The sequence below is a fragment of the Perca fluviatilis genome, chromosome 6 (assembly GCF_010015445.1).
Source record: "Perca fluviatilis chromosome 6, GENO_Pfluv_1.0, whole genome shotgun sequence".
NCBI lineage: Eukaryota > Metazoa > Chordata > Actinopteri > Perciformes > Percidae > Perca > Perca fluviatilis.
The window spans coordinates 2,454,239-2,516,141 of NC_053117.1; the positions used below are offsets into that span (position 1 = coordinate 2,454,239).

The following is a 61,903-nucleotide window of genomic DNA, read 5'->3' on the forward strand; positions in this document are numbered from 1 at the left end:
ACAATGCTATCCTGGATGTCTTTGTAATTGTATTTTGGGCGGGTGAAAAAACAAACAATAGAAAAAGAATAGTGTGGGGGAGCACAGAGGTGTAAACTTGCAGAGAGACAGGAAGTCATCTCCTGTGTGTGTTCATGTGCAAACATTGAGATACAGGGCACTTTCTGTTAGTACACAGTTGTTTTGATAAATGTAATGAAATTTGGTGTTCAAATTTGAACAATTTAGATTTTGTTAACAGATTCAGCGGAAATTACATTCTTATAGTCAGAGCTGACGGCACTGTGCAAGTTCTGTATTTGTGTCTCCTTCATGTAATGCTGTGAGAACACTTACATTTTTTTAACTGAGTTAACTGCATGTCTCTTTGTTTTAAAGAACACTAAACACCAGCAACAAAAGACCTCCAGTCTCTGTTGTTTTTGTAAGGATAGTTTTCGGGCATTTTAGGCCTTTATTTCCATAGGACAGATGAAGACATGAAAGGGGAGAGAGAGGGGGAATGACATACAGCAAAGGGCCGCAGGTCGGAGTCGAACCCGCGCCTGCTCTACCAACTGAGCTAACCCGGCCACATATAGTCCATTTTTTTAACAGGCCTGTAAAGCCCTATGCTAAGTGTGGCATAAACAACAACAAACCACAATAATTGGGACTAAAATTATGAGATTGAGCAAACATTTGACAGCAGTAATGAACTATTGTCTAATTCTTGGTGTGGATATAGCTTAATGAAATGAAGCCAGACCATAGTAAATGGATATCTGACAGACGTGGAAATAGTTTGCTACCCAGAGTCACTTTAATCACATCTTCAAACACGAATATTATTACGTTATCAAGCACTTGAAGTTAGCATATCCACTGTTGTTTGTCATTGGTGAGGCTCAAAGACAGAATAGGGAGATGAACACTAAGAAAAGGCAAGATTCAAAATTATGCCAACATCACACAATAACTTTAATTAGATACCACATTTACAGGAAATGTCAAATAAAAAGATTGCATTGTGAGAAAATGCACAACAAAATACATTTTTTAAATCAACTAGCTTTCAAAACCAGTTAAACTAAGCAGTAAAAACAGAAAGTAAATATGTACCTTAGAAGTACTGTTAAAAATGTGCATGACTGTGTGGAATGTTTCTCTTTAGAAAATACTGGCAGAAACATGACAGTGTTTTGTGACTGTGCACCGAGCTCTGTGCCAGATGTCAGGCTCCACCACTTAGCTCCCGAGGTCAGAGAAATTGAGCAGGTATGTATGTGACAAGTAGGAATAGCTGTTTGTGTGAGGAGCCATAATTGCGCCGATAGGAGCCATTACCTGTCCTTCCCAGGTGAGATTATCAAGTCAATGGTCTTGAACTAATGACCAGAACATTTAGCCCAGACCTCTACGAGCTGCTCAGCGCCTGAGTGGCAGAGAGGAAATCTGTCTGAGATGAAGCCCCAATCAGCCTTTTCTACAGCTACTGCTAGGAAACCTATGGACAAATGAATGACATTTATAATAGCAGGAAGTGAAGAGTCAGTCCCTTGTCAGAAGAATAATGATCCACACCTCAACTTTAAATCTTTTGATCAAATATTGCTGTCCAAAGAATCTCTCTTAGAGTCTTCATCGTGCTGGTTTATATTCACTGAAATGCTTCTGCTTCCTAAAAGATGAGCGCGAAGGAATTCATTTCTAACATGTTTCCTCAAGCCAGCTCTTGTCAATATTTTTATACAAACAATTGGTAAAAATGACTATGTATATGTGAAATGGGTCACTTGTAGTGACAAGCCCACAGAGAATCATCGCCTGACTTTGCTTTTCCCCTCAGCCTGATCTGATCTCACAGAAATACATGAAATGACCACGACCACTCAACACCACGTTATGTACCGGCACCGACGCTTGGTCAGTGGCTCTCAGCATCAGATACTGACGCAAAAATCACTCCTTTAGTGTCTGCATGGAACGCACCGGGCAGAGCAGCAGCTCGGCCGCAGCGCTGTAAATTGACGTAGTATTAAGAGTGACAACTGTTGCGATAAAAGATAAAAAAGATAAAAGACCTAAAATCCGCAGAAGGGCGTTATTATGAACCCACGTCAGTTCTAGGCAAGACCCCTTCAATAGCATTCACACGCTACGATTGGCCAGGCATCCATGCTCGCGGGAGGCAACGAAACCTGATTTGATCAGGTCCTTTCCCCTGACCAATCGGCTATCCTAACCTTAACTATTCAAGGTCAATGCCTAACATCAACCAATCGGGCTGCTCTGTAGGGTGGGTCTTGCCAAGAAACCAGGTGGGATCCATAATAACGTGGCGTAATGAGGTCGGTTGGGGTGGTGGATGGGTCAAACAACACAGGACTTTTCACAACTTTTGTGTCCCTTTCTTGTCTCGCGTGTCACTGAAACGTACATTTTGTAACCCCACCCATGATCTTTCCCTAAACCTAAATGTCCCGTTCCTGTGCCGCGTGTCAGTTAAATGTACGTCCCGACCCAGAGTGTCGCAAAGTGACGCAAATAGTTCCGACCGAGCGCGTCTAAATATGATGCTGAAGGAGACTTTTTGCGTGGGAGTGGCTTCTAGGATTCCAGCCCCGAATGTTTTCTCAAGAACCCCGGGATCTTTGAGGGTTTTAAAATAACTTTGTGTCATTCCCCCTCAGTCTCTCTTACTGGACGGGTAAATCAATGAAGCTTAAGTTCTATTACTAAGGAAATATCGACATTCATTCTTTGAACTCTACTAAAAATAGGTTTCAAGGTTAGTAGTGCTGTTTACGCCAAATTCCTAACCTACCTAATGTACATTATTAAATAATAACATCAGACAATTGTTGCCCTTTTTTAGGTGGCAGGACTGAAAATGAGTCATCCTCAACATTTTGTGGTTTTAGAACAATGAAGACAGTTGGAGAACAATTAGATATAAAACAGGATGTCAGCTCTACAGGATGGGTTTTTTTCCTTGGAAACTATCATCTTTTTCCCAAATGATGTACAGATTTGTAGGCAGTCTATTATCGAATGGCTTGATAAATAGTGCGTAAAGCTGCTGTAAATGGAGCATATGGCCCGAGATGGAAACAATTAAGGTTTAGTCAACAAAACGACGTGGTTAGTTCTAGGAACAGTAAGTACATACATATGTTACATAGGATATGTGATGTAAGTTAAAGGTATAATATGCAGGATCATCCTAAAAAACCATGTACAGACTAATAGACTGATTCCACACAAAAATCCCTTCAGGGTAGACAAATGGCAGTTGATTTGAATTGTGGAGATATGTGAAATCGGCTAACGTGTTTATTGCTGTTGTCATTTACAGCCGTAACTGTAACCTTTAATAGGTAAACGCTGTTGTCCGACTGACCTGTGACATTTCTGCTGTGCTTATTTGCTGTTGTGTTGCTTTGCTAGCGTCTTTGATAAACCAAATCTAGCGTTACGAACAGCGACATCTTACCACAGCATTATGCTAATGTTGTTTCCATCTTATTGCACTGCCCTTAAATAAAAAAAAAAGAAACAGTTGAACCAGGTAATAATAGAGGTTTACTTACATATCATTTTACATTAAACCCAAATTCTAAGCTTCTTAATTTATGAACATGGGTACTTAGTCTCATGGGAAAAAAATGTAGTTAGCAAATTCACAGTACAACAAAGTAACCAGTTTTTCTGTATATTCTTATGGCTGCTAATGGTCTGTTAGTCAAAATACCAATATACAGAGATAATTTTGGAAATCATGAGTGTTTCCCTTTTAGAAAATATTCAGGAAATGTCTTTAAGACATCCTGCATAAGAATTTCCTTAAATGCCATCATACAAGCCATCCTCCCCGCTGCCTGGTTTCATGTTGGAGTCCTACAGTAGATGTGATTAGATGGATGATAAGAATGATGCAAAAGAGCAGCTTTTGTATCCGGTAAGGCTTTAATAGCACCACATCTGCTCACCTCAAAACACCACACAAACCATAATCTCACACCTGCTGTTGGATTTCGCTCAATTGCACCAGCAGATAAATCTCAAGGACTGGCACACACATGCACACGTGCAGACACACCCAGACTGTCAGCGTGGATCCAAACGTCTGAGGCCAAACATCTGGAACTAATGCTCAAGAAGAGCCTCTCTGACTTTATTGAATTATTCTCCTCCCGAGAAGACCTGTATTTGGTCGACACTTTATTGACCCCAAAGCAGTGGAACATAAAGTGTACCGGGTTCTGTTTTTGAAGACTAAAATGAATATCGTTATGTTTCCAAGGCAATCCTGTTTGCACTGTCTAATCCAACTCAGATTTGCAGACTTGAAGACCGGTCTCAGAGGCAGTTTGAGGATTACCCAGTTTGAGTTTTATAGACACCACTTGCTGTTTGCTGTTTTGGCCAGAGTCGGGGATTGCATATTCAGAGAGGAAAAAACAATCTGTATGGAAAGGCAAACAAAAAAATTGTGGTCAGTGACATTTTTATACTAAAATGTTTGTTGTTTACACCCGACACATTACACACAGGGATGGCATGATGAAAGAATGAGGAAGAATAACAGCAACTAAGAACTCAATCCAGCACAAGCAGCATGTGCCATGCAATTGTAGTCAACACTCGGGGGGCCTGCAGTCTCACATGGCTTCTGAAGGCTGTCAGTGTTTGATATTTACTAGTGTATCTACATCTGTTCCTCTTGTCTGTGTGGGTATAAGAAGTTTTTGTGCTGCAGCTGGAGTTTCACTTTTAATATAGCCAGCTTTGCCAACATGTCTTTATGTCTAGCTTCCTGCTGTCCGTTCCACCGCCCAGTAAGTCTTTCAGACAACAGTCTGTATCATGTCCGAGGCTTAGCTTGAAACAAAATGAAATAAATAAATTGGTCCTGTAGGTCTGCTGAACATTGCAACTTTAGGTTAAGTCATTATAGGTAAAAATGCAGCAGATAAATTACTTCCCCCTCATCCACTTACACAGCATTCATCAGAGAGTAGAATACATTAAAGCTAATTGAGCATTTTTGCCATTTGGGCTGTATTAATTGAAAAGCCATCACTGCCAGCCATGCACCAAATGACCACATTAACTGTCAACATTATGTTTGACATCCTACTCAATGAAGTAGTGCTCAGGGAGCTCTCAGTGGGCTCTAAGAAACATCAGGCGAGAGAGAGAGAAGCCATGCTGAGCTTGTGTGTAGGTGGTCGGGCCTAAAGTCAAAGAACAAATTGCAGTCTCTTTGCGTCACTGGTGCTAATCACCGATGGATGGATTTGCCATGTCATCCAGGATTTTTGTCTGCCGAGATGAAACGGTACAAACTTTCCATAGTGTGTTGTAAGTTCAGACGGAAATGAAACAGAAAACAGAAAATGAGCCCCGCAGTCTATTTAGAGACGAGCTCTTACAAACTGTTTTCCCCCATTTGCACCTCATTTCTGTTCGTAGCGCATCTATCATATCATATCTTCCGCCTGTGAGATATTTTCACCCTTGTTGCTCTTTGGGTCTCACCCTGTTTGAGTATCTGATCCTGTGTTCAGAGCAGCTGGCCTAGGGAATAAAATGCAGATTGCTGTCTCCTTTGGTACTCACTGCAGTACACCCACTCATGCGCAGCCCTGTGCACTGTGCTGCTTGTAAGATGACAACAGTGCTTAATTTTAACATAAAGGTATATGCCAGATCCCAGATTCTTTGACTTGTGTATTTGCTCAAGGATTATGTGGCACTGTGCTCTGTAAAGTGTGCTGCAGACAAAAATAGCTGAAGCATTACATTTAAAACTGCTTAGCTTCCTCTTTATAATGCTTAAAAACAAATCAAGATGAATAAGCACACAAACCCACTTTACTGACAGAGAGAAGCAAATACTGCTTTCTGAATGAAATGCAAATTCTAACCCATCAGTCATACAATAGTTACATAAGGGGATATGATAACTTTGTAATAACAAAAACATGTGTCTGAGTAAATAAACCAAAATAGAAAGAAATACAACAGAGTAAAGGGTTCAACCCTGTATTAACACACCTTCCCATAGTTATATAAAAAATCAACAGCATCTAAAACTTTTAAATGCATTTCAACATCATATTTTGAATAATAGATAATGAGTTAGTCTTATATTCATACTGCAGCACGTAGTGCCCTGTATGACTGGGTCCCTGGTGTGAAAAAAATGTTATCCTTAATCCCACCTAGAACATTCCTGAAGCTGCCAAATGTCTCCAAGGAAATTTCTATGTGAATATGCCCTGGAGACATGAGCCTCTGATGAGTCTTTCTTCACTGAACCTCATTTCCATGTTGGCGTCCCTGGTAACAGTGAATGGTAACTGGAAGAGACAGACAGTGCTAATATGGGGGATATAGGTGTCGGGTGCATGGTGGTGGTGCATTTTTGGTATTTCTGTAGGTGGGAGGCCAGGACGCACATAGAAACAGGTTAGGATCAGGAAGAATTCATTATCATTATTTCTCAGTGGGTAAGTGAGGGGCTGAAGAAAGAAAATCACGGCCAATCCTCTCATCTCTTTTAAAAGTCAAACTCCCTTTGACGCGCTAACAGTTTGGTAACAGGGGTGGGGAGTGCAAAGGAACGTCTCCCAAGAGGAAACTTGAGTGAAGTTATAATGGCTCCATTTACATTGTGAGAGTGTTTCTGGACATATCAAAAGTCCAGCATTCACCATGTTTTCATTTGCAGTTATTAATTACACTATAGCACAATACATTTAAAGTGATGGTTCGGAGTAATTCACCCTAGGGTCCTTTGCACCATGACCTCGAGCCAAACACCCCCCCAGAAGCTTTTTTCACCTGGGTCTAACATTGGGAGAGTTAGCGTAGAGTAGCGTTATCAGCTGAATAGCTTAGCGCAAGGGCTAATGGACCCACGTTTGTATCTCTTAAATTACCCCACTAATAATGCCCGAAATGATACCAAACGTCTACAAGTAGAACAAATAGGTTATGCTCTCATAAAACGATGGATTGGAAAGTTTGTAAGTACACCAGAAGTTTCTGAACACTTGCCTGCTCTCTTCAGCTCTCTGTTGCTGCTGCTGCTGCTGCTGCTGCTACCTGCAGTTAGACGAGTGCTTAGGGCCGTCTACAAATTACTACACCGAAAAGAGTTACAACAAAAATATAACTCAATTATTACTTGTCTCCTGCTAGTTATACTACAGCACTTACTTTAAAAAATAAGTTAAATTAAAAAATATTTTTGTTGCATCTCTTTTCGGTGTTGTAATTTGTAGACGGCGCTAAGCACTCTTACAGCAGCAGCAACAGCAGCAGAGAGCAGAAGCCAGCAGGCAAGTGTTATTTACATAAACTTCTGGTGTACTACCAAACTTTCCAATCCATCGTTTTATGAGAGCATAACCTATTTGTACTACTATGTAGACGTTTGGTATCGTCCGAACATATTAGTGGGGTCATTTACGAGATACAAACGTGGTCCGTTAGCACCTGCGCTAAGCTACTCAGCTGATAACGCTACTCTAGCTAACTCTCCCAATGTTAGACCCAGGTGAAAAAAGCTTCTGGGGGAGTGTTTGGCTCGAGGTCATGGTGCAAAGGAACCTAGGGTGAATTACTCCGAACCATCACTTTAAAGAATGTGATAAGTTTTTTGCATGTTGTCTTTATTATGTTACATACTTTTTATGTTAAAGGTGTTCCATAATGACCAACCATTGAAGTATTTAAAGTGAACTGGGTACAGCGTTTGAGTCAGGAGCCAGTTCATTCCTATGAAAGGTCCTCAGTGGCACATGAAGCTCCACCATGGAGCCAAAACCGCGTATAAAATTACACGGATGTTAGGCACTGCTTCCGCACTGTGTCCCGGTCACAAGCTCGCTTCTCTAAGCTTTAGGCCACTACTTCCCCTGGACATTCCAGGGCCAAATGGGTCAAATTCTGATAGTAAAAAAAGTCATTTTGTGGGGGTTGTCACACTTGAAAAAATATATCCACTGATTTACAGATGTGTCTTTCCTCATGTAAGCAAGTCTATGGGGAAAAAAAGTATTTTTTGGCCAGAGGGCATAATGTGAAGTTGTAATTCCACTGTTTGGTCACTACAGTATGTCCAATGCACTTCTTGGGATCCTGTGACCAACCAACAGAGAATTATCACCCACCCTAACCCTCTACTGAGCATTTTAGTGTTCTTGAGCTCATTGTTTTATTTTTTTGGCCTGCGAGTCATCGGTCTCACTTCCAGACACAGCAGGCATAGCAATTAGTTGGTGAATATAGCAGAGCATTTAGCCGCTAAAGAGCCTAAAACACCTCGAACAATGCCTCAACTTTAAATGACCACATCTTTTTTTTGAGTGGAAAATCCCAATCAACTACCAATGGTTAGTTACTTCACTAATCAGGATCATCCTTTACCTTAAAGGTAAATATTACACTCATGCTAATGATATAATGTATAGTTTAATGCCAGATAAAGATGTAGAATAAAAAATATGAAGATGCCATTATGGGCTAATAGACCTGCTCAAACCTTCAGAAAAATGTGAGGTCCACAGACAATTTTCCAACAGTCAGGTTGTAATCCTATTATATCAGGCACTCTGCTCAGACAAATGAAATCATCTGCTGAAACTGGAGAGAGGCCAAGTTTACAGAAATAAATTAAGCAACAGATTCACTTCCACCCCCTTCAGTGATTGCACCTGGATTCCCTAAACAGAAAAACAGCATAATAGGCCTCTAAATAAATTGCACTCAAATTGTATTTGATTCAAATGAGTCTCAATGTTTTGGACATCTGTAAAATTTGTAATGCATTGGTCATGTTATGCATACTTTTTATTCCTTCAAAGTAAATACAGGGAAAATGAGAAAAAATACTTATTAAGTCTGTTATTTTTAACAAATGACTAAATAGTCTCAGTTTGCTGCAAAATTACTTTCATAGTATATAGTAGTAGTAGTGGTAGATAGTAGTAGTAGATAGTAGTAGACAGACTAACAGATTGTTTAAATCAGTGATTCTCAGCCAGGCGTATTTGTGCCTTAGGGGGAACTTCTACAGTTGCCGCAGGGTATGAGGAAGGCAAGGCAAGGCAGCTTTATTTATACTTCACATTTTAGAAACAAGGCAACTGAAAGTGCTTTACATAAAACATTAAGAAAGATTAGGAAGGACAGACTGCTCAATTTATTTTGAAAAAAAATAAAAAAATAAAATATATAGCCAATATAAACTTGAGTCAGCTGTAACACCTCACTATGTTGATTAAGCATGCCTGATAACTAGTTGGCAAGCAAGCAGGGAAGTCTATTGGCATAAGCTAAAAGTAATGAATAAACTGTTCAAATTGCCTAAAAGTAATTAATATATGTTTTAAATAGCTAAAAGTAAAACAGTTTTAAAAAAAAGGTAGCTGAGTAATGATTAAACAGTTGAATTTTTTAGCTAAATGTAATGGCTATACAGAAGTTAGCTTAGTAGGCTAATAGAGAAATGGCTATAGTTAGCTAAGTGATAGATGCATGGCTATTAGCTAAGTAGCTCATGGATAAACAGTTGATGGATGAATGGTTGCCTTAGCTAAATAATGTGTAACTGGTTTAAATAGATATTATTAAAGTAAATTGTCAAAAGCAATGGATACATGGTTATAATAGTTAGCAAAAAGTAACTGATTGGAGAACCTAATGGATAAACGGTTGAAATAGATTCCACTCAGTAGTTATGTAAATGTAAATTTCACAGTTTAAAGTAATGGAAAAAAATTACTGTACTCTACAACCAGTGTTGTAGTTTAGTCACCAACTGTCATTTCGGGGTCCCCAGTGTTCGAGTCGAGTCACCGTTACCTGAGTTTGAGTCCGAGTCAAGTCACGAGTCCAGAGAATAGCGACTCGAGTCTGAGTCCAGGACTCAAGTACTCCATCACTGGCCCCTGCATGAAACAGTTACAGACTAAATATATAACAATACTTTTTTTTTTTTTTATAAACATTTTTATGAGCTATTTACACATTGAAGTACTCAGAAACTTCATCCAACTCCCGAGTCCTATTACATGAATGCTCCAGTTAGATTTAATAAATCCCAAGTCAGAGTCCAAGTCCAAGTCATCAGTGCGCGAGTCCAAGTCGAGTCAGGAGTCCAGAGAATAGCAACTCGAGTCAAGTCCGAGTCCATGACTCCACGGGTACTCCATCCGTGGTAGCAACAACAATCAGTAGTGTGAACATCTGGTTTTAAATCAATTCAAATTAACACGATGGCTGGTTTCAATAATTAAGTCCTTGAATTCATCTGACAGGGCTGTGGCGGTAGCCTTCATTAGACAAAAAAAGACCCATGTTGATAGCATGGTATTAATGCTGGCACACATTCATTACACACACACACTCGCAAAGTGTCAAAGCGGGAGTGCATAACAATGTCTGAAAGAGTTAATGAGCTTTAGCTTCAAGGTAGCAGCCTGTTTCAACTGGCAAGTGTGGATGGATGGGGCTGTTTGATCGCTCATTATCCAGGTGCGCTGCTCCAAGGTTGCCGTGTTATTGCATCTTGACTAATTATGTAAAGTCAATATCAAAGTCTTTTCACATCTAAATTCATTATTCTTGGCCAGGACCCTTACCCACTGCTACATTCGTTAACGCTACACTATGAAAATCCTGGAACTACAACCACGATTCCATCCCTGTACTCCATCTGAGCTTTTAAGTCATGAATGTCACTTAATGGCAGGGTATCTAGCTGGCTTTGGAAAGAAAATCAACTTTAATCTGTTTGTTTTGGTGGGACTGAATGTAGCTCAAAACCAGACTGAAGCTGCAATATGTTTAACTGTCCGTGGCTGTGTGTGTGTCTGGGGGAACGCGTGGGTAAGTTGGTGTTTAGTGTTAGCTTTTCTCCTAAAATCGTCACTTTCATCTCCCCAAATAGGCCAAGATAGATTATTGGAATCTCTAAAAAAATCTAAAATCCCTAAAAATGGAAGAACACAGTGGCAAACATGTTATTATCTTGGCCCTGAAGAAATTATATGATACATTTAAAAAAAGGAATTGAAATGAGGACTTCACTGACACTGTCAGAATTCCCATTAGTGACCAAGAAAATGAAAGATCTTCCATCAAAGGCTGAGATGACAGCACTGCATCATTCACTTCCACCAGCTGGAAGTGCCTTTTTTTCTTCAAAAACATCTGATTACTGCTTATCTGTAGTCCTACACCGTAATACTTGAATATCTCCTTCTATTTCATCTGATTGTTTAACGCACCCGCGGAGAACAATTTTCAACGATGAAGAAGAAAAACACACCTCCCTTTATAGTCACTTATCCCAGTGAGGACTAGCTTTCCTGATTTGAAAAGTGGATTTCATCACCAGTGAGTAAACACTGCTGTCACTGAAGCACTTGCTTTCTTTTTCTTTGACGTGCAATACCCAAACTATATCAAATGTGAAGGAATGATCCCAAGTGTATTACATTTTAATGGCGTTATTACAGCATACGAGGACAATTAGTTCATCAGCAGAAAGAGGAGATAATTTCCAACGGCTCAGCTCCATTTAATGGCAGTCCCAGGGATGCTGGCACAGCAGAATTAAACCCTGTACCAGAAGAGTGCAACAGTGGATGGCATTTAGAACCATAAACAGCTACTTATAAGTTGTGATTGTGTAGGCAATTTACATGAAGAGCCACTGTACTTAGTAAAAGAAAATTGGTGTTAGAATGCTTAAACAAAAGAGCGTGATTTGCTTCTTTAATCATAGAAAATATGTTGCCATGCAAAATCACTCTTGAATTGAATTTATATTTAGCAACGTAATTTACAATGACAGCAGGCATTTCTGCAGACAGGCTTAAGTCGGATGCCGCCGCTTTATTATATCCTGTAATGTTCTATCATAAAAAAGGTAAGTTGGTTGAGATCAGATGATGTATAGCTTCAGCAACACCCATTCCATGACATCTATTATTTTTTGACAGTTTCACGGTTGTCGGGCCACCCATAATGATATCCGATGGGTCAACTTGAAATTGGACAGGTGAGACGGTATGTCATCCTGACATAAGGACAATGGGAGCAGCATGAGGGTTGATAGCAAGAAAAATTGATTTAGGGGCATTTTTTTTCGCCAACATTTTTAGCAGGCGTGAAGATCATCCTCACATATTTCCACTGAATGGACATTTCATAGATGATAGATTTTAGCAGAACAAGCTTTAAAGGATTATTTTGTCTGTTTTCTTTTGTCTACCATGCTACTATTGCAGAATGTTTTTGTTTTTTTGCGTGCCGAAATGTTGGTATGGTTAGTAAAAGAACCTTGATGTTTAAATATAGAACTGTGCAAAAGTTATACATGTTATATGCTATCAGTTCAGAAATAATGACTGAGCCAACCTCCAGCTGTGAGAAGCTTGAAAAAGCCTCAGTCAAGCAGACATACACATTCCTTAGAGTTACGTCAATGCCTGAGTTGCCATGGCTGCTGATGTTTGTTCCCCACCAATGCTTTCAAAACGGCAAGACAGGAGATACTAATCAAACTCAAAGTTCTTTTATTACCGTGAAGAATCATGTAGCCTTTGCTGCCGCCGCCTTGTTCTTGTCACTCCTTAAAAATGATAAATGATTTTGCAATGTGTTAAATAAATTACCTGGAGCGTTGCGAGGCAAGGAGAGCGCCGATCTGTGGGTGGGAGCTGATAAAGGTGTCCTTGAGATATTTCATGCAAGAACAATTCACAGTGGATTAAAACAAACGATTGCAAATAGCTCTGTTCGGTGGAGGTGATTCCCCGTGATTCGCCGGCGGTATCTCTTATTGCTCAGTTCCAGTCACTAACCCTAACCCACCAATTAACTAAATCAAACTACAGTAGCTGCAAGCAGAACCGTGAAAGCCTTTTTTTCTGTTTCATACACAGCAGGTCGTGAACATGCAAACATGTCAAATTTGTCTCTCTGTCGTGTTGTCAATTACAGGGGAGCAAACAAATCAATGATTATGGAGAACAGGTTTTCCCCAAAACAGTCCAAATAGTCATTTAAGGCCCTGTCAATCAGCTTCCTACTATGAGTAATGTGATCCTACATGAGCACATTGTTTTCGACCAAACAGTTTAGGTTATTTGACAAGAGAGATTTCTGGATTTCTTTGTTTCTCTGTGCTCTTATCACAGGTTTGAAGTGGATGGGGCTCACTTGGGAAAAAGGTGATGTCCTGTACTTCTGTGCATCAGCTGTCAATCAAACCGGATCAAACCACTCTCACAGTCCTGATGAAGATTTCTTAGGGTAAAGTCTTCGAGAAATAAGTTTCAGGGGCTTTAAGATTTTAGCTGTTCTTTCTTTTTGGAAAACAGCAACTGCTTATAAATCCCTTTTATATAATAATTTAAATTCACTTTCAAACACTTAACATTTAAAAGCTAATACTCAGACCCTCTCTGTGGTGATGAAACTTGTATGAAATTGTGTAAAAAGGATGTGTGTATTTTCTTGTTGGAGTTTAAGCAGTTATGTGCCACACCTAATTGACCAATTTTCTCTGCTTAAAACCAAAGAACTGTAATGTCTGGAGTGATAGTTGAAAACTTTTCTAACTATATTTCACTCAGGTTTTTTGGGTTTATTGTTCTGTCACGACCAGCAGCAACAGTTTCGTAATATTGTTGTGGTATAAAAAAACACCCACTCACACACATAAGGATAGATACACAAAGAAGCACAGATAAACAGGCTCAACAAACCAAACACACATTTCCCAGAGAAGGAAATCCACAGGCACACACAGACAGCTGACATGATGTCTCTGTGGAAGCCTGATGTGCTGAAATCGGTCCAAATGCACTGTCACAGACTTCATTTTATACTGAAGTGTTTCAGCACTATGGGCAGTACTTCAGCACCATGGACAGAGGAAGACAAGGTAGATTCAAAGAGATTGAAATGGGCGGTTATTGCATACATGGAGAGGTGGGTGTCATTTTTCGCTCCAGTGAGCTCTGTGTCCTCTCGCTTAAGGTCAATAAGCTTCTGGTCAGTTTTGTGCCTCTTCCCAAATCCATTAAGAGTCGGCCGTGTGTTTTTTGGTTGGGCGGACACAACACAATGACGATGGGAACCTGCGAGATGTAAAAAATAGCCCAGAATTTACAAATTTGCAGAAGTAGTTAATAATGTGTAAAGTGGTCTTCATTTGTCCAGCTCACATATGCTATACATTGCAGTTATAAAACATAATATTCTCTCTGGTGTTCGTGGAATATATTTTTATTCCCTCTCCTAAATGGGTTATTAATGCACAAGTGAAACACCCTCAAGGAATCATAGGGGGCACGGCCATATCTTAGATTAGAAAAAGAGGAGAGAGAGAAAGAAATTTGCAATAAAACCGAAGTAAATCCCTCTGATACCATTTGGCAGACGGTTGCTTGATATACCTCAGGCTGGATATTAAAAATCGCAGAAGGGCTGTCCAACTGACAACTTAATCCATTTAGAGACACTGAGTAAGCAGCAGCAAGCTGAGTCAGGGTCAGTGTACACAGAGGTCTGTCAGTTCTCACATGAGGCACATTAACTTTATCTCTCATCTATTCCACACGCTTAAGAGTCAGACAAAAACAGCAGCGAGGAAGAAGAAAAACACAATTATCCTGTTTTGAAATCATGATGATTAAAACGTATCAAAACATGAAATCCCGCTCAGACTAGGCTACACAAGTTCTTGAAAAGAAGAAAATGTTATATGGTTAAAGGTTATATGTTCTGCCATTTAAAAAAAAGAAGAAAAAAAAGACAGTAAGGACATCGCTAATGTAAGAATATATAATGCATAATCCTTGGATTGCGAAGGGTAGAGAAAAAGACGTTTTGAAAACGGAGCAGTTCAATATGATAATTAATAAGGCCATGATCCAAGGTAGAGCAAGATTGGCTGGGGACACAGCGGCCTCGCTGACTCTCCTATTAGTAGCCGCAGAAGAATGGAGGAAGAGATTTGGTGCAAATGGAATATACAGTGTGGTGGCTTAGATAACAAAGAAGCTGCGAACTTTGGCACTACTGCAGAGAGAAAAGGGATGTAGAAGCTGGGAACAAGTCTGATTATAGAGAAAGATGATATGATAGACTTTCACAAGTAAAGTTCCAGCCATTAGAGAAAATATAAAACTACAGTACCTGTGCCCTCCCAATGTCTCAATATAGCTTCTTCAAGAGAATTTACTTTAAAAAGGTGATATATAGCTCCATGGTTTATAGTTTGACATTGAAGTAATATCCTACCTGGTGACATTAGCCCAGAAATATTTGATCTGACCAGCTTACCGTGGTGGAAGAAGTATTCAGATCCTTTACTGAAATAAAAGTACTAATACCACACCGTGCAAATACTCCACTACAAGTCATTGTACAGTAAAATGTTCCCTGTCAGTGTTTTACAATTATATATGATGTTTTTTGGATCGATATACTGCTGCAATAATGCATATGTTGCATTTTACTGCTGTAGATGTTTATGTTTGGGCAAATTTTAACTCCTTTATATACTGTTGGGTAGTTTAACCAACAGAATTGAAAGGTAATGCATCATATTCCATAAGATACTGTACTCTGAGAACCATGCATTTATAAAAAAATCTACTTTTCATCAGCTCAAAAAAAACAGCCCTGTTTTTAGCTTTTTTGACGATGCATTTTCCAGCTTATCCAAGATGCTTTTTAAATTGTTCATTTAGCTTAAAGTTGTGGTAAGCAATTTATTTTGAGTGTTGTTGGGCAATAATTTCATAATAACATATTAGCGTATTGTAATTCAAGTGGTCTGAAAGAAGAGAAGACTTCTGCACCTCCTCTTAGCTCTGTTTTCTAGCTTTAGTAAATCTAGCCCATGATGGGAGACTTTGGCCAATCACAGGTCACTTCAGATAGAGAAAGTGTTCCCATTGGCTGTTCTGTGCGACAGAGACGGGAGCGGGAGAGCTGCAGGAGGAGGTCTCACTCTACTTCAAATCCTGTTTGTTTTTGCTTTCTACCCACTGTAAGTTTAAGAAGTAGGGGAATGTTCTCAACCCATCAAGGAACACTTCATCACAAACATTCAACATCAACACATCTGGACATACGTGGTCCTCACTGGACAGGAAGGGGATTTGTCTCTGAGATGTAGTGGAGTGGCAGTATAAAGTTGCATTAAACAGAAATACTCAAGTAAAGAACACGTACCTTGAATGTGTACTTAAGGGCATGGATGGATGATGGATATGGATGGAAGAATGGATTGATGGATGGATGGATAGATTTACATGAAAGTCAAAGTGCAACCTAGATGCTAACGACTAACGATGCTAACGTTTCTCAGGCGTACAAGACAGGACACACAAGATTGTTTGTGCTGATCCTTTGAGTATCAAATCCTCCAAACTGTGCAGTCATACAGTTGGTAATATTTGCTTACAGTGACTCATATCGACAGAGGCAAACAGTCAATTAATTTAAGCGTTTCAAAAATATCAGCTCTGACAGGTGTCATAGTCCACCATGTACTGACTTCATCTTACCCAGACAGAGAGAGAGAGAGAGAGAGAGAGAGAGAGAGAGAGAGAGAGAGAGAGAGAGAGAGAGAGAGAGAAAAAAAAAAAAAAAAAAAAAAAAAAAAAAAAAAAAAAAAAAAAAAAAAGAGAGAGAGTGGGTGGGTGGGTGATGGTGGGGGTGGGGGTGGGGGTGGAGAGGACCACATTGTTTGGACTGTTTGTGTCTCTTGTCTCTCACAACCCTGTCCCTGATGAGATCCAATTTTTTGAACCAGACAGTATAAGCTGCTAGTTCAATACTGCCATCTTCTGGGTAACGTTGCCTGTTGTACTATCATAAGCATCCCCTACTTTTCTCCACCCAACCTGTTAACATTCCCAGCCCGTCCAATCACAATGTGTCCTCTCCCCAACTTTAAACTTAAACTTTAAACCAATAACAAAACACATTGTTGTCACAGACAATTTAAATGTAGAGAAAGGATTTGTCTTTCTACTACAGGAGTGGATTTAACCAATTATTGTATTCCTGGTGAACTCATCTCCACTTATTAGCCCTACAGTTAGTGAGATTGTGTTACTATGACTGTTGATGGATGCATGTAATTGTGCATGTAAACTGTCATGCAAAGTTAGAAACCTAAACATTTCCTTAGAAATGTTAAACTAATTCTAATGTTGTCACCTGTATGTATACTGTATCATATCTACATCATATATCTTGTTGTAATAGCAGAAGTTTACTCTGTATCCTAAAATAACATATGGTGATATACAGTAAATAATTAAAAGATCAGCATTGTCCAGGGACTGTCAGATAATTGTTTAGCCACACCATGTTGGCCCATGCTAACTATGCAACAGTTTGGTAGAGAGGCGAACAGATAAATATGAAGAATGGTAATCGAACTTGCTAACTGCTGGGCTAACCAGCTATTGCTAAACAGCTAATCGTACACATTGCAGGTTTCAGAGAACTGAATACAATTGTTTGTCCTTACTTGTGTTTTGCTTTTTTGTTTCAGAATGGAGGTTATGTGGTACACCATATATGTGAATACATTCAGATTAGCAGCTGCAAACAGCTTTGTAAATTACTTCTACGTACATTATTAATTAAAGATTTATGGATGATTTGGAATAAGTAAGAAAAATAAAATGTCCTTCATATTTGCTCATTGAAATATTTACACTTCAAATGAGTGATGCAAAACATTTTGTAAATGACTTGTAAATAATTAACTTATGCAGCTATTGTTTGTAAAACATAAGGGAAACTGAAAAAAGCACGCCACATAAACTCAGCAAAAAAAGAAACGCCCCTTTTTCAGGACACTGTATTGTAAAGATACTTCAAAATAACTTTAGAGATCTTCATTGTAAAGGGTTTAAACAATGCTTTTCATGCTTGTCCAATGAACCATGAACAATTAATGAACACGCACCTGTTGAACGGTCGAAAATACAATAACAGCTTGCTAAGGTCACAGAGTTAAAAGAAAATTAGGTAAGTAAAGAGACCCTTCTACTGACTCTGAAAAAACACCAAAAGAAAGACGCCCATGGTCCCTGCTAATCTGTGTGAACGTGCCTTAGGCCAGATGTGGCCAGGGCAATACATCGCAACGTCCCTACTGTGAGACGCCTAAGACGGCGCTACAGGGAGACAGGAAGCACAGCTGATCGTCCTCACAGTGGCAGACCACGTGTAACAACACCTGCATTGGATCGGTACATCCGAATTTCACACCTGCGGGACAGGTACAGGATGGCAACAACAACCGCAAGATACTGGCCAGTCTGGTGCAGTACATGAGGAGGAGATGCACTGCAGTACTTAATGCAGCTGGTGGCCACCCCAGATACTGAGGGTTACTTTTGATTTTGACCCCCCCACCCCCTTTGTTTGACCAGGACGTTTCTTTTTTTGCTGAGTATATTTGGAGAATTCACTTTAGATTAGCGGCTACATTCTCTACAAATGTAGGTCTAGTAATATTTGTGTTGTGTGTAATATTTTTTAAGAAATGTGTATGAGTATTTACACGGTTCACACTGGACATTGTACATCAATGATAATGTCTTAAATACAAGTACCTACCTATCTTTTCTGAAGTTGTTATCGTGTGGTGTGTTTTTTTCTTTGAATAAAAGTTGAAATGCTTTTAAAGATGCATTCATTCATTTTTGCAAACTCCAACACCAGCTGACAGACAATGATCCTGACATAAGCTGACAAGGCTTTTAACTAAAGGCTGTTATTATTCAATGTTTTCACCCTCTCGTAGTAAATCAGCAACAACGTGTGTCTTGTCCGCCCACACATCATCCCGCTTGGATAGACTGGGTTTAGTAGCGTGTCATATTTCAGGACATCCCCATCAGTTAACCTGGGACAACCCCTCTGGAAGACTTTGAGGCAACTGATGGTGAGACCAAGTTGAACAGGTCTGAATGAACCATAACACTGCTGAATGGACATTTACTACTCTTGAAAATGTCTTTGTCTACTGTAAAGCAGAAGGCAGAAACGTCCAGATATTGGCAGGTGATTGGCTCTAATTCACATTCTTACCTTGACAGATGTGCCAAAGGTCCTCATGAGTTTTTTTGAGGTGTTCTATCCACAGAGATACTTGAGATTCGTTTTGCAGTCTCTTGAAAATACAGCAATCATCTGGATCAGAGGAGGAGAACAGGGGAGAGATGAGATCAGAATAAACAAGAAAAGTACTAACAGATGAAGTAGCAGTTATGCATTTAGTTGGTGTACCATTAGTAGTAGTTGTTGTGGTAACTGTGGAGGCAGCAGTAACTGCATGCAGACAGAGTGTTAAAAAAAGAAAGAAATATATATCCTCTTCTGGTTTTTATAGTAGTGTCCTGAAATCCCAGAATTTCACGGCTGCTGTTTAAAATATAAACACTGAAGTGTGAGGACACACTGGCTCTGTAACAAAATTAGGATGTACTGTGTATCTTTAAAGGTCCCATGACATGGTGCTCTTTGGATGCTTTTATATAGACCTTAGTGGTCCCCTAATACTGGATCTGAAGTCTCTTTTATATAGACCTTAGCGGTCCCCTAATACTGGATCTGAAGTCTCTTTTATATAGACCTTAGTGGTCCCCTAATACTGTATCTGAAGTCTCTTTCCCGAAATTCAGCCTTGGTGCAGAATTACAGCCACTAGAGCCAGTCCCACAATGAGCTTTCCTTAGGATGTGCCATTTCTGTGTCTGTAGCTATTGAGGAGGAGAGAGGGGGGGGCAAGGTGGAGGGTGGGGGTGTGGCCTTGACCAACTGCCACTTTGCTCGTTTGAAAGCCATGATGTCTCTCTCTTTCTCATGGGTGGGCCAAATTCTCTGGGCGGGCAAAGCAGAGAAAGGGGAGGTAACCTTGCTCCTTATGACCTCATAATGAGAAGATTCCAGATCGGGCCATCTGAGCTTTCATTTTCTCAAAGGCAGAGCAGGATACCCAGGGCTCGGTTTACACCTATCACCATTTCTAGCCACTGGGGGATCATAGGCAGGCTGGGAGAATGCATATTAATGTTAAAAAAAAACTCATAAAGTGAAGTTTTCATGCCATGGGACCTTTAACTTCATATAAGTTGGACTCCTGTCACTGACCAGTGAGTCCACTTTCTTTGCTGAAAGCTGATCTGGAACCAGCTGAGCGTGGTTCCACCACCAACATATTGCTGGAGGATGTGTGAACACCAGAGACTGTAAAAAAAATAAGGTCAAAAGCCACAATATCAGAAACAGACACATGACAGGTAAATATAAATAGCCAACAAAACATTATGATTAAAATACATTTAAAAAAAAGACAAGATAATTCTGAATATTTTGTTTCCATACATTTAAAATATAAAAGTTAAATATTGACATATGCTATAAAAGGTGAACATTTAGATTTTTTATTTGAGTATAAATAGCAATATTACATTTTAAAAACTCCGTTACAAGTAGAAGTCCTGCATTCAAGTACTCATCATGCAGATTGGCCCATTTCAGAATAATATATTATTTTTCTACAAAATATAGTGGAGTAGAAGTAGCTATAAAGTAGCATAAAATGGAAATACTTAAGTAAAGTACATGTACGCCAACTTACATACATTTACCTATGTAAATGTACTTAACATACAGTAGTTACATTCCACCACTGGTTGTTATACAGAAACACTTCAGGATAAATCTACATTTCGACTCTTTTAGGGAAATTTAGGAACGAGCTGGTAGACCATTAATCATGAAAGTCTGTCCAAAACTTGTAAACTCATATGCAACAGAAATGTTCTTCTATCATGAATGAATGAAAGAGCTATAGTAAGTCACATTTAATTGTTTATATTTTGACATTTTATCTGCAAACCTTTAAAAGTTAGGTTTGCATAACTAAAACTAAAGTAACCGCTTTATGGCCCTGTAGTAATGAAATGGAAAAGTCCGCTTTGTGAATACAAAGCAAACTGTGCGCTCAGACAGAATGCTGTCTGGGGGGGGGGGATTAACAGGATTAATTAATTTTGTATTAATTTATTAATTCATTAATGTTTCTGTGGGGAACAGAAATTGTGTGTATGTAGTGGCAAAAACCCCCATCTTTCTCTCTTCATAAGTTGTTCACCTCAGAGGGGACTGTCAACTACAGCTCGTATTTAAACCAGAATTTAAATTTAACTTTTTACTTGAAGATCAGAAATTTCATTTGGACAAGCAGGTCAATGAGTTGATATGATCCCCTACGATCCCTGATACTGAATACTGGTGTCAGATTTTGAGGGTAAAGGAGAACCCAATGTAAAACCAGACTGATCTCATGAAGTGGCGTATGTATGACACTTACATTACCTTGCGATTGCGTGTTAATTTACGCCGTAGCGAGTAGTATGAAAGGGCGAAAATCCACGTAGGGAGGTTGGTTGCGGTGGTGGATGGGTCAAACACAGGACTTTCACCCAGGAGACCAGGGATCGTGTCCTGCGTGTCACATTTCCTAAACTCAGCCGTTGCGTTCTTCTTTCCCTAAACCAAACCCATCCGGTGTACACGGCGTTCAAACTGCGTACAGGTAACAAGCCACTTGGCTTTAGAAAGTGGCGTGTACATTTACGTGACAACACGCCAAGTGGCGTGTATGTTTACGTCCGCTGTATACAGTGTAGACATACACACACAGCTCAAAATGCATACAGGGCGTGTATGTTTACGCAAAGTCAAGAGGTCATGTTGGTTAAACAGTAAGAGAGACATCCTGCCATTTATTTGATTAGAGTTTTAATGCTGTAGTGCCCTGGAGCGATGACTTAATAGTACAGGTGGAAATTTTGGATTTTTTGGAAACCCAAAATTGTTCAGATCTCATCTTGTAAAGAAAACGAGGGGTTAAGTGTTGTTGATTTTACAGGTGCACGAGTGCATTCACTCACATCATTCTTAAATGATCAAGCTGCTGTTACTTGTCACAAACCGGCTCATGGCCTGTGGCAAATAAATGAGGGGACACCAACAACAGGTATAGGCCAATCAAACTATATTTTATTATAAATCAAAACTAGTAACTTTAAATAAAGAAAAAGGAATGAGGTGTGAGAATGTCATAATGTAAGGTGTATGCAAAGTGCATGGATGAATGAATCTGTATAGGTGTAAATGACTGAATGAAAACTAAGTAGAACTATAAAGGAACAAACTAAACCAAGTCATACCTGGAGGAGCAGAGAGAGAGAACAAAGTGATTAGAGGCAACTTAAATACCTGAGCCCAGGTGGCTCCAATCTACTAACGACCCTCCTCTGCCTGCAGGAGGAACCACCCCTGCACTGCAGAGGTGGGGTTGTAACATCCCCTTAAAATGAGGGTCCCACCCTCAGCCCCAAAACTTTGGCTACCCTATTCAAAAAGTTCCCCAAGAAGAGGAAAAAACAACTCAAGCCCGGTTCTTAGCAGTCGCCCCGTGGCCATAGTTCTGGTTGCATCCAGGTTGATTCCAGTAGTTGTAACCTTGATTCCAGTTCTGGCCCTGGTCTCCACGGCCCCTGCTGCGTCCTCTGTATCCATGGCCACCATACTGCTGCTGCCGGTAGACCTCTTTGGGCTGGGCTATCTTGATTTCACACTTCCTTCCACCGACATTGGGGAATTTCTTCTCCATAACCTTCTTGACAGAAGTCTCTCTTCTATGTGATGAACACAAATCCCTCCTCTTTCCTGTCCTTTGATCTTGTGGAAGCTCAATGGTCCCAACCTCTCCAAAGGATCCAAAGTACTCCTGAATGACTTCCTTTGAGGTGTCCGGGTTAAGGCCTCCCACAAAGATTTTCTTGACTGGATCCTTCTTCATGGCCATGGCTTTCTTTGGGTCGATCACTCTGCCATCAAGCCTGTGCTCCTTCTGTTCAGAACCTTTTCTGCACTGGCTGCATCTTTAAAGAAAATGAAGCCAAAGCCCCTTGACCGGCCTGTCTGCTGGTCCATCTTTATGGTGCAATCTGTCACCTCACCAAATGTAGTGAAGTAATCTTTAAGATCCTTCTTGCTCGTTTCCCAGCTGAGACCACCAACAAACATTTTCCCTGCATCCTCCTTGCGTGAGGCAGAGCGGGTAACAGCCCAACCTGGAAAAACTTCAGAAGACACACAGTTGCAATCTGGAGATACCTTCACAGAGAGTACTGAAACTTACTTCTTAAAAGATGTTCATTTTGCCATCTGCCCACACCTTACTACCTGCCAAGTCATTCCCCAAAATCATGTGCACTCCCTCTGGCAACTGGGGTCTAACCCCAACAGCTACATCACCCTCTACCAGACCACATTTAAGGGTAATGTCATGTAAAGGAGAAAAGAATGGAACTAATCCCATGCCACGTATCACAACACAACTGCCAGTATCAGACTCCTCGGAGAACGGCAAAACAGATTCCAAAAGAAAAGAATCTAAAGCTCCAGTGTCTCTTAAGATCTTAATTGGGACATTGTGGTTGCCATCTACCAAAGACACAACACCATCTGAAATAAAGGCTGAAAAATCACCTTTGGAAGACTCGAAACCAAACTCAACTATTTGCTGAGAAAACTCACCCTGGTGGTCAGAGGCTGTAACAGGAACTGCCATCACAGCAGGTTTAGCTTGACTTAACTTTTTCAAATGAAGTAGAGGACAATCTTCCTTCCAATGTCCTTCAACTAAACAGTAGCAACAGGTATTAACCTTAACCAGTGCTGTAGGTCCCCCAGAACCAAACTTCTGCTGAGGCCTTTGAAACAAAGCTTCAGACAAAGATGACCTACTAGTCCCAGGAGTAAAGTTATCTTTATAGTACACGTAACTGTTTGACTCAAAATGGCTTTTATGTGTCAACCTGTACTCATCTGCCAGAACTGCTGCATCACTCGGAGACTTAACTTTACGTTCATTAATGTATGTAGCAACCTGGTCAGACACAGAATCTTTGAACTGTTCCAACACAATCAAGTTAGACAGACCCTCAAAAGTACTAACTTCAGAAGCTGTGCACCAACGATTAAATGCAGAAGTCAAATCTCGAACAAACTCAGAATAGGTTTGTGAATCTAGCTTTTCCCTATAACGAAAGCGTTGACGATATGCCTCCGGCACAAGCTCATAGCCCTTCAGGACTGCTGATTTAACTTTAGCAAAAACTTTACTATCAGCTACACTCAGTGCTGAAAAAGCCTCAAGTGCTTTCCCTGTCAGTGCACATTGCAACAACATAGTCATGTCCAAATCTGACCAAGCCCTAGCTCCCGCAATACGCTCAAAGTAAAGCATGTATCTGGATCTGACTCATCAAATTTAGGCAACAAACAAAGATTCCGTGACACATCAAACTGTGGTACTCCTTCTGGCCTATTAACATTTTGCAATCGCGCTATTTCCAACAACCAGAACCTGGTGGCCCCTCCCACATCCCTGGAGGTGCTCCCGAGCCGATGTAGGGAAAAGGAAAAGTGAAGCTCTACCCACGTTCACTGCCACCTAAAACAAAAACACCACAAGCCTCCTATGGACACTTGCTGATAAGCCTAAACAGGAGAGGACTCCCACCTAAACAAAAACCCAGAACAGGCCCAATGTGAATTGTTAACCAATTTAGCTATAAAGCTAACTGAATAAGAGGAACACATGGCTCTCAATGCTCTCTCCAATAATATTGGCCATACCAAAGCATCCCCTCAAACAAAAGTTTGGCAATCTAAGCAAAACTAACAAAACTACTAACCCAAATAAACTACAAAACAAATAAGCCAAACTACAAGTAAACAAAACAAATCAATAAGGCAAAACCAGCCTAAACAAAACTTTAATCAACTATTGAAAATTGTCAAAGTAAACTCAAACACTAAAGCAAGACTAAAGTATAATTAAATTTAGCTTAAAGACGAGCCCCCACTTGTCACAAACCGGCTCATGGCCTGCGGCAAATAAATGAGGGGACACCAACAACAGGTATAGGCCAATCAAAATATATTTTATTATAAATCAAAACTAGTAACTTTAAATAAAGAAAAAGGAATGAGGTGTGAGAATGTCATAATGTAAGGTGTATGCAAAGTGCATGGATGAATGAATCTGTATAGGTGTAAATGACTGAATGAAAACTAAGTAGAACTATAAAGGAACAAACTAAACCAAGTCATACCTGGAGGAGCAGAGAGAGAGAACAAAGTGATTAGAGGCAACTTAAATACCTGAGCCCAGGTGGCTCCAATCTACTAACGACCCTCCTCTGCCTGCAGGAGGAACCACCCCTGCACTGCAGAGGTGGGGTCGTAACACTGTTAAAATGATCAAACAAATGATGATCTTGTGGTTGGCGTGCAGTCTGTTAGTTAATTCACCAACATCGATTAATTGAGATGATGTGAATCCCAACAGATTATTCACCACAGGGTTTAGGATACATTTAAGAGCTCTGTAGCAATGACATTCACATTTCTTCTTTCTTTTGTGGCATTTTTAGGCTTTATTATTGATAGGACAGCTTAGACATGAAAGGGGAGAGAGAGGGGGAATGACATGCAGCAAACGGCCGCCGGTCGAAACCAAACCTGCGGCCGCTGCGTCAGGGACTGAGCCTTTGTATATGGGCGCGCGCCCTACCAGGTGAGCTACCCTGGCACCCAACATTCATCTCTTTACAATAATGTTACCTCTGAACATGTAAAAGGCTAATATATAACTTAAGCTTACACATTCAAAACAATGACATGCATAATTGGGTATAATGGAGGGAAGACAAAATTGAAAGATGCTGAGCGTCGTTAGGCGAGACACCCCAGGCAAAAACTCATCATTTTCCAATTTTGAGTTTTTGGGCTATTTTACTTCCATCTTCTTTCAGACTATTGGTATAAATACACATGTATGTGTTTATTTTACTACACTGTGTTTTTGCACCTGTGAATTTCTCCTAAATTCAGCAAAAGTTAGCATTAGATAATGCCTCATTTGCATATTTTAACAAAACATTAAGTAATTAACTGGGAAAGGTTCATGATGATATCTGTTAGTTTCATTATGTCTTGCAAAATGTCTGATATTTTATAATCCATATCTTCAAAGGTCATTTTCTCAAAATGGGTTTTTCTCGCACTCTGTGACAAAATCTCCACTTCAGTAGCACTTACATACACCAAACTTTCCAGATACATTCCTATCTATATTCTGAAGGTTTTCACAGAGGGATTTGTTCAGATATCATTCATAGCCTAAATTATCATTGTATACCTAAAAACGTGGCGAAAATGGATTTTTCATGGTTGTTGACATCATATTCTGCTTTATGCAGTGATAAAAGGAGATATCCAAAATCCCCTCTGTAAAACCGGTTGACTCTAATATGTCAACAAAATAAAACCTGGCTTTTTCCAATGTTCAGATTTCTGCTCTGGAAATGTATACAAATTAGCGCATATTTAACAAGGTAATGCTTAATTTCCATATTTAAACACAAAATTCCAGAAAACTTGTAATACAAAAGATATTTGTCTTAATGTAAGTAATCAACTGGGGAAGTTTCATGGTAATATCTATTAGTTCACTCCTGCACACTGTCTAACTTTCAAAGTTTAATTTAATAGCCAGCAATTGTTCTGTAGAAGCCTTACAGGCCATGTAGGCATAAAGTTGTGTGACTGTCTGTTGAGTGAAGGTTTGGGAAGGTTTGGGAAAAGGCAGCAGATAGATGAAAAAGACGTCCACATCAAAGCTGCTGCCCTAGCAGCATCATGTGTAAACTGGTCCAGTGATGATGCCCCAGTAATGCTGCCAGGCATCTGACTCCACACTCAGAAACTACAGGGACATGACCAACACAGCCCTGCATCTGCCAGAGGGTGCAGTAGTAGTATGATGAATGTGTTGTAAAGCAATGCAAAGGTCATGGCCATAAAATGACCGAGGTCAATAAAACATTATAAGAGACTTGACAACAACTGTACTTTTGAATTTGTAGCAAAAACATGTATTTGTATTTTGCATTTGAAATTAAGTAAACATAGTAAGTAAAATAAAGAAATTTTGCAACATGTTTTTGCAGAATCTGTAGCAGCGGTATCTTTTATCTCTTCAACTTATTTCAGGATAAGTGTCTTCAACAACAGTAGGTTTTTCTTATCTCTCTGCATGCAAGACCAAAATCCAAAGCCCGTTCACTCGTTTTTCAGTTAGACACAAAGTGATTCAAAACTTTAAACACATTATACTGTCACTGTACCAGACAGACACAGAGACAACAAGATAGAGAGAAAATTATATTTACCTGGTATTCAACTTCCATGCTGTTGTTCTTTGCTGTAGTTTGGTAAAAACACTGTGTGCTGCACGCAGATAATAGAAATGTAAACTCCATGTCTTTCTTTGGCCCTAAACCCAAAGTCAAGTCCACAGTCAGAATTAAACATGCCAGCAAACAGAGATCAGCAGACACACTTATCATCCTCCACTCGCAGTGCATAGACCATGTAATCCACTTTCACCAACTTTGAGCAACTTTGTTCTATGTTACACATGCACGATAAAGCAAGTTTACTGCATATCTGTAATTGCTGACTCTCAAACTCCGACGGTTGGAAAATAGCCTCACAGTAAAGTTCCTTGATCAGAACTGAATAATTGGAGCACTATCCGCGCAGACCATTAGCGCTCTGCAGTATGAACTGCAGCCACATGCAAAACTGAGGTGGGGTGACAAGTTGCAATGTACATTACATGATGAGCTTGATGATGCATGACTATGCCTGGTGTTTATGACGGCCTGTAAAATTAGTGTAAGTAAAATTAAGATATAATATTAATTTACATCTACATGATTTGTACTTGTCATGTGCTCTTCCATTCTGTAGGGAGGGCTGTGGGTAAAACCAGACAAAAAGCCAGGCCTACAGCCTGGACATCAAGGATGTTTTAAGAATAACTTGATATTGGTAAGTGAAAAACTTACAGAAATTCTGATCCACAGGGTACAGTATGCTGAACTGATGATTCATGATGATGTAATGCCTGAATTAATGTAGAATCAGGAATTCCAGTTGCTCACTAAAAATGATCAAGTCACTATGAGTTTGTAGTTAGTGCTGTATAGTTTTTAACTCACATTTACCTCATACATGAAAGGTCCAGTGTGTAACATGCTTAGTTGTTCATTATCAAAATCTGTGTTGCCCGTTCACAAACTTGTCCTTTTTCATGAATATTTACCACCACCATCAATTCCAAGTATTCCTTTTGGCTTGAAATTTTACATTTTTTTTTTCCATCATTCAAAATCAAATGCATAGGTTTCAAATACCATTTCCTATATTACTGGTTTCCAGCTAATTTAGTGGCATGAAAATCAACATTAAGTAATTAACAATTGTTAATTAATGATATAGTGCAAATTCATAGTGACTTCATAATTTCTTAATGGTGAGTAGCAGGATCATGATATATCCTGCATTGTACTGCAATGTCATCATCAATAATGCATTATAGTTATACATTACTTAAAGGGATAGTTTGGATTTTTTGAAGTGGGGTTGTATGAGGTACGTTATCCATAGTCAGTGTATTACCTACAGTAGATAGCGTCGAGTAGTCGGCACACGCCCGATTTGGAGAAGCAGGCAAGAGGACAGTCACAGATGCTGAGCGACGTATGCTGTGGACGGGGGCAGCAGCAAAACATATTTTAGCCACCTAAAAAAGGCCCACCTAAATAAAATCAATGTCAGTTTAAGTGTACGCTATATTTAGAATATTTTCACCGCTTTACCTTGCCGTCAGACAGCCCTGTTTAAGTTTACGCAGGGGAACTGAAGCCGTTCTGTGCTCTCGTCAAGGCCACCAGCCTCCTTAGATATATATTTAGATATTAAAACTAATAGATGTGCTTGGATATAAAATTTGGATCTGGATATAAAATCAATGCCTCAAACTCATAAATTATGTTAATGAATTGTTACGTCCAACCATCACTTATGTTTTAAAATTACAACCTTGAAGATCTCCATTTCGTTCTCTGCGGCGGCACATATGGCGATAAGCGGTAGCCTAATTGCAGGTGTGTTTTTGGACAGTGTGGCCTGTGTAATATTTACTCACAACGCTAGCAGAGTTTGGAAACAAACAGTACACTGCTTCACTTAATAACAAGTGAGTCTGTTGTGTTACCTCCGCTTACCCTCTCTGGTGGACCAAACTCTGCTGGGTTATCTCATTAGGCAATAGATAGTTACTGTAACATACATTTATTTAATGAAAATCTATGAGATTATTACTTTAAGCCTTCTGAGAATGTCACTTATCTGGGTATCAAACATGTCCCTCAATTAGATGAAATAGTACCGTGTCATTATAAACCTATAATTGAATTGAATCAGTTTTAAAATCTATAACATTATGCATATATCTCTTAATTGGCAGGTAAAATGTACTGAAAATGAATATTCTGACAAAATTGTATTATTATATAAGATATTTAGCAAATTTGTATGGAATATGTATGGCATCCCTGACTTCAGACAGCTAGCTAGACTATCTGTCCAATCTGAGTTTTCTGTTGCACAACTTAAACAACTTTTGAACGTACACATGTTCCACCAAAACCAGTTCCCCCCGAAGCTATTTTGCAGTGGCTCCGTGCGAAGCCCATGATGATTGTGATTGGTTTAAAGAAATGCCAATAAACCAGAGCACGTTTTTTTTCTCCCATCCCGGAATGCTGTGTGGACTTGCCAGACTCTCCTCCGCAGCGTGTGGAGGAAGGTCTGGCAAAGCGAGACTATATATTTGTAAGATGTGTTAGAGCAGTATCAGTGACAGGGTTTAACCAGAATGGGATTCTTTGTTAATCTCTGCAGAAAAAATCTACTAGAAGGTCAGAAGTCAGGAAGGGAGCAGAGCAGCACCACCCCGCTGCTTGGATGTCTTTCCATCTCTGTACATCACATCATGCTTGTCAGTTTTTTTAATTCAGTTTATATTCAGACTTGTTCCCTCCTGCCCCTTCGCTGGTCAATGTGAGAAATACTGTTAACAAAGGTCATACATTACTTTATTACTAAAGTCTGCAGTATTTTGTACTTTGACATGTAAGCCCACCCACTTTCAAAGCCTTCACTTCACTCCTACTAAAACAACAAAAGAACTTCTAATGTAGGCCCACACATACAATGTCCTATTAGGATGCATAGAGGTATGAAGTGCATAATAGCAACAAACAATGTAATGCATTGCTTGAAGAGTATACAATTCCATTTTCAGGACAGAATATGTAATTAAGCCACTTGTATTTGTAGTGTTTCATTATATAGAAATAATATTTTAACGAACTGGTTTACTTTATGATACAAGAGTGACTTCATGATTACATAACAGATATAAAATGACAATTACATGGCTACATTGGAGAAAGCCCTGAAAGAATGGAAGCTAGACGGTTCTTGGTTCACTGAGTGAGAGAACAGGAGGGGGGCACTTCTTATGGGAGACGCATTCCTCCCATAGTTTTGGGACACCTCTTCAGCCCGTGCATACGTCAGATCTGCTCGGAGTGAAGAAAAGGAGATGGGGACTCCAAAAGAGGGAGAGAAAGAACTCGTCGACTCACTGCCAGGTCTTGTGTTTGATAGAGAGATTGTTTTTCACTCAGGAAAGATTTTACTTCTAAAGATTACTTTAACTTCTGAAGATGTGGAAAGTCCTTGTGATCCTCTGTGTTACACGTGAGGAAATAATCACTGTTCATTCATAAGCTGCTTTTCTAGCTGTTATAAGAGAACAGTTTTTTGGAAGCAAACATTTGATTAGAAATGTCTATTTTATCTCAGGTGTCAGCCTCACGTCCAAAGGACTGTCAATGTCCCTGTGACAACCCCAGATGTGCAGCTGGAGTCAGTCTCATGCTGGATGGATGTGGATGCTGTAAAGTTTGTGCCCGGCAGCTCTTTGAAGACTGCAGCAAGACACAGCCGTGTGACCACACAAAGGGACTGGAGTGCAACTTTGGAGGGGGATATGGCTCGTCTAAGGGAATCTGTCAAGGTACAATGACTTTTGCTCTGTTCCCTTCTCTTCTTTTTTATTATTTTACTCACTTTGTCTTTTTACTCCTCTCGTCAAACCACCTCAATACTTTCTCTGTTTCTCTAAAGCAGCCAAATCAGATGAAAGAACATATGAGTACAACAACAAGATTTACCAGAACGGGGAAATATTCTGGCCAAACTGCTAACACCAGTGCACTTGCATGGGCGGTGCTGTTGGATGTGTCTCCCTCTGCCAACATCAGCTCATGCTGTCCAAACTGGGCTGTGCCAAGCCCAAGCGGGTCAAGGTGCAGGGACGGTGCTGTGAACAACTCGTCTGTCCTGAGGAGGCAAAGACAGAGAGCTCTGTGGTGAAGAAACACAGAAAAAAGCAAGACAAAAACAGACCGTCTGAAGACGACCTTACCAACTAGAATGAGCTGGCTCCTGTGTGGAGAGGAGAATCAAATTCAATACCTAGTGAGTATTTTTTGCACTGTATCCTTTCTGGTGTCATTGCTAAAGAGGGAGACAAATATATAAGGACATGTGTGTGACATTACAAACGTAGAGACATGTGCATGAGATGTCTTGCCTTTAAACTCTTCTAAACCTTGTTTTTTTTTCTCTCTGTGCAGCTTTCCGGAGTCACCCAACAGGCCACATGTTGGTCAGAGGAGTCGAGTGTGTGTCTCAAACCACAGCTTGGTCACCGTGCTCCAAATCCTGTGGCACTGGAGAATCCACCAGGGTGACCAACAGAAACACTCTGGTGAAACTGGTGAAAGAGACTCAGATCTGTGACGTCCGACACCTGCAACCAAAACACCTTTACCAGATTCAAGGTACATTCCACACTTTTTTTTATTCTTTAGCATGATACAATTTAATTATTTCACTTGATGGTGGTCTGTAATCTTAATCTAATGTAAGCATTATGTGTCTTAGATCTTAAAGTTTTAGTTGGTAACTTTTTTTTATAATAATGGACGTCCGTTACATTCAAGCAATTATCTAGTGAGTTGATACAAAGCTAATTTAAGACTATTAGCTTCCCAAAACTCAGTAGGGCTACGTTCACAAAATGGTGTAGTCTGGCGAATTTTCACACGAAGAATCTAGAGTGAACATAATTACCTCTTCATCATGTTTTTTTAATCCTCCGTGTCCTCCTTGTGTGTGGGTGGTGCGCTATCAGGGAAGGCTTGCATCATGTGGATGCAACGACAGTGTTGTTGTCATTACTTAGAACTCCTCATGGAGGAGACAGAAGCTACGCACTATAGCTTTAACCATGAATAACATTACAATTTACATGTGCTTTTGATGTCTTCCCTCTAACAAGTCAGAAATGTAACCACATAGAAAAGGCCAGACGTCCAGTTAAACTGTCCCACGCAGGCTGCCGTAGCCTGCGTGGGACATCAGGTCCTGCTCTGATGGCCAATGCTGCAGGCCTCACCGAACCCAGACGTTACCTGTCCACTTTCGACGCAAACAAGGAGAGATCATCGGCAGGATGGTGATGATGATTGAGTCTTGCAAATGTAACTTAAACTGCAATGGCAGCAATGAAAAGACTCCTGCCCGCTACGGACTTTTGAACGTTATTCATAAACTGAAAATGTAGAGTTTTGAACAGAAGACCCCTTAAAGGTGCAGTAGGTAAGACTTATAAAACTAACTTTCTTTCATATTTGCTGAAACTGACCCTATCTTCGAGTAGAACTACATGAAGCAGGTCATTAAAAAATAAAAATAAAAATCCAGCTCCTCTGGCATCACCTACAGCCTAAGTATCGGAAAAAAATATTTCAGCAACGTTTTTATGGATTGGAAATACTTCGGTATGTGGCAAGTGAATTCATATGAAGTAACATTTATCCACGAACAACTACGATATTTTAAGAAAAGTATATGTTGTTTAATAATGAAGTAGGGGTAATGAGGTATACCTATATTCACGGGGGATGGGGAAATCATACAGGCAATGGAGAAAAAAAACATCTCAATGTCAGTCGTGGTTAACGTTATTCTTTTATTTATTTACAGATTCAGATTTCTCTTGGCACAGCTACCAGAAGACTTACACATTTCAGACAGGTTGCTCACGTCACATTTACGTTGTCGAGCTCAGTTTGAGGCTGCGCAGTAACGGTCAGCCATCACCGGAAAAGTGTTTCTAATCGAAGTCTGCGGTGTCACTGTGTCCATTTATTTCACTGTCTATGGTTTCCTCCCCTTCCAGCCTCTTCACACGCACACTGTCGTGCACAGCTCTCCCTTGTCGGGGGAGGGGCTTAGGAGACCATTTGGACTTTAGAAGAAAGGGGGGAGGGACTGAGAAGATGTCGATGTTCAAATTTTTTGGCTAAGTCCAGGATCTTCACAATCCTACCTACAGCACCTTTAACTTCAAAATAACGCTAATTTTAAAGATTTAAAAGTAGAACCAACACTGTTGGTACTGTTTGTTTTCAGCAAAACTTGCAATGTTTATTGGTGTACAGTAATTTGTCAAACTAGTTTCCTTATCTGATCGACTAAAGGATGTTTTATATATTATTTTATTTAAAAAAGACAACTTCATATGTACATTTATTTTTTGGATCACTTTTTTTAAACCTAAAATTCTTATTTGACAGTGGAATGCCTTTAATTTCAATCAATTAAAGCTATAGTGCGTAGTTTCTGCCACCCCCATGATGAATTCTAAGTAATGACAACAAAACTGTTGGCGCGTCCACATAATACAAGCCTTCCGCGACCACATTACATGAATTCATTTCAGGAGTTTTAATTCTAAACAGCCAAACTTTAATTTAATGAGGAATGGAATCAACTGTGTCCTGTTTAACTAGTGCCTTCTTGTCCCTTTTAATATTCCTCTCCTTCCTCCTCGCCCTCATCCTCAACAGAGTCGACTCCAACCTCCTCGTAATCCTTCTCCATGTCCCCTCTGGCTTGGGAGAACTCCCCCTCCTCTATACCTTCACCAGGCCCGGATTGGCTAATCGGGAGCACCGGGAGAATTCCCGGTGGGCCGGTCTGGTTGTTTGGTTGTGAGGGCCGGTGTTCAGGTATGGCACTGGGTTGAAATCATAGTTGAATATTATGGATGCTGTCCCTATGCTGCCTGCACTCGCAGCCCACTTTTTGTATTTACAGTATTTATTTTTTCTTGCAGCCCACTCGCAGAGTGCGGTTAATGATGACCTATTTATGTTCGGAGTCCTCCGACGGCAGCACCTTGCTAAAAAAAAAAAAAAAAACGTCATCGTACACAAGTCACTGGGGCTTGTTGGAGGATGCCACCGCGAGCAAAAAGAAGCTGTTTTAAACGGGTAGTAGAAAGCGCAAAACGGAACTGAAAAAGCGTCAATTTTAAAAGTAGAGCTCTAGAAAGTGACGCGGCCAGATGAACTTTTTCTATTTTTAGCAAAACGCCAAATGAAGACGTTGAGACGGGTAAGCTAAGTTAGTTAGGAGAAGTGCCTGCAAACCAGCGTTTATGTTTATGAATCAAACTTGTTCTTGTAGCTCCGCAGCAGCAGCTAGTAGGCCTACTAGTCCAGTTTGCTGCTAAAAGTGACAATGAAGAGCCAGTAAGGTTACCAAGCAGCAGCTATATGAGCCCAGAACTCCAGTTTGGGCAGGTAGGGTTGATGACTGAATATTATAAGAATTAATAAGAGTGTGGTGTTGACCTGCTCTATATGAAAAATGCCCTGGGATAATTAATGATGCCAGATGATTCGGCACTACCATAATGACACTGACTTGACTTGATCATAAAGCTTTGTAAAAAGGAGAGATTTGTGCTGAGAATTATGACAATTTATAAAATGTGATTTAGTGTCAGAAGCAGAGCCAGTAGTGTGCATTAGGGATAGCTGCTGTCAGTGTGGATGGCACGTCTACTGTAAGCTGTTGTATCACAGTGTGTGAACAAGCAAACATGATCAGATTAGCTACAATATAATCACTTTTTATGACCAAATATTACTTGTGACCCATTATGAAAGTTGTATTAACTAGGCCTATTCAAAGGAAAAAATAGATTATGGTGTCATTAGAAAGTGCAATACAATGTATCTTGTTCTTTATTTAATCTGTGATTACTTATTTGCACAGAAACAGATTCTGATATTGTTCAACATCATTGGGTTGTTGTTAAGATGTTAACTTTTCTAATAAATCTACATTGTGAGGCAACACTTGGAAATAGTGGTATTTTACAAAATACACCGAATTACAAGGATGTAGAGGACAGGGCGCTATTGCAGACCTATAAGGTTTTGATTACATTTTTTTAATATAGTCATTCATGAAGTAAAGTGGGCCGGTCTAAGGCATGAAAATCCAGGGCTGAAAATGAGTCCCAATCCGGCCCTGACCTTCACCCACATATTTTATTATGTCTGCCTTGCAAACTTTAATTATTTTGATTCAAGTCTGCACAATTATAATTTTATGAGTCAGTTTGTTTGCAAAAACTGTAGTTTGTATTTTTTTATTTCCTCTGCCTAGCGAATGGAAAACAAAAAGGCCTATTTTAATTCAGATCGGCATTCTAAAATGTTATGGAATTGTTTTGGCCACTCTGCCTGTAGCAAGTAGCCCACAAATAGTATAAATCTACATGCCTTGATGATATTATACTTTATATAGCCTGCCTATCAATTGTTTTAAGCGCAATAAACACAGAAAATATTTGAATCTCTCTCCCCTTTCCTGTCTTTAAGCTGTCCTGTCAAGAAAGACCAAAAAAAAACACAAAAAATCTTTAAAAATAAAATCACTTGAGGGCTTGACTTCATAAAAAAGGTACCCAAGGCATCTATATATTTAGTGAGAGTTTACCGATGACAGTGGGCTCCAGGTCCACAAAGATAGTCCTGGGGCTGTGCTTTCCATCTCCAGTCTCGCTGAAGAAGGTGCTAGAGGAATTGTCTCCTCCTACGCAAGTCTTGTCACTGAGCATCTGTCCGTCTGGCTGGATCCCGTGTTCCAGGCAGTAAAGCTCCCAGCAAGCATTGCCAATCTGGACACCAGCCTGACCAACGTGCATGAAGATACACTCGTGCTGTGGAAAGAAAAGAACAGCAGGTTATTTTACTGTATGCACACTCACACTGGAGGAAAAGAGCAATATGTAACAGTTGCCATTACATATTGCCACACATCTTTATGTTTAAACCATGTCTAACTAGATGCTTGAGATCATCATCATCACACCTCAAAAGCTAAGGTCCAAATGGAGAATACCACAACATCATGGCCAAGTCACCCAACACATGCTGCACATGTATTTACAGTCTTAAAATGAATCTGTTCAGACTAGTCTTGCTTTGCCAGACTTTCCTCCACGGCGCTGTGGAGGAGGGTCTGGCACACAGCATTCCGGGATATGGGAGAAAGACGTGTTCTAGTTTATTGGCATTTCTTTAAACCAATCACAAACGTCATGAACTAAGAACCCGACAGAGCCCCAGTGCTGCTGCAAAATAGCCTCTGGAAGGAACTTGTTTTGGTGGAACATTAGTCGTACAACAGAAAACTCAGATTGGACAGATCTAGCTGTCTGGATTTACCCTGCAGAGATCTGAGGAGCAGTTAAAGGATTAATATTTACTAGTCACTCATTAGAATTTAGCCTAAGCAGGGGAAGCAACATAACACACACATACTGTACATGCAAACACATGCACTCAAGTGTTAGTAACCACAGCAGTTTTACATGCAGTATATATTTATATATATATATATATATATATATATATTTATATATATATATATATATATATATATATATATATATATATATATATATACTTAATATATATATATATATATATATATATATATATATATATATATATATATATATATATATATATTCATAGTCACTTGGACAATAGGTAGAACACCAAAACACAAACATGACCAGAACATGGTCAACATGAGACGGAAAGCTTTAAGTCATGCTTCATATTGGGATAAGAATTCATGGTCCCAGAGTTGTCTGCTGATGCAGGACGTTTTGGTTAAGAACCTCTATCTGTTCCAGAAGCCTGTGGTGGTCTGGCAGTTGATGATGCTGGTGCAGAAACAGCTGTAAAACAGAACAAAATGATTTACAGTATAAAACATATACTATATAGAACACAGGATTAATATCAAACAGGCTGAACTTTAAATCATTAAGAATCTTCAGGCAGTAAAAACAAACAAATAAAAGACAACAAATGTTTACTCACAGCTTTGCTCATGTTGCTTGGTAGGAGAAATGCTCAGCATCACTCTCTCCAGCTCTTCATCTTCATCCATCACTGTGATGCAAACAGACAAACATTAGTATTGGCTACAATGACAGCATGTACATCTTTTTGACAAAACAAAGGAAAAACAAGACCCACCCATGGCTTCAGCAGGAGCATTTGACGATTATGTGTAAACCACAGATAAGAGGGTGGTGTGAGGGCAGCTTCTTCTGCAGGTTTTGCTGTAGCTTGTGCATCCTTGTCCCTGAAGCACAGCTTTTTTTCAGTATAAAGGCTGCATAGCCATCATCCCTGTTGTCCCAAATCTCTCGCCAGGTGTTGTTGGCACGAGAGCCAAACCCAACCAGCTGGTCATCCTCTGATGCTGCTACTGTCACAACCTGTGACCTTGCCTCGTAGTCAAGAAGAGACTGGATTTCTTGAAAGCTGAGGGCATAGTTCACAAATGACAGTAGGCTGTCCTTGCTGTGCCCCTCTGCTATAAACACTCCTGCAGCCTCCTCCTTCACCGTGTTCCTGATTAGGTAGATGGTATACCCTATACCCTATACCCTATATCATTTTCAAGAAGCCAGCGGAAGGACTTCCCCTTGTATTTGTAGCCACCTCAGATTTATCTGAGGCATCCCCACCTCTCTGACGGACGACACTGAGTGCATTTTGCCAGACCAGCTCCTCCCTTACAGGTGCAGACTTGTCCTGGAGAGATGGGTTGTCTTTAAAGGGGTGATAGAATGATTATATAGGGTATTTCACACTGTTCCTTATGGTCTCCTAATGGGGTATGTAACATTGGTTGGGCTGAAAATGGCCCAGGTGCTATTTTTTTTGGCCCTTATGCATCCCTGTGTTTTGGCTCTATTTGGAACGACGGTTTTTTTTCAAATAGCTTTTTTTTTGGTATGCTCATGAATATTTAGATGAGCTCTGCCGGACTGATTGGTTGAGGAGAATCCCAATACAAACACGATAGAGACCAAGCTGCTAATTGGTTGAGCGAATCCAAACACACACATTAGGAGACACACACACACACTGCTGCCCTCGCGCACAGCCATACACACACACAAACACAGACACACACACACCGCTGCACGAGCCACACAACAAACACAGCATAACACACTGACATAACACACTCACACACTGCACACAGGCGACGCCTACACACAAAACACATACTACTCTGTCTGTTAGTTGCATGCCCTAAAACAGGGAAAAAAACAGGCGGCACGGCGGGGGGGAAAAAAAGAGAGGGGCAAAAAAAGCCGAGACAAAATAAAAAGTTTGACACTTTCATTATAATTAGTGTTCTACCATTATTCTTGGCGTATAAAAAACCTCCACCAAAAGAATTAACTCACCTTTTCAGCTAGTTGCGGGGAGGAGGAGAGTGAACCTCTGCAAGCCTGTCCTCTGCCAGTGCCTCTGCAGCTCGCGTTAGATCCACAACTCCCTCTGGCCTGATATACTCGTTCTAAACCCCTTCTCTGCTGGGCCAGTAGGCTCTTCCGTTGTACAGTCTGGAACACTGCATTACGGCCACCATGGTTCATTTTCAATATCCTTGCAAAACCTCCAAACTTTCTTCTTTTTTTAAAGTACACTCGCGCTTTCCGTTGGAAGATCCTGACACAGCTTCAGCTCAGTGAGTCTCGTAGCGGTGAAGGCCGAGCAGGGAACGCAGGAAGGCAGCAACCCCGGCCTGCCCAGCAAGCCCGGCATTGTGGAGCTTGTGAAGTCCGACAGACTTAATTGACCAGAGGGAAATCTCTGATATACGTGTTCGGTTCTATTTCTGGAGGAAGGAGAGGCTAGGGTCGAAGTGAAAGTTAAGCAAAGGTTTAGGTTTAATAAAACAACACGATGAAAAACAACAGTCAAAACACAATCAAACATAAAACACGCCAGCAGCAGACTGCAGACATGCTTCCCCTTGTGGAGACACAGATTGCAGCCATGCACATGAAAACAATAGCGCGTAAATAGCAGACTTCAACTTGCTTCCCTTGTGGGGTCACAGACTGAAGTCCCGAATCTTTCTCAGGAACCGAATTATATGTCCCTCAGGTTAAGGACACACCTCTGATTTCCAGTTTGCTACAGGTCACAGACAAAGGTTATTTATCCTGGTAGTGCTGATTATATTCAAGTTTACAGAGTTTGCATTTCCTTTGTTCTAACCCAGACTTGGCACCAGGAGGTTGGAGACTCAAAGAGACATTTCTCTTCATATGTTAATAGTTGGTTTTAACCTAATCTATCTGTAAGAAACAGGAAGAGAGGGGGAGAGAAAATAACCAGCTGTTTTTACCTTAGTAGGCTAGTCATTCTAGATTCATTCCTATTTTCATAACCTGACTGCAGCATACAATTTATTATTTAAAACATAATACATAAACATAGTTTTAACTTTTTACAACCTAACACTTACCAAATTTGCAATTAGCCATCAATTTTCATAAAACGCCCATATTTGAGTTTGACATAGTTGATTTCTCGCATTAAAAAGTCTCAGAAGTGAATTTTGTAATGGAATAGCAGAGATCTGCACGACCTAGATTTAGAAGACTAACTGACCTCAATTCAGTTAGTGGCCTATGTAAATTTGGGGGCGTTACAAAGATAGAAGGTTGAGCCAAATGAGGAGGATTTGTGAAGTTGACGTCAACTTCCAGCTTTGTTCAGATTTGCCCGTTTTCAGAGGCAGTTTCAAATTGTGAGATTTGCAGAGGAAAGGGGTGTCAATGGGATTTAGAGGTTCTATTTATGTCCTATTTACCCTCCAAACTGTCGTTATTCAACTATGACAAGGTAAAATCGATTTTGCATTCTATCACCCCTTTAATGACTTTGCAGAATTAGTAGGATCCTGACGAAGATACCCCAGAGGTCCCTTGCGAAATGTAACTGCAATTCTCCCGGGAAAAAATATTTGTTTGCGCATTTTACCTGTCATGAAGAAAAGTCACGTAATTAGTATATTTTTACAACATAGACATAACAAATGTTAATAGGTAGGGTCTCAATGAAGTGAAAAAAATAGGTTTACATCTCAGCCCTCGTCCCTCCTGGTCGGGACGATTGAAACAGCATAGGGGGACGAATGAAACATATAATTTAAGCCATAAACTTCCCACATAAACCTGCCCAGCAACAATCTTTCTAAAATAACACCTTTTGGGAGTACCATTAATGATATGTAGTAAAATATTGAAGTTGTGGGAAGTTTATGGCTTAAATTGTATGTTTCATTCGTCCCCCTATGCTGTTTCAATCGTCCCGACTAGGAGGGACGAATGAAACATTACGCACGACCCACTTCTGCTGTAATAATTCCTGAACGGCTTTGTTCAAAGCTGAAAATACAACTGTATTTGACAGAGGACAGGTGTAGGTTGCTAGTGACAAAATATTTAGCTTTCAGTGCGATATGATCGCTTTGTAAATTACGTTTAATTAAAAAGCTACCGGGTGCGGGGCTCTCCGTGTCCCGCTGGAGCTCCAACTGCAGGTCGAGGTCGGCAGCGAAGCTTTCTGGCAATAGTAACGTTGCTACGCTGACCGATCCCCACTGATGACGGTCCGTCTGCGGCTGCAGGACCTGGAGCTCACCGCCAGTGTTTCAGTTTGACTGTTAAAAAGTGTTAAGATAATAAAAAGGTATTTATTTAGAAGCAGGCTGGTTGGTTAGTTGGCTAATGCTAGCGTGCTATTCCACTAAGCTTCCATGCTAGCTCTTGAGCCGGACAGAGTTGTCCCTCATCTGGCGATAGAAACCCTGTTTTCCCCGTTCTTTTGGCTCAGAGCTCCACTGCCACAGTCCAGTTACAAATTAGTTTTGCACCAAATGTATCGCAAGAAGTGTTGCAAAAGTCGAGGCGCAGATGAGCACATGTGTGAAGTTGCAGTGACAGATTCGAGAGGTTGTAATCACTGAGTTGTGTGTGAATATTTTTTACAAGTGCAAATTTTAACATAGTTCAGATTTTTTGTTCTGCAAGTTCTCACATTGTATTCTGCAAGCTCTCACCTTTTGCACCATATTTACCTTCATACACTGCTGGTAGAAAGGGGGAACAGTTTGGTCCATTACGGTGGAAACCACATTAAATATTAATTTAATTATATAATATAGTGCTAACAGTAACAACTCTGCACACACAATAAGTTCTAGGTTAACTATTACCAACTGTATTGAACCAATGCATGCGCTCATTAAACGTGACTGATGTGTACGTGGATAGGCACGATATTAAATCACTGTAATAAACTACTGTTGCTAACATATTTCTTTCGGTCCAGGTTTATATAAGCCTATTTATTGATTGATTTTTTTTTCTTCTAACGTTACTCTGGTATAACGTTAGGGCTGCATATTATGACCGTTCTTAAAGCTTGGATTTTATTTTTATAGGCTTTATTTACTATTACTTCCGGGTCACGTGGCCAGCCTGTCTTTCTTTTAATGTAGATATTCAAACGGAGAAATAAAAATAATGAATTTAAAAAAAACAAAATCGGACCGTTATTTGAATTTGGTTTAGTCGTTTTTCGTTTTTGGATTCAGAAACCAAAAACGGAGAACGGCTCTTTTTTACCGTTTCTTTGTTTTTGGTTTGAAACGACAAACGAAAAACAGCTGGGGCCTGTTTCACAAAACCAAGATAAGGGATTAAGCCGGGATTTCCTGGTTATCCTGGATGAATTAAGCCTTGATTCGGTTTCACGAAAGCGGAGGCACATAAATCACCATGGAGATTTATTCTGTGCAGTTAGCCTGCTCCTGACCAGGCTAACAGCCAGGATTTATTTAATCCTGGAACCTTTTCTGTTCACCCAGCACTGGTTTTACCCTATTGTTATTATCAGCCTGGATTAAAATACAACATATTGCTGTTCATTTAAGAAAAGTTATTAGTTAAAGTTGTGACCATTATTTTTTATAATTATTCATGTGACAGTCATTGTTACTGTTATATTGCTGTATGAAGACTGATGTTCATATTGTTGTTAGAAGTTTGATGAATATATTATAGCAGTTTTGAGATGATTAGAAAAGGCTGATAAAATTTCAAATGTGTTTCAAATGAAGTCTGTTACTAAGGGCAATATATACAATGCTGTACATTTCTATAGTTGACCAATGCACCTTGAATTATTTTAGTTGAGATTTTATTTTTTTTATTCTTTAACAATAAGGATCGTGTTTATTCCTCTTTCATGTGCATTGTATTTGGAATTCTTAGCACACAATTTTTGTTGTCCAGATACATGGACTATAATTTGGGAGGATTGAACAATTTTAAGAACATATTCTTATTGTACAATCCTCCCAAATTATAGTCTTAGTTCACTGGACCAGTAACTATCTAGTGATGTAGGCTACTGTACATTCATATAAACAACATGTAGAGGACAACTCAATGGTTTTGAACTTTTTGCTGGGGGAAATAACTGATGAATATGCTCTGTTCCATTCATGTTTACAGTGTCATGGAATTTATCACTTAATTATCTTTATAGTTTCTAGATTTTAGTCCAATTTCTTCAGTGTCTTTATTTTCTATGTCCATATATGTGAGGGAGCAAGGCATATAATATGTAGAGAAAGAAACTCGTCCTCTATAAAAAAAAAAAAACGCGAGAAAAGCGTGGCAGATAATAGCGGACCGACTGAATGCTAGTCTAAAAATATCCATTTATGAACTACTGCTCTTAACTGAAACCATTCAATGAGTCACTGTCATTTGCAAAAACGAACAGTTGTATGCTACACTTTGCATTAAAAGCGAGCAGTGGAAGTTAATATGACTTAGGAAATTTATATTTTAGCCCATGAGAGAGAGAGAGAGAGAGAGAGAGAGGGAGGAACAGAGTGAAAGAGATATTTACGCATCATATTTTAGCGTTGTAGAAAATTGATCTTGATGGTAAATTTCAAGGCAAAGAGTACAACTGTTAAGTTGTGAAAATGATTAGTAGCCTAACCCTTGAATGGTATGATTATGACGGTTTCAATTCAGAGCAGTGGTTAGTTATGTTTAGGCTGCTTACGCATTCAGTCGGTCCGTGATCGTCTGCTGCGCTTTTTCTCGCTGTTTCATTACAGCGGCCGTGTTTCTTTTCTTTTTATACAAATCATGTGTTTCACGTCATCATACTTCCACAAGAAGCTGCTGCTCACTCTGTATAAAGTATGTACAATACGTATTCTCCATTTTGGCATCACTAAATCTGTGATCGACCTCGCGGTCTTTTGAGGAAAGCCGTGGACGCGCATCTATCTGAATTAGTACAGCCTGGCTCGACCTAGTCGCTCCTCCTCAGCCTGGCTTTGCCTTCGTGAAACGCACCAAGCCAGGATGCACAGATTAGACTAGGTCAAGCCTCGCTTTATCAGTTATCCTGGATTTAGATATTCTGCTTTTGTGAAACAGGCCCCTGGTTTCTCGTTATTTTGTTTTGTGGTTCAAACGAAAAAACAAACTATCTAAACGTACACGGACCGACCCAACTCACACAATGATGCTTCCAATTTCCACTCACCACGAAAACAAATGGACAATAAACTAACACATGAATCAAGCCACGGTTTAAGGTTAACGTGACATTAACGTTAGCTAGTTAACATGTAGCTAATATCCATCCGAAAGTGGCGTTGACATGAAGCCGTTCGACACAATAAACTTAGCTAGCAGAAGAGTGACTAACTTTAATAGCATTCACGTTACGTTAAAATAGAAAACGTCAGACAGGGCCAACATGAAATTCCATTACACCTTTGTTCATTTAACATTTTTTCATTCATCTAAATATAACTAGGGATGGCTGAAGTGAAACTGACGTTCCGAAGCTTTGTCGAGATCCCGAAGCGCAGATGTTTCGAAACACTGATCCGAAGCGCGATTCAAAACACTCATGTCACGTGACTACGGCTAAATGAAGCATCGGAGTGTTTCACAAGTGTTTCAACAGGTGGCATGAATCAGCGTTTGATTGACAGGGTCGAGAACACACAATCGCACATCAGTATTAAAGTGAAGTCAACGCATCTTGACCTCGTGGGTTTTTGTGAGAGGAGTTTGATTTTGAGATAGCGGATTTTTGGTGATATAGTGACATTCATAGTGCGATTTGTTTAGTTATATTTAGGCTTACATTTAAATTTACACATTGACTGATAGGCTAGAGACAGACAGTATACATAGTGACACATTAACATATTGATAGATAGATAGATAGATAGATAGATAGATAGATAGATAAAAATGGAGGCTCCACAGCAGAGAAATTAATATTTTTGAATGAAAATCTATAAAAAAGTGAGACATTCTGGCTTGATTTATTTTATTAATATTCTTTTGTCATGACCAAAATAACATTATGCACAGTGAGGAGCCTACAGGTTACAAGCTTCACATATTAGAAAAATACAATAATAAAAAAATGGCTCATTGTCGAGGTTGTTTCAGATCAACACCTGCAAGTGACCACTAGGTGTCATCGCTGAGACGGGTGTCGGTTTGTTTTGAAGCCTCGACACAATATGGCACATTTGCTTCAACTGTTTCATTGTTTCACGAAGCTTCGATCTGCCCACCACTAAATATAACTTACCGTTTAGCGAAATGTTCAGCGGAGCTCAATCGGTGCGTGCTGTCAATCTACCGTCCAGACGAGCACTGAGGGCTCGGAAGCAACCGTCTTCACTCGCCGCTAAACTGCTCCAGGGAGCAAAACGACTCCAGTGCGAATACTAGCGGCCAAAGGTATATTACATCCGTACTGGTTTAGCAGTACCATAGGAAATGAATGGGAATCAGTTTAGCGCCTGTGTGAATTCATCCACTTCAGAGGGACAGATGTCGGGGGAGTTGATGGTGATTATCATCCAATAATTTCAAGAACGTTTCTTAAACTACTCCTGAAGGAATTTTACTTTATTAAAGGAAGATTTGATGGAGTTTAAAGATCTTGCACTGCCTTTTTCCCCACTGAAGCCTGTTTTTTATATCCTGGAAAGTAATACTTTATTAGGCTACCCTAATTTTAAACTATTTAGACATGAAGTGATGCGTCGGGTCTTATATCGGCTCTTTTCTTTTCATTTCCATGTAGGACATACTCTCTGTTCATTCTCATGTCGGACACACTCTCTCTATCTCATAGTCACTGCAGACACTGAGTTCAGATTTTAAATTGCTTTAGTTTTCAAATTATTGGCTTTGATTTGGCTGACGATGCCCATTGGAATTGTGGGTAACGCCCGATACGTGCCATGTAAAAATGAATGTATGCGAATTCTCATGACTCATCCATAAAATGGGAACTTTAATCAGGTATATGGTCATGGTGAGTTGGGCTCTAAGCTAAATCACATTTCCTCTAGCCACGGCTGCCACTGTAGTACTTTCTCAGTTATTTTGTCTTCTGAAAATACGAGCCCATTAGATTGTGTTGTCGTTTTGTTATTTTTTAATGTGGCCTCTATTCGCTTAGAATCGAACCCTCATCTAAAGCGCCATGAGGCCGGCCTGCATTACCATGTTCGGCCACAACTAGGTGTCAATGGGCAGGTGGCGCTCTTTCCCAATGACTCACAGATCTGATACTACTGCTGGAGCCTCATCGCTTACAGTTTTTACATCTGTATTTGTACAGTGCTTTTCTAGTTTTAACAAGTAGCCTACTAAAAGAACTTTTACATATTAGGGGAACCATTCGCACATAGGTGTGTGTGTGTGTGTGTGTGTGTGTGTGTGTGTGTGTGTGTGTGTGTGTGTGTGTGTGTGTGTGTGTTTGGGGTGGGTGGGGGTGAATAACCAGTGATCAGTAAGTGTGGCCCTGATCTAAACATATGATCTTTTCTCTGCCCTTGTCCTCTTCTTCCTCCTCCTCCTCTTCCAACTCTTCCTCCATGAACTTGTCCTGAGGTACATCCCATGTCCCTTATTTGATATCTCCTTGACTCCTCTGTCCTCGCCCCGAACGAACCGGAAGTTGTTCTGTCCCTCCTCAGTGAAGGCCGTCTCAAAGCTCTTATTTCTGTCCTGAGGGCCAAGGAGCGAGCTTCGAGGAGGGAACGCCTCGGAGATATAGTCGATATCAGCCTTCCCTGAAGCTGTGCAGATCTCTCCCGTGACTCCTCGGTGGGAGGGACTAAGATGCGAGGAAGGGAGGCAAGTGGAAGACTCGAGCTCTCAGAAAAAAAAAAGTACAAAACAGTACCTTTAAGGTACAAAAGCTTGTCACTGGGGTGGTACCCTCAAAAGGTACATTATTGTACCTTGAGGATGAGGAGCAAATTTGTACCTTACCTGTTTGTACCTTCTAAGGGACAATACTGTACCTTTGAGGATCAATAATGTACCTTAAACAAAGGTACAATAAAAGTACCTCTGGAAAAGGTACAATTTTGTCCCATTAAGGTACCGCCCCAGTGACAAAGCCATTTTGTACCTTTAGGTGGCAAAAAAGTTCCTTTTTATTCCTTAAGAAGTGAAATAAATAAAAGGCAAACAACTAACTGAATTTTAGACATTTATTATAGTCCTTAAAATGGAAAAGTTTAAATCACAGATTCAATAATAATTCATCTCACAACCAGACAATGTAACATCACAAAACAAAATGCCAAAATGTTTTAGGATGTCATGTCCAATATAAAAAACATTTTAAAAAAATGGAATACATTTTTTTAAGAACCAACTGACAACTTCATACTGCCACTCCAAAAGCAAAGGAACAGTCGGCGATATTAGAGAACAGCTGCATGGCAGGGAATAAATACAATGGCACCATTTATCTTTTCCTTCTTTCAATTTCATGAACATCACTAATAACAGTCCTTCCAGAGTTTTTTTGTGATTGTTGCGGGGCAAAAATCCTTGATTATGCGGCACGTTTTCTTAAAAAATGCGATGGAATATGCGGGATATTTATGCAATTTTATGCGATGAAATTGCGGGAACTTGCAAAAACTGCAGTTTGATGAAAAAGAAGAAAAAGTGATTCCCCCAACACCCAGCTTTTTTAAAACTTAATTTCCACAAATAGTTTACAGATATTCAGTCAATGCAATAAGTAAACAAATAAGATACAAAAATATATACAAATAATATAATATGAAAGTAAAAATAAAAGTAATAGTCTAAACAGAGGGAAATAAAAGACACAAAAGAGACACTTTCAAAAATTGTTAATAATATAGACAGCAGGAGCACTTAGACTTTTGCCACGAAAATGCGGGGAGGATTATGAAATCATGCAAGCACCGCATATTTTCTTGTGCGGATTCGGCATTTATTGGCGAAAGTGCAGCATATTTGAAAAAATGCCCCCCCCGCATAAATATGCGGACTTTGGCTGATTATGCGATCGCATAATCGCGTTTTTCTGGGGGGACTGTAATAAGAACAACACTATAGTGCAGAAAAACATAATAGTATTTTATCAAAGACCAAGCAAAACACTTTAGCACACCACACCAAAGTAAAATACATTATAAAAACAATAAATCATGAGTAACTTAAAGGATAAACTACATGACGCTTGAGGTGTTCTGGATTAAAAAACAAGCTTTGAGCTCATCCACAACGCTCTACAACCCTTCCAACACAGCTTAACATAAATGCCGCATACTAACAAACAGTTTATCATCGACACAATATGTATCCAAAGCATGAAAATCCATCACCTCGAAAGGGTCAAGTACAGTCCAGTCCTGTTCATATTTCACCAAGTAGGCGTAATAGTGATGACAGAAAGAAAGAGGAATTAATAGTTTTCCACATAACGCCCAATCTGTGTGTATGTTTAGAATATATTTGACCTGAAAAAACAAAGGTATTTTTTCACAGTGCAAATGACCCACAACAAAGACATCTCCCACACAGTATTTAACACTGTTAATCACAACCTCTGTTACTCGGTTGAGTGTAATGTCCTGAAAATTGACATGTTTGTACCGCTCACTAACAGTTATGGAATGCCTAAGAGCTGAAGGAAGAGACTGTAACAGTGTGTTAACACTGCGTCCCATAACCCTCTCATACTCTCCAAACATATTAGTTGAGGAAAATTCCCAACACTGTCTAAACTGATGGCGGCTGCTTAAAGTTGATGTAACATTGACAAAGTTCCTTGAGGAACTAGCTACCTGTTTGAAATACTGATGTTTCCCTTCAAATCTCATGCACCACAAAGACCGTAAAGGACCGTAGGACAGCATTAGACGAGAATAATGGATCAAGTAATGACATTTCGGAGTTATCACATTTCCAAACTCTTTTTCCATACCACACAAAAACTCAGAAATTAATTGGTCAAGAAGAGGAAGAGACTCTTTTTTAACAACCGGTGCCATTACAATGTCGGCAATTTCACGACACAATAAGTAGATTCGCCAGTAACTGCAGTCTTCAGGTACCCTGTGTGCCATCAAGAAGGGAAGTAAGCGGAATAAACACCACTTCTGTGAAGCAGATCCAACAACACTGGATCCATGTAAAATATTTTCTGAGAAAGGTACAGGCTTATTTGTCCTATCATTTTGTCCAATAGACATCTTTCTTAGTTCCTCATTTAGTTCTTGTATGGTTATATGTTTTTCTTGATGAGCTTTACATACAACAAGCCTCAATACCAACGGTGCTACACCCTCCAAGAAATCATGCATGACATCTGGAGGAAGCGATGTTGTGACGATCAAAGTAATCTAACTGGTCAAATACACATCCACCACGAACTCCATACATTCCTTTGTTTTCTGGATTTTGTTTTACACATTCTAAATGGTATCTGTGTACATCAACATTTCTTAAAACAAAATCTGATTCACTGAAGTTCTTTCTCATCTCAGAGTGAGTAGCCATGCAGTATCTACAGATTCGACCAGCACCAAAAGACATTGTAAATCCACCTATCATGTGAGATGACAGATTGTCTCCCAATATTGCAGCTACAGCTCCAAAAACATGCTTCTCCATGCCATTAACAATGATAGTTAGTCCCTCTGATGACAGTTTCTTAAGGTCATCCAGTAATGGTTTCAAAATTACATCTAGACCAAACTTTTTACATGAGGCATGCGGACAAGCAAAGCTAGATGGATATGTTTTAGCTGTGAGCAGTACTTTGAACCTACGTTTCCAACAGTGTAGTAAAATGCACAAACTTTGTGCTTGTTACGTTTAGAACCCAGCGGATTACACACCTCAAATTCATCCTCATATAGGTGTAACCTTAGAGCATCTGGATTATCTGCAAATACCTTGTGGTCCCTGAAATAAAATCCATCTCTATAATCAGTTAGAACATGTACAGCTCTTTCACAGTTTCGCTCTCTCTGCATAGAATCCCAAACATCTTCACGAGCGCAGTATTTCTGAAGTACATCACAAATGGGTACATAAGAGTAGCTTCCAACTTTACGACCACTTGGGTCTCTCAGTGCGTAGTCGACAGGTTCAGTCATTTCAAGGTTGGATTTGCAGTAGTTTTTCAACATATGCGGAGACCTAACAAGTTTTGATGCCTCTGAAAAAAAGTCAGAGCACTGCAGAACTTCATAAAGTTCAGGACAAGATTCCACATTGAAGCCATTTTTTTCAAGATGATATTTTAGAAATGCATCATAGTTTGCTTTAAAGAAGTCAAACAAAAAATGTACGTCATCCAGTATTTCTTGTTGAACAGTCTGAGGAAGGTGGTTTTTTTCCCTCGATTTCAGAATAAACCCAAAAAGATTCTCTCTAAACTGCACTAACAGTTCATTCATCTCCGGAGGTTCAGGAGGATTGACAGCATCACTGGGCCCCTGATCCTCCTCCCCACTACTGTTTCCTGTATATCATGAGCAGTGGCTCGTCTGGCTATAATGTCTTTATGCTTCCTGTAAATATGTCGTCGGAAGGACTCATATTTAGAAAATGTTGATTGACAGTTGTTAAGGCCACACGTTATGGTAAAATGTGGTTCATGTGCATGAACAAGTCCGATGTGCTGGATTAACTTCACCAATGTGAAGGCTCTTCGAGAGCATTTAGGACAGCTGAATGGTGTACGCATTGCTGTTGTTGATCAAGCTAAAATGTTGATTACCCTGGTCACACTAACAGGTAGAGGCTTGTCACCAACCTCAGACATTTTTAGAACATATCGCTGAATGAAAATCAGGGTGTTCTTCAGGCGAGATGGATATACCACGTTGTAGATGAAGTAAGCACAAAAAGCAGCAATAACACCTTCCTCCAAACCAAGCGCCATGCAGACTGACTGTCCATCCAGTTTGACCACTGCAGGGACCCTTCGAGTGAGCACAGTCCTCCAGTCAGCGACAGCGTCGAGTTGTACAGTAGGATATGGCGATGGTGGCTGATCCTGCAAGAGATCATAAAGTAGTTAAATTACAGAAATCTACCACAAAAAAAAAAAAACCTGTTCATATATATACACACCTCCCCAAGTATGACGAGAACGTCATTTTTCTCCCTGAACAGGATCGGCAACAGCAGGATTGCAGCTCTGAAATCAATCCCTGAAAATTTAAAAGTAAAAAAAAAAAAAAAAAGGAACTGTATTACGTGAATGTACAGTGTATTTTGCTTAGTTAGACCTTATCTTGTCTGAAGACAAATATAAAAGAAATTAAGCTTAAATGGCTCCACAACACTAGGGATGACCATGGCTGATCAGTGAGTTACTTACCAGGGACATCTTCGGTGAGGGCAGCCTCTCTTTCCTCCAAAGCCAGATCTGCAAGGGGAGATTTCCTTTGAGTCAATCTAAGCACTGTGGGTACTAGGACCTTAAAGCCATCTTCGAATCTTCGGCAGATATTCATTTCATCATGAAGCCGGCCCATTTCCTGAAATAGCTGCAACACAGTACAAACAAAAACCATGTCACAACATTATTATAGGATTTTAAAATTAAATTTCAAAGAGAGCCTTTAGTAATTTAATATGAACTCCAACAAATGTAAGGAAATACAAAATGTAGACAAACCCTGCATGGACTTTTAAGGAATGGATATTTGTTAATGGCTTCTTCGACAGTCATCCCATTGGCAATCTCTCGCCTTCTCCAAGCGAATGTCCTCATCATACGTTCTTCCACCATTCGGACATCTGGCTGTGTCTTCCGGTACTGGTCCTGCAGGACTTTCACATGGCCCGCTACTGAGGTATCATCCTCCCCAATAATATCCACCTCCTACGACACAAAGGGATGACAAACCTTTGCTCATTTGACAGTTGCTTTTCCCCTTTTTAATGTTTATGAAAAATGAGCCCTTGATAATTTATTACATTTTATATAGCGCTTTATCATAGCTACTTAAAGCACTTTACAGGGGGGGGGGACTATTTTCTACCATGCTGGGTTAAGGGGCTAACCATTGGGCCACACTGCTTGTGTGTAAAACATGCACACATAGATATACAGCGAACCAAAGAAGATGCTCTGACCTTTGATGTCTTGGCTCGTTTGCTTGTGTTTTCTTCGTGTTGCAAAGGCTTTTTGTGATGACCAAATTTCAGTTTCATTCTTCTCACCTCCTCATCATCTATCAGCGGCACCCGCTCATATTTGAACTTACGTTTGAGAGACATGTGCCAGGTATGCTATTTAAAAGAATATAAAATAGAACAATTAAATAGGCATACAAACCACTTGCAGAAAACTGAAAGCACAAGCATGAAAATACATGTGGGAAAACAATGTGTGCATAAAAATGCAGAAAACAGTTAATATCTGGACTGCATTAGTAATCTAGGTATAATAAATAAAAGTTGGCAATTAATAATCTGTCAACTCACATAACCATTGCCTTCTTTGTCCTTTAAGAAAGGGTATTTCAAAATCAGGGCCTTGCACACTTTCACATAGTCATCATTGGTCGGGAACCTGTAACAGCGATGCAAAAGAAGGTGAGGAATGTAACATCAGACATAGTATTAATAACTCAAATGACATGATCCATTTGGGTTGCGAAACTTACATTTTGATCAGGGCCATGGTTTCATACAATGTTCTTATGATTTTGTTGTGATCGGATCTCTCAATTTTGCATGGCGGTTTTTGGTCCAACTTTGTCTGAACATCTCTGGGAAATTTAGGAATGATGAAAACTGCTGGGAAGGCTGATGATGGGATGGCATGACTATGGTGAAATAAAACAATAGTCTTAAAATGTATGGCAAATTAACCACACTGTAACAATACAAGTTAAAGTCCTGCAGTGTAAATGTTACTTCAGTAAAAGTGTCTTTAGTTAAAGTATTAAACCATTGTAGTGTGAGTAACCATTGTAGTGTGAGTAAAGGATCCAACCAGTTGTGTTTAATGGTCTCATCGTCTCAGCTGGACTTGTAGACAGTTATATTGTCGGCTAGTTTACTTTAGAATCAAACATCAGATTTTATAAACTACATGTGTTCTGTGTACAATAATCTTAATTTGTAAAGTAACTAGTAACTAAAGTAACTAGTAACTAAAGCTGTAACAGATGAATGTAGTGGAGTAAAAAGTCCAATATTTCTCTCTGAAATGTAGCGGAGTAGAAGTAGAAAGTGGCATGAAAAGAAAAGACTCAAGTACCTCAACATTTGGTCTGAAGTACAGTACTGGAGTAAATGTACTTAGTTACATTCTGTGTAGAGTGTGTACACACTAATGCATAATGTTACACTACATACATTACCAGAGCCAGGTGAATTCAGATCCAGATAAAAACATTCAGTAGCAACCATAAAGCTAGATTATATGGCTATGAGATTATAGTTATTTTCCATGGTTCTTAGGCCTAACGTTATGACAATCACATAACATTACTGTTACTGGTACCTTGATTCCGCTGTAGCCTTCTCTGAATGTACCGGGACAGGCTCAAGGGTTAGTGTCACAGTTTCTTTCCACTGCTGAACAAATCGGTTGAATTTGGCTTGCTTCTTAAATGATCCTTCAAAGAGGTATGAAACCATCCTCTCAGTCAATCCATAGTCCACTGCTTCTCCGTCAACTTCATTATCTAACATACAATATAGAAAGAAAAAAAACAGCAATGTTAACCACAACTGTGGTAACAGCATACAACAATTTAAAAAGGCACATTATGTCAGACTGTAAAGTTAATGTAAGTCAACGGAAAAAAATTAGTTTTGATCCAGTTTGGTTCATTGGGTATTTTTCTCATATGCAGAGTTATGGGCTTGCCATTTGGTCCGGACTTTGAGAAGCCCTAATATCCATATAAAAACACATTGAAAGTATTTGGCGTAGCTACCTCATTGGAGGACGCCTGGAAGTAATGTGTGTCCTACCACGCACACACCTGAATATATTAATATAACGTAACGTTAGGCCTATCTTGCTTTTTTTTCCAGGACAGCGGGTAAAGTATTGAAAGAAGTTAAACCCATTAATGATAGTAATCGGTTTATTTTTTATAAAAGCAGCTAGCTAACGTTAAACGTTAACATTACTCGAAAGGGAGGTTAACAGTTGGTCGGTTCTGTCAGTTAACCCGACTGGTGTTGTAATTTAAGGTTGGTCTTAGCGACATGGTTTTACAAAAATGCTCTAAGACAGTTTGACGACAAAATAAAGACTAAATCATAATTTCAAACCCTCACTGGCTACCGATAGTCACATTCCGCCCAAATGGCTTTGCTTTAGCATTAAACAGAAGACTGTTCGGCGGCAAAAAGTTTTTTTTTTTTTCATCGTTGTCCTCTGACCATAGCCTCTGACGCAGTCCAGCTAGCTAACTTAAGTCAAAACAAAAGACTTTTCGGCGGCAAAAACGCTTCTCATCCTCCTCTGACGCAGTAGTTTTATAGCTCGATGGTGAACTGTAGCTAAGTTAGCACTTATAATAATAGTATGTGGAATGGCAATATGGTACATAATACTGATAATGCTTTAACTAACTAGCTAGTTAGCTAGTTAACGTTAATAATGGCAATCATCAATGTCGAGTCTAGCTAGCAATGTTGAGTATGAACTTGGCTAGCGCTAACATTAGCTAACAGTAAAAGTTAACTTCCAACTTTGAATATTAACACCACAAACACTGATTAAAAATTCAAATAATTTACCTTTGAATTTACTTCTCTCCTCTTCAGTGACCTCTACTCCAAAACGAAGTAACTCCGTGATTAAATCCTCCGTGGATAAATGTCCAAAAGCGCGCCATCCTCCGACTTTGCGTCACACTGACAGAGACTGACAGTTGGATCACTGTCTATTCACTCATGTATCCTTCCGCGCTACTATTTATGCTTCCGGCCGAGTCAAGCTGTCGTTAGCCTGTAGCTAGATCCTTTCAATAGAACACAACTTAAAGCGTTAACAATTATCTGTCAGTTTCATTCTAATATAAATAGGGTAAAGGGTTTGAAAATCAAATTCTTCAATACTGTTTGTGAATATAAATAATTACATACTCCACCTTAAGATGATTAAAAATGATTCAATGGGACACTCCACCAAAAAAACATTTTGCCCATATCTCAAAACTTTAGGCTACAGTTAATTAGTTTGACAATTATTGAGTTATTGAGTTTGATAGTATAGGTTAACTTGTGTTTCTATATTGAGAGATGACATTTTCTGCTGAGATGAGCATCCACTAATTCCTGCGGTTTTACATTTAAACATTAAGGTACAAATATGTAAAGAACAAATATGTACCTTAGACCTCAAAAAGTCCACAATTTACAATGGAAGGTGCATAATTGTACCTTAAAGGTGCGTAATTGTACCTTAAAGATACATTTTTGTACTTTTAAGGGTACATTTGCAAAGTTTGTACCTTAGGGAACAAAAATGGACCTGTATTGTACCTCTTTTTCTGACAGTGAGGAGGCAATTTAAGCAACATGAGATGCAGCTCTGGTTGTCGTCCCCTGCCTCTCCCTCCTACTCCCCTTGCTCTCTGTCTATTGTCGGCATCCACTATTCAAAGCAGGTAATCTGACCTTTGACCTATTTATAGGCCTATAAGCAGTGATTGGTTAGTGATCAGTTAAGCAAGTAGTGTTTACTCATGTGAGGAGAGTGTGTGACCTGGTGAAAAAGTGTAGCATTTTGATTGGTTGTGTTTGGAAAAGGACAGCAAGTCACTTACTGTCAGATTTTTGTGTCTTAGGTAGAGAAGCGTGTGTAGTGTGTTTTATGCAATTGAAAACTGAGTGAAAGGCTGAGAAATAGCTCATGGTCTTGGAGATTTGGTGTGTAGTTTTGCTCTTTAAATGAGAGGTTTCAAAAATCGGTTGACATGTAAAGATTTTGTGTGTAAGTAGTTGTAAAAAACTGGAACCTATTATGAAGCCTGTTCTTTTCATCTTCTGCAAAGTAATTACTTAAGCAAGTTAGGCTGCCCTAATTTTAAACTCTTTAGACTTTTCAGGATTCATAAGACAGTAGGTGTTTCTCAATGTCAAGGAAGGATTCTTCGAAGCCAGAATTTCGAGGATGCTACATCAAACTAATGTAACGTTAACATTATACCATCCACAGCGTTATACTGATAGCTTTCTCGTCTTTTCTGACAGGGACTAAGGAACAAACGGAGACGTTCATACGTCTACGTGTAGGCAGCAAGCAGCTGTTTACCAGGGGGAGGGACACCGCTGTGAACGGATATCGGTGAGAAGTTACACTATTGTTTAATGTTCACAAGTAACACACACACTCACACACTCACACACTACACACACCACACACACTCACACTCACCACTCACACACACTTACTCACACCACACACACCACACTCACACACACTCATACACCACACACACCACACACACATACTCACTCTCACCACTCACTCACACACACCACACACACACACACACACACACACTCACACACCACACACACACACCATGTTCATCTCCATATTTTTTGACATTGTGAAGTCTTTCTCATGCATGATTAGCATACTCCGAAGAGAAAATATTATATCTATTCTTTGTTTGCTAAATGTAATTCTGAGATATGGTCTTATATTTGTCATGTGTAGTATTACACACACCAATTCCTCCCAACCTGTCCCTGGGACAGTTGCAGTGAGGAAGTTATTTTAGCAATAGATTGTTGCATCTATCATGTAAAAAGGAATACTTGTGTAAATCTTTTATTCAAGCTTCCATTAGAGTCTTATAACACCACTGTACCTTGATACACTGTTGTGTTACCACTTACACTTCCCCCACCTTCTGTTTTTCAGTTTAACGATCATCATAGCATGTGCATCATTGTGTACGTGAAATCTGACCTGTATATCTGAAAGACAATTTGTCTCTGGTTTCCTTTTGAGAATACATTGATGTGTGTGGGGGGTTTACAGTGTGCCGCTGTGGGATGGCAATTACCAATGATCTTTAGCTATACATGTATGCTCTACATGTAAGGACTCTTTAAGGATGAGTTTGCAACTTTTATATATGTTATCTGTATATGACAAGTCTGGTTTCAATAAGTGTTATTATCTCACTGTTACATTTCATTGTGTGTCACTTTGGACAAAGTACGATGTATGACAGTTGAGAAAGTTGAAGTAGTTAGTTTTAGTACTAGCAGCAGCAGAAGTAGTAGTAGTACTTGTTCCTATACACCTTCCAGGAAGTTAACATTTGTCAATGGAGAGTGGCTAGACTCTTTTTGTAAATGAAATGAAGTACGAGAGTCTGGTAGGACCAGGCTAACCTGTCTTGGCCACTGCCTGGAAATCATGGGCCTGCTCCAAAACAGAGGAAACGCAGGCAGGGGGCAGAAGTGTAGCTGCAGGGGTTGTAGGGTAGTTAGCTGGAGAGTGGGTAGCCAGGTGAAAAGCATGGCCAGCTTCGGCAAAGTGCTTATTGAATTTCTCTATTATCATCGACTTATCGGTGGTAATAGAGTTTCCAAGTTTCAGTGCCGTGGGAAGCTGGGAGGAAGTACTCTTGTTCAGTGTCCCAGAACTTTTTGGAATTGGTGCTACAGGATGAAAATTTCTGTTTGAAGTAGCTAGCCTTTGTTTCCCTGACTACCTGAGTGTACCAGTTCCTGGCTTCTTTAAAGAGTTGCATAATATGAGGGTTTTTAGAGGTCAGTGCGGTACGCCACAGGGTGTTTTTGTGGTGGTTGAGGGCAGTCAGGTATGGAGTGAACTAAGGACTATATCTACTCTTTGTTCTAAACCTTTTAAATGGGGCATGTTTACAACACAATTCACAAAACCACACACCCAAACTGCAAAATACCTCATATATCCTGCAAAATGAAGCACTGCAACCTAAACTACATATAGCATTATCAAAATCAAACTTTTGCACTACATGGCACACTCTTCATTCATATTACCAGATTTTTGTCTAACCAACTACACACTGTTGGGCATAATGAAAAGCACTCTCATCTTTAGTATGCTGTGTCATAATACTAAAATAGTTCAAATTGTAGAAAACTCGTCAGATTGTTCACATGCACAGATCTTATCATGGTCATTGCACAGACCTTATCATGGTCATTGCATTTCTGTGCGTGATTTTTATTTTTATTTTTATTCTTATGTATGTGTGATATGTGTGTATATGTGTTTGTTGTGTTACTGTAAGGTTGTGTAAGCTACTGGATCCTAAAATTTCCTTCGGGATGAATAAAGTATCTATCTATCTATCTATCTATCTTTCTATCTATCTAAATATTTGCAGATATACACACATGCTGTTGAAACATTTATGTTTTTATTTTTCACCAAACAAGTCAGTGCAAGATATGCACAGCAGATATATTTACATAGGACTGAACAGAAATATGCTCACAACAAACAGTAAACTGAAAAAGAAAATTGCAGACAAAATATATAGAAAAAAAGAGGTGCTCACATGTGGTCTTTTTATAGTGCTTCCTGATTGAAGTGGTAACAATAAAGCACTGAGGTGTTTGGCCTGGTGGCGCATATGTTGGCCAATCAGCTCATGTAGTGTAATTTTGAATGGCAGTGTTTTGAAATGGCAAACATGTGACTTTATGTCAGATTGTTGTGTCTTATGCAGAGAACCGTGTTCAGTGCATTTAAAAAGTGCCATTTCGAATTGCAAAATGTGTGTAAAGCAGAAAATGTGTTTAGAGTTTTGGAGACTTGAGAAGAGGTTTTGCTCTCTGTGTGTCAGTTTAAATAATTGTGCTATGCATGTCATTTTAGTGTGTTAGCAACTGGAAAAAACGGTAAGGACAGAGAGGAAAAAACAACCAGGCATCCTCTAGATAGTCAAGATAAGATTATTTTTCTCCCAAGTTACCATGTTCAGCTCATTCAGAAAGGCCTATTTGCTAAAGTGCTTTTGACAGAGTCTGATAGAAAAAACGGGTGGTTGTTTGTCCATTACAGACACAGGCAATCAAGCAGTGGTATCTGAGATCATGGTTGAAGATAGCAGAAGTGTATTTAGATGGCAAGTTGGTCAAGACAGATTGTGTGCTTCCAGTTTAGAAAGTAGAGTGGCTGGGGTGTTAAGCATATGCCAGTTTAAGTCTCATAGCACTAAAAACTCTGAGGATATCCGCTATTGCAGTCAATGGAAATAGAGCATCTTTAAACATTAGTTTTCACAAACATTAGTCACTTATGGAGTGTAAAGCTATCTACAGTTCCTCACTTGTCAGTTAGCTCACCAAGACCATGACTTGCCCTTGATGTCTTAGGTTGTGAGTTTGAGCCCCACTTTGATGCAAAACGAACATCCTAGTGCATACTCAGGGAAGGTGCTGTATGGACAACAATCCCCGGTCTCCTGGGTGAAAGTCCTGTGTTGTTTGACCCATTGTTAAGAAATCTCTAAAAGACGTGTTCGTTTGATTTCTGAGGAGGAAGGAGAGGCTGGGGTCGAATTGAAAGATTAGCAAAAGGTTTAATGAACAACACGATGAAAACGACATGACAAAAACAATCAAACATAAAACATGAAAAACACTGCCAGCAGTGGACTGCAAGACATGCTTCCCTTGTGGGGTCACAGTCCGCAGTCCTGATATCATCTCTGTTTCCGAATTATATTCCTGTCTCTCAGGTTAAGGACACACCTCTGAATTTCAGGTTTAGGCCTACTCCAGGTCACAGACAAAGGTTGTTTATCATGGTAGTGCCAATTCTGTTCAAGTTTACAGAGTTTGCATTTCCTTTGTTCTAATCAAGTCTGGCCCCACAGGGAGTGGCTCCCCAAAAGGCAGAGAGAACAGTTACCTTTTCTGTGAGGAAATGAGTCTTCTTAAGTATGCTAAATTTCAGATATGACCTGATGATTCTTTTAGAAGCTGGAGATGGTGTGAGCCAAACAAATGCTGATTAGGTGTGGTGTGATGAAATCGGTATTGATTCAGTGTTCACTTAACTAAAAGTATATTTTTATCAGACATCACCAATGGTTTAACTTTTTATAACCTAACACCATTCACCACCCAATCAACCTCCCTATGCGGATTTTCGGACTTTCATACTACTCACTACCGTAGTCGCTCTTAATGCTACGTCATCTTGTCATTGAGAATCGTGCTGTGATCACGAAAGATGCTTCCCATTGAAATACATACAACTGGATATTAAACATTATCTTGTAAACAGAGGCCTCAGAGCAGCGGCATCTGAGATAAAGAAGTCATGACCAACAGGTGGTCATATGAACAAAGAGCACTGTTTAAATTGATCAGAAACTAAGAGCATGTGACCTGCTCAAGAACAGTGATTTCCGATCGGACCGCGGACCCTGAACGGACCAGAGGGCTGCGATCAACTGACCGGGGGAATAAATACGGGCTAACCCCCCAGCCACGTTGTGTGTAACAAAGAACATATATGCTACGATGAACAGCTGGTCTCAGCCAGCAACTGTAGTCACGCGATAGCATAGCTCAGCTTCACAACTGTTAGAACTCTCTGAAAGAGACGTGTTCATTTGATTTCTGAGGAGGAAGGAGAGGCTTGAGGTCGAAAAAGGTTTAATAAAACAACACGATGAAAACGACAGTCAAAACACAATCAAACATAAAACATGAAACACTGCCAGCAGTGGACTGAAATGGCATGCCTCCTCTTCAGGAATTACATCAATCAGTCATGCGACATGACAAAACAATACACTGTAAACAGCGGTTTCAAAATGCTAGCCTACCACTACTGCCCTCTCGGGGTTGAATAGTTTTGTGCAGCTCACAGGAGCCATTTTTTGTAGTCTTTGGCTAGACTGCACCTCGTCACCCCCTCCTCTTTCACACATACACATATACACAAACAGAGAGAGTGTCTCACCACATGTTGGTTTTGTTTCTGCTTTTGTTGTAGTTTAAAAAAGGGTATATTGTTTTTTATTGATCAAAGGATTATTGATTGGCCATTGATGATTTTGAAGTTAATACATTCTATTATACTTTATCTGTGATTATGTGTGTATCTATTGTAACAACAAGCTGGTTGAACACAGTCTGTGCTCGGACTCACCCTTCCTTCTGTTCCTTTAGAATACCAGATAAATTAACCAAATTAATTAGGATCTTTATTTAAAAGGGAACACCATCTAAATGGGACAGTTTCACAGTTTGGTTATTGGCCCCTGAAGTTCAGGGTGGTCCCCCGTTTTGATTGTATGTTGATTTGGTAAAGTTATTAATAACCATATTCATAACTTTATTAATATTGGCAAAAAATCTTTGATAATTTGCCAATGATTTAATCTGTACCCTACGAATTCCCAACACCATCACGAAAAAAACAAAAAACGTGTTTGTGTACACGACTCAATAGATTACAATTACGTGATCATTTCACGAACTGCCATGAGACGGGGTTGGTATGGATTAGAGACTTAGGTGTCAAAGTTCAATTATAAATGTATTTCTCAGATGTCTTCTTCTTCCTCATCCAAATGCCCATGACTCACAGCTGTGCAGCAGCTATAATTATTATCATTCTTCTTACCATGAAATCTGCCTTCCATGTGTGAAACTTTGCACATATGTCCAGTCTTATGGTAAGCTTCCTCAACTGGCTTTGTGGGCTTGTCGTTCTGATGCTGGCACTACAGCAGCCGTGTAAAGTTTAAAACTTAATGAAAAATGCTAATTCTCAGAATTTTGTCTTGATAACTGAATTTATGGCACTAGTTTGAAATTTGCCTTTACAAGCAAAAACAAAGTGTGAAGCTGTAGCTCATTTGCCAGTTGGATCAACAAGATCATGACTTGGGCTTAATGTGTGAGTTTGTGAGCTTTGGTTAATGAAGAACAAACATTTTGGGATTGTGCTGTGGAGATTAGAGACTTAGGTTTCAAGGGTTGACTGTTTTTCTCATTCCGACTCACAGCTGCACAGCCATTAGACCTTGAAACCTGACCTCTACATTCCACCAGGTGTGTCTGCGCTGTATTCCGGCGGTTGCAGCCACTCAAGACAATGATTGTGATTCCAACTAACCGCAACACCCATTATTGACACCCATAGCACACACTGATGTACAGCAGTCT

General features: G+C 39.7%; 1 protein-coding gene, 1 long non-coding RNA gene and 2 pseudogenes across 2 annotated transcripts; 1 reads left to right on the top strand and 3 right to left on the bottom strand.

The window, feature by feature from the left end:
• Nucleotides 1-22,426: 22,426 nt before the first annotated feature.
• Nucleotides 22,427-23,276, bottom strand: LOC120560034 (annotated as a pseudogene).
• Nucleotides 23,277-30,894: 7,618 nt separating this feature from the next.
• Nucleotides 30,895-32,740, top strand: LOC120560450 (annotated as a pseudogene).
• A 4,288-nt stretch (nt 32,741-37,028) lies between these two features.
• On the bottom strand, nt 37,029-37,556 carry LOC120561196. The gene is made up of 3 exons (XR_005639571.1): nt 37,530-37,556; nt 37,371-37,442; nt 37,029-37,225 (listed from the first exon to the last, which is right to left on the bottom strand). It is a non-coding gene; the product is annotated as an uncharacterized LOC120561196 (long non-coding RNA).
• A 12,677-nt stretch (nt 37,557-50,233) lies between these two features.
• LOC120560021 (sterile alpha motif domain-containing protein 3-like) lies at nt 50,234-54,576 on the bottom strand. Its single transcript, XM_039802119.1, has 9 exons — nt 54,497-54,576; nt 53,244-53,427; nt 52,399-52,560; nt 52,217-52,304; nt 51,866-52,021; nt 51,405-51,611; nt 51,105-51,273; nt 50,855-50,934; nt 50,234-50,777 (listed from the first exon to the last, which is right to left on the bottom strand). Exons 2-9 carry the CDS (start codon nt 53,378-53,380, stop codon nt 50,478-50,480), a joined length of 1,299 nt encoding a protein of 432 aa, XP_039658053.1. The 5' UTR covers nt 53,381-53,427; nt 54,497-54,576; the 3' UTR covers nt 50,234-50,477.
• Between the last annotated feature and the right edge of the window lie 7,327 nt (nt 54,577-61,903).

Coding starts and splice junctions, on each gene's coding strand:
- LOC120560021 (XM_039802119.1), bottom strand. CDS start 53,380: ATGGTTTCATACCTCTTTGAAGGATCATTTAAGAAGCAAGCCAAATTC. Junction 52,561..53,243: donor AAGGCTACAGCGGAATCAAG/GTACCAGTAACA, acceptor ATTTCACCATAG/TCATGCCATCCCATCATCAG. Junction 51,274..51,404: donor TCCTTAAAAGTCCATGCAGG/GTTTGTCTACAT, acceptor ACTGTGTTGCAG/CTATTTCAGGAAATGGGCCG.